This window comes from Thunnus maccoyii, chromosome 23, assembly GCF_910596095.1.
Source record: "Thunnus maccoyii chromosome 23, fThuMac1.1, whole genome shotgun sequence".
Lineage (NCBI taxonomy): Eukaryota > Metazoa > Chordata > Actinopteri > Scombriformes > Scombridae > Thunnus > Thunnus maccoyii.
The window spans coordinates 25750305-25802881 of NC_056555.1; the positions used below are offsets into that span (position 1 = coordinate 25750305).

A 52577-nucleotide genomic window follows, 5' to 3' on the forward strand; every position below is an offset into this window, starting at 1 on the left:
TTCATGTTGACAGACTGCAGGAGAGAGAAGTGAGATCCTCACACTGCTTCCTGTTTACAGCTTCAGCTGCATGTCGACTCTGTTTACTGTCTTTGTTCTTATTGGATGAACTGTGTGTGTGTGTGTATGTGTGTGTGTGTATGTGTGTGTGTGTTAGTATGTGTGTGTGTTGGTGTGTGTGTGTGTATTAGTGTGTGTTTCAGTGTGTGTGTGTGTGTGTTAGTGTGTGTGTGTTAGTGTGTTAGTGTTAGTGTGTGTGTGTGTGTGTTAGTGTTAGTGTGTGTGTGTGTGTGTGTTAGTGTGTGTGTTGGTGTGTGTGTGTATTAGTGTGTGTTTCAGTGTGTGTGTGTGTGTGTGTTAGTGTGTTAGTGTGTGTGTTGGTGTGTGTGTGTATTAGTGTGTGTTTCAGTGTGTGTGTGTGTATGTGTGTTGGTGTGTGTGTGTATTAGTGTGTGTTTCAGTGTGTGTGTGTGTGTGTGTGTGTGTGTGTTTCAGTGTGTGTGTGTGTTAGTGTGTGTTTGTGTTAGTGTGTGTGTGTTAGTGTGTGTGTTAGTGTGTGTGTGTTAGTGTGTGTGTTAGTGTGTGAATGTGTGTGTGTGTGTGTGTGTGTGTGTTAGTGTGTGAATGTGTGTGTGTGTGTTAGTGTGTGTGTTAGTGTGTGAATGTGTGTGTGTGTGTGTGTGTGTGTGTGTGTGTGTTAGTGTGTGTGTTAGTGTGTGAATGTGTGTGTGTGTGTGTGTGTGTGTGTGTTAGTGTGTGAATGTGTGTGTGTGTGTGTGTTAGTGTGTGTGTTAGTGTGTGTGTTAGTGTGTGTGTGTGTTAGTGTGTGTGTGTTAGTGTGTGAATGTGTGTTAGTGTGTGTGTGTTAGTGTGTGAATGTGTGTGTGTGTGTGTGTGTGTGTGTGTTAGTGTGTGTGTTAGTGTGTGTGTTAGTGTGTGTGTTAGTGTGTGTGTTATTGGTCGTCTCGCTGACAGAGACGTCCTCACATGGACAGTAACAGTCTGCTGATGATGATGGATACACGGAGCCTTCGTCTCCACGCAAAGCAGAAAAACCATTACTGCAGTCTGATGGAAACCCACAGAGGGTGACCAGCGTGTGTGTGTGTGTGTGTGTGTGTGTGAGTGTGTGTGTGTGTGTGTGTATGAGTGTGTGTGTGTGTGTGTATGAGTGTGTGTGTGTGTGTGTATGAGTGTGTGTGTCTGTGTGTGAATCTTTTTAGGAAAACAAACACTCTGAGGATGTAAAACTCTTTATTTCTTTAATTCTGAGGTCAGTGGTTTTCAACTGGAGGTCTGAGGACCACTGAGGGTCCTCGAGGCGGCTCAGCGGGTCGCTAATGAAATGAGGAATTGATTATAAATTCCAAAAAAAAAGATCACAGAGTCTCCAAAACCACGAGGATCCACCCAGAACGTCCACAGAGAGTTTAATGTTTGTTATCTCACTTCAACTGCTTTCAGTGCTTTAACTTCATACACAAACATCTCAAACTGTCACTTCAACTATAAATAATAAAGATGTTTTATCACCTCATGAATTTGTTGCTGTTTATGTAAAAGCAGGTTTTCTGGTGTTTTCCAGTCTGGTTCAGACTCGTCCGTCCGACTCGTCGATAAACATTCTCCTCAGAAGGACGGGAACAGCCTGTGAGGTCTGACTTCTCTGGTTTTTTTGTAATATTTCTATATTTTGGAGCGCCGCTGTTCCTCTCAGCGAGCTGTCGAGCAGCTGAACTCTATCGATCGGCCTCTCACTGTTTTTCACTGCTTCTAATGAAAGTCAGGAGCAGACTGGAATACTGATGCGGACACACTCACATATCAGAGTGTGTGTTTCCTTCCTGAGGTAAAATAATTATTGTGTTAGAGACTCTCTCCTCCTGCTTCAGGGTTTCTTTTTACTTCATCAGTTTCCTCTCACACTGAGCTGCTGATAACATCTGCCTCTGATTCATTATCTCAAGAGGAAATCAAGGCTGAAAACTCTTCTGTTCTCCTTTTATTCAATTACATTTTGGAGTTTTTATTCATCTCTCAGTCATTTCATTCTCCTGTTTTTTAATCCTCTGTTTGATGTTTCTCTTATTAAATCCTCTTTATGTTGCATTGTGTCTTATGTCAATGTGAATTGCCTTGTTGTTGAACGTCCGGATTGGCAGGTAGAGACGCATTAAACTGGTTCAGGTGTGTCATTGAATAAATACATATTTAATAAATAGTCTTTAGTGAAGACACTAAACTATATACACTATATTATTGATTCTATAATCATTTAGAGAAGTTTGTGTTTGAGCTGAACCGCTGAAAGACGCGTTGATGTCTGTAAATGAGATCAGACGGAGACGTTAGCAGGAAGCTGATGTGTGTTGTTGTTGTTCAGAGTCATGTGTTGAGGAGCAGGATGCGATCAGGCTCAGTGTGACTGTCTGCTGATGGCAACAACACGTCATCACTTTATTATTTATTTAATGTAAATAATATAAAACTAGGGGGCGCCATCATGAAACCAAAGAATGTAAAATGTAAATTTCTCCCTTCTGGTTTCAGCCAAATAATAACAAATATATTGAACAATTCTAAATTACAGTATCCATCTCCTTTGTGGTCGTCCACAGAATAAAATCCTTCTGTCCCCGTTGCTCTTCTCCCTCCTCATCAATGATTTCAGATCGACATCAAACTCCATCAGGAGTCTGAAACACGCAGACGACACCGCGATCGTAGGATTGATCTGTAAAGACAATGAGGCCTGCAGGCTGGAGGTGGAGACATCAGTCAACTGGTGGTCCTGAACAGAAAAAAGACTGAAACGATCATCGACTTCAGAACAAAACAATCAATGAAAACACCTTTTCTCATCGACAGCCAACCAATTACAGTAACTTCAAGTTCCTTGGCACACCCATCAGCTAGCACCTGAAATGGGACCTCAACGCCAACCATGAAGCCCAACAGAGACTCTACTTGTCAGGCGAGTTCTAATTTTACACAGTATAATCCAGAGCTTCCTGTCAATATCGATTACTGTCTGGTACAGAAACACATCTAAACACACAATAAAGAAAATAGACGGAATTATCACCAGAGCATCAAAGATCATAGACTGTAAACTCCCCACACTGGACTCCATGAACACACCACGACCCTCCTCCACCCAGCTCACCATCTGTAGTGACCAGAGCTTCTTCACCAAAGCCGTACAGTTTTATACAGTTATATACAGTTACATACAGTTATATACAGTTACATACGGTTATATACAGTCACATACAGTTATATACAGTTATATACAGTTATATACAGTTACATACAGTTATATACAGTTATATACAGTTATATACAGTTACATACAGTTACATACAGTTATATACAGTTACATACAGTTATATACAGTTATATACAGTCACATACAGTTATATACAGTTATATACAGTTATATACAGTTACATACAGTTACATACAGTTATATACAGTTACATACAGTTATATACAGTTACATACAGTTACATACAGTTATATACAGTTTTATACAGTTACATACAGTTATATACAGTTACATATAGTTATATACAGTTACATACGGTTACATACAGTTTTATACTGTTATATACAGTTACATACAGTTTTATACAGTTACATACAGTTATGTATTGTACGGTATGTGCAGCTGTGTATGTTTTATGTTTGCACTGCTGTATGTGATGTATTGTTACAGTCGTTCCATCTGTACTGACATTAATCCCGCCAGCTGAGCCGAGAGCTAATAAAAGAAACTTAATCTTTAAGTTGAAAATGAAAAAACTGCCTGATGCTCACATCTGTTAATCGGTGTGATTTCAGCCAGAAGTCATGTGACGTCGGTGTGGATGTGTGTGTTGGAGGTGATGATGAAATTCCAGGTAACCTCTCTCCTCTCACATTAATCCCGACTCATTTGTCAGCTGACAGCTCTTACCTGGGGATCAGGTGACTGATTCCTCTCAGCTCCGAGCGGTGTTTTCTAATTATCTCCTCTCTCCTCTCCTTCTTCTTCTTCTCCCCTCTGCCCTCCGTCTCTCTGGCCTCCTTTCCCTTCGGCTGGATGACAGAGGGGGGAGGGCAGAGGGAGGAGGAGGATTAATTAAAAATCTCTGCAGCTTCAGGACCCTCAGAGCGACGCTGATCGATGGCGCTCTGTTTTTGTTTATCTGAAGTGACGGCGGGACGAGTGAGACTGAACCTGAGCTGCTGATTCTGTTTAACACACATTTCCATCTCCACATCGAGCTTGCAGACAGCAGCTCACTTTCAGCTGCAGGAGAAAAACTGCATTGATCCAGTTCTGCTCCAGCTAACGTCTGATTGGACGCCTCGAGCTGCAGCAGCAGATTACTGTTCGACCATTCGGCTGGACTTCATTACCTGGAGGACTGTCATGGCTGATTAACCGTGTAAGGGATCAGTTTATAATCTGGTTTCCTGCACATTATGAGACTGTTCCACTGCAACTAAAGACGTTCATCACTGGACATCAAGTATTTGTTTTCTCTCATTAACACCAGTCTGGAGTTACTGGTTTACTCATTATGTGAATGAATTTTAATTGGTTTTGAAAAGACTTTTGGAAGTTTAAAAACAATTTGAATAATCAGATATTATGTGGTGTATGCAAGATATATAATATGATATCGTTTGCAAATATGATAACTTTGTTCTCAAACTGAGGCCTTTATGCACTCAACTGAAGGATTGCAGAGTTTACACGTTCAAAATGAGCATCTTGGACACTTAAATTACAGATTTTATATTGTAAATTTAAACAGATGTTGTTCATGTGACATTAACAGATATGCAGTTGTAGGTTGATGTAATGTTGTAATATTATGCATTTCTCCAGCATGTATCAATGAGGGAACCCTTTGTTAGCTACAGGGTGATAAATATCTCAAACATCCAGTCCAATAATGGATTTTTCAGCAAACTAATTGAATAAGTATTACTTCAGTAAATGTTCAAGCAATTTCCTAACTGTTAAGTTGAATGGTATCGGTATCGTCTAACAGTTTATTATCATGAATTATGAAGATATGTATTCAATCTGCTCATTTGAGAAAATGAACCCAACTTTAATTTATCTTAATTGCCTGAATAATCCCCAGGAACTGTCTGCCTGGTTGTCAATAGTGATTTGACAGATCGTTATTATTATCAGACTTAACTGGAATGTTTCAAAACCGTTGTCCCCGTCTCGTTATAGTGGGATATATTATCTTATTATACTTCGTTATTTTCTGTTGTTATTGTACAGATTGTTACAGATTGTGCGTGCTCAACTAAAGGATATTGAGGACTGACGTTAACGATCTTGCCTGCTCATATTAAGGGAATTTGCAGAGTGCAGCTCTTGTGAGTACGTTGGGGATCTTGCGTGCACATGTTCAGGATCTTGCACGTTCAAATTAAGAACCTTACGAACTCAAATCAAAGTATATGACGCTAATAATTTGAGGATCTTTAAATTAAGAATCTTTAGTGCTCAAATGAAGTGTAAGACGTGATGTTTTAGATCTTGAACACAAACTGAGGATCATTTTTCTCACATCTTGTGCGCACGTCGTAGATTTTATCCACACAAATGACATGTTGCTCACAATCATTGTTACTCTGTTCAGCACTCAGCTTTGTTTTATTGTCTGTGAATATATTGAGATTTCCCGTCTGACATCTTGTTACTCCTCATATTTATCTCGACAGTCCGGTTTGGGAACCGCAGCGTAGACGGAGGTAGAAGCAGAGTAAACACAGAGATGTTTACATCCACAAGAGCTCAAACACGCTCGAGTGCTTCTGCGGTCGTCCAACATAAACACACTCGGCCGTCCTCGTTACATGCAAACACAGATTATTGTCTGTATGTGAGCTGTGAAGTGTTGATTCAGTCGGCGTTTGACAGATCAGAGCGGGAGCATCTGTCAGACCTGCTGATCTCTTAAATTACAGCCACACTGAGACAAAAGACTCAACAACAACCAGAATGAAAATCGAGTAGTTTAAAGTTTCTCACATGAACCTCATGAAGTTTGTCTGCAGACATCAGATCCGTCTCGCTCTGCTCGTCTGTTGCATCGTTGACAGAAACACATTTCAATTAAGAAGCATTTGGTCCAATATGAGTGGAAACACTTTGGGACCAACAAACCAAGTTACATCATAAAAATATGAAGCCGATCACATGATGAAAGTTCTGAAGTAAACAAACAGTTTAACAGAAGACGTGAAGATTCTGTTTAAATGTTTTGGTTTCAAACGTTCCTGAAAGATGAAAGAAAAACAAAGACAATTTAAAAGAAGGAAGCTTAATACTGGTTATATGTGTGTGTGTGTGTGTGTGTGTGTGTGTGTTTGTTGTTTGCTTTGTTTGTTTGTTTGTTTGTGTCTGCTTCTCTCTCAGGTCTCTAATGTGTCTTCCTGTCAATCACTTCTCCTGCACTTTATATCACATTACACACATTATTGTGTGCAAACCATATTGTCAACAAATCATAATATTCTTGATTTAAATATTATTTATTATATTTATTTATTATATTATTTGTAACTTATGTGATCAGATTGATTTAATATCTTTTTGCAAACAAGACAATCACAAGATAAAAGCGAGATATCGTCCACAGATGATATTCTTTATATAATAATGTCTTTTGTTTTACTGCTTTAGTCGTTTGTTCTCAAGTTGTTTTTCCTGGAAGGAACCAAACCAGAGTTTGATTTACAATCTGATCAAACTGATCAATAATCGTTAATATTTCTAATGCTGCGAGGAATCATATAAGAAATACATCAAATCTCTTTAAAGTCTTTAAACGTCCTGTCGTCTGTCGTTTTAAATGAGTTGAAACATGATTGGTTGACGTGTTTTTGTGTGTAATTAGTTTTTGTTGATTTAGCGTTAGATCAACGTTTCTAAAGAACCTTTAGTGTTACTGCTCTTCATCATCACATCTCCTCTTCCTCTGAACAGATGCAGGAATGATAAATAACTCGTGCAGTAACATCACTGATGAGTTTCATTCTCTCCTCAAACACCTGACGACCTGTTTCCTTCAGGAAATCTTCTCTCGTGGTTGTAAATTCCCGCCGTGTGACCTGAAACATCCATCACACTCGTCTTCTGTTTGCAGTTTCTTTTTTTTTTGGATATTGATCTTCAGTAATCGCAGCAAACAGAAGCGTTCTTGTCAGTTTAAATATGTTTGACTAACGAGCTCATGAATAATGCAGCAGGACGACCCTGCAGCCCACTTCCTGTCCGCACCGCCGTCCGCCGTGGCCAATTAGAGAGCGGCTGTGGGGATGCAGGACAGTGGTGTATGAGTGTGTGTGTGTGTGTGTGTGTGTGTGTGTGTGTGTGTGTGTGTGTGTGTGTGTGTGTGTGCGGCAGTACAAACAGGTGTATCTGTATAAAAAGGTGTTTGAGTGTCTGAAGCAGAGATGAAGGTCAGGATCTCTTCGTCTGACCGACTGAGCCGCCGCCTGCGGCCAAAACAGCCTCATAATGACTGTCAGAGTGTGTGTGTGTGTGTGTGTGTGTGTGTGTGTGTGTGTGTGTGTCTTGACCTCCGTGTTGAGAGGAAGTGTTGATATTCTGTGAAAGACGCAGTGATGCAACAAACAGAGAAATTTCTTCTTTCTTTCTTTTTTCTTTTCCTCACGTCAGATTTTAAATAAACCGAACTAACGAGGGTAATTACTGAGGAGACGTGATGCTTTTTAGACACCAAAGAGCCAAATTGTGTTTCTACTTATTTACTTGAAAGAGCTCAGTGAAGTTTTCTGCCTGTAAAACAGAGAAAAAGAAGGAAAAAAATGAGTAAAAACCTCATGAAGCAGCAGCTCGTTCTCCTGAACGTGATCAATAAATCCATTAGTATATTGTGTGTGTGTGTGTGTGTGTGTGTGTGTGTGTGTGTGAGTGTGTGTGTGTGTGTGTGTGTGTTGAAGGTAACACATCATGTGCGCAGCAGCTCTGAGGGTAAATTTCATCCATAATTCATCCTGACGTCTGCAATTATGCCGTTGTGGTAATGTAATAAAAAATAAATTATGTATCCTGGTTCCAGTGGATTTTAATAATTCAGACAAACAAAAGCAGCAAGTCACTGGTGCATTGTGGGTAGCGAGGCTGAGACGGTTTGAAGTTGATTTTTATTCATACAAAAAACGTTTGATAACACCGCAGGAGATCAAATACCTGCTGTCTGATGGTCAGAGAGGATCAGAGACGAGATGAAACATCCTCCACTGGTTCCAGTGTTCAACTACTAAATGGAGTTTTTTTTGGGGGGGGGGGCTCTGGTCCGTGGAACAGCATCTCAGAGCATTTACTACGTGGTCACGAGGAAACTCATACAAACAGATTTGTTCTTAGAGGACCAGTTCCCAGTGTTCCCAGTGTTCCCAGTGTTTCCAGTGTGTTAAACCAGCAGTCAGGTGTCTGTAATCATTCCTCCTGTTCATACTGGATATTAAAAGATCCTTCAAATGTGCTTTCAATGTATTTCATGTGTGTGTGAAGCCATAAACCAGGCAATCCTCTAGCTGGAAATGCACACACATATTTATGTTTGTGAGGACTCCCATTGGTAAAATACATTTCCCACCCTCCAAACATGAACCTAATCTTAAACTTAAAGCTGCTATAATTAATGATTTTATAGTAATGATGGATCAAATGACGACACACCTCACCTCACTCTGCTATTTACTATTTACAGCGAGTTTCAGCTCATTGTTTAGCTGCAACTTTACTGTTTTGCAACTGCGAAAAAATGCATTTAAAAGTCTGTGTGAAGCTTCTATTCAGCTTCATCAGTCTGAGTTAGTCATATCAAGTGGATATCTGACACATTTACAGTCTTTTTAGCATCAAATTCCCTCTTTGTGTTTCCTCGGACAGTGTTTCCCTGTTGAGCTGCAGGTGGAAGTATAGTAACAAAAAGAGGAACTTTGGCACTAAAAAGACTGTAAAGTTGAAAGATATCTACTTGATTTGACTCATTTGGACGCTGAAGCTTCATATTAGCTTCACCATCACTTCCATTGTAAGGTCATTATGAAGGGATCTTCTAATGGTCAGTATGAACAGGAGGAATGATTACAGCAAGAAACACACTGACTGTTGGTTTAAGATGGACTTGATAAACTGTGAACTCGTCCTTTAAAGTCTCAGTAAACAGACGTGAAGCTGAAAAGAAAATGAAAATGTTCCTTCATGAAGAAACATGTGATTCAGCAAAAAAAAAACAAGCTGACCAATCTGAAGCTTTCAGGCTGTTTTAGTGATAATTATCTTGAAGGCCATCGTAACTTCCTGGATTCAAACTTTCAGCTCAGAGGAGCAGAGACAGGAAGCAGCAACATCTCCAGACCAGCCAGACAGTTTCAAACATAAATCATCTGTTTTCTGTCGACACGACGCTGCGCTGCATAAAACATCTCATCCTCCTCCCACAAAACATCCTGTTTACGCTCCAACTAATCATGTTTTATGGTGCATTTTGTCTTTAATGCAGATTTCACAGCTTTTATTTCAGCCTCCTGCTTCGTTTCCTTGTTGCCGCAGTCCGTCTCCTCCCAGTCCTGCTTTTCAAATCCTGCCGGCCTTCTTCTTCTTCTTCTTTTGCTCCTTTATGACCACATCTCAAAACAATCTTTTTCTATAGCGAGAGGGGAGGTGCAGCTCTATAAATAGAAAGGTGGAGAATGAAGCTGAAGTGAATATGTGGCTCCCGGGGGAGGAGGATGGGGGAGGAGGGGGGAGGAGAGAAGGGGGGAGGGCAGGGAGAAGAGGACGAGAGGGAGGTGGGGGGAAGGGGGATAGGGGAGGGCAGGGAGGAGGATGGGGGGGAGGGGAGAGAGGAGGGGGGGGGATGGGAGGAGGATGGGGAGGCGCAGGGAGGAGAGGATGAGAGGGAGGTGGGGGGAAGGAGGATGGGGGAGGAGAGGAAGGGGGAGGAGGGGGGAGGAGAGGATGGGGGGGGTGTAACCGTCGGGCCGCTGCAGTAATGAAACACATAAAGCAGATTTGAGGGTTCAGAGATGATTCAGATCAAACTGGACGAGTTTTATAATCTGTGACTCAGAAAGAGTCCAAATGTAAACAAACCAAAACTAAATACAAATAAAATGTTTACAGGAAGCAGCAGTGACAGTAGTACTCACATCCTCTAAATACTTTTATTACAAGTTAAAGTCCTGAGTTGTAAATGTTACTGAAGTATTAAAGAAACAGTGCTGGTTATGCAGAGTGTTTTATTATTATATTGTTTGTTTTTATAACTAACAAATACACAAACAAACATTTTAATGCTGTAGTTCATTAATGTGGAGCATTTTTAGCATTTATATATAAAACCTTTGACACAAAGAGAGAATACCACGTTTAAAAAAAGATTGATTTAAACAACAGTTAGAATATTAAACTAAATTATTTTATGTCAAATCTTCATCTGAAAAGTAACTAAAGCTGTCAAATAAATGGAGTAGAAGTATAAAGTAGCATCACATGGAGATACTCTAGTAAAGTATAAGTACCTCAAAACTACTTAAATACAGTATGTGAGTAAATTAGTTACTGTCCATATATATATATATATATATATATATATATATATATATATATATATTAGTGTGAGAACGTGTGTCCCGACTTTTAACTGTTTCTGCATATTTGGGATTTTAAAATGTAAAGTATTATTTGACAGTTGCGGCCGTGTGTGCAATATAGAAAAAGAAGAGTGTGATGAAGGTCAGTTGTGTCGGGATGATTGGAGGTAGAGGAGGGGGATGAAGAGGGTCGATCGCCGGGGGGGTGAACAGGTTGAACAGAAGGTCGGTCCAAGTCGTGTACGGTGGCGACGACGGGGGACGAGGGGAGTCGTGATGAGGCGGAGCATCGAGGAACCCGGGGTCATGTCTCGATGAACTTTCTGCTTCATCACTGGCGGCTCCTATAGAGGAAGAGGAGGAAGGAGAATCACTTAGATGGACGTATCGACCATAACACGCATGGAAACCAGACACATGAACACAAGAATACCACAGAAAGCACGAGAGAGACACCTGGATGTGTAGACGCAGGTGAACTTTAGTTATAATAACTTTATTTATCTTCATGTTAAACATGTTTGTTGTTGTAACAGATTAAAACCTGATGTTGTTGCTGCTGTATTGATCCAAACTATAATATAATATATAATAATATAATATAATCGTTATTTTAACCATCTTCACTTCATTTTTGTCTTGAAGGTGAACACATGACAGCAATTAAAGCTGCAAGCAGGCCGGGACCTTGCATTCATTTTGCTTTTTAAAAATGAGGGATATTTCTTACAAGTGTGGTGTGCTTTTATTTTGAAAGTGTGATTGACATGTGTACTGTCAGGTGTGTAGAGACAATAAGTAACTGCAGCTGGACACAGAAAAATACTCATATATTTGAATGGAGAGTGTGAGTGAACCCACACCTTTTTGAACATTTACTGCTTCCACATAGTTTTAGATACAAACTTCATTTGAACTTTAAATGAGTCACGAGACTTTGACCTACAAATCTTGAATTTACATGTTTTTTCTATCTTTTATTGTTTTTGAGATATTAGAGTGTGAGTTTTAAAGTCTTTTCTTGCTCCTCCTGTGATTTTATAATGAGTGTGTATTGCGGAATGTTTCACAGCACTGAGGGAGTGACATCACCAGGAGCAGTTGGAGAGGAGGATTTTAGAGTACGCTTCTTGTGAAATCTCCTCATAAATCCCATGACTTTGGCCAAATCTAACATTAAAAATCATATTTTAGTCAGAAATTTCATGGCGAATCCATTGATAAAGGTTTGAAAGTGGTCAGACTTATAGTTTAGACGTCAGAAGCCTCTGTTTGACACACAACTTTTTTCAGCACAGTGTCATAAGTCAACCATTAAAGTTTGAAGCCGATACCATTAACGCCGTGTCTGTTCCGGGGCCAAAATTGGGGCAAAGTCTTATTTTGAAAGGCTAATTGCGGACTTCCTGTTAGGGGTGTCAGTGTATGATTTGTAGGTCTTGATGAGACGAATAATTGAGTTTTGGTTCGATCTCTCTACGACATTCCTACGGGGCCGTAACGGCCATTTTAGTTACATAGGTGGCGCTAGAGAGCACATTTTGGCACTTTGGGAGTTAATTTTTACATGTTATCAAATTTTTCACCAGACCTGATGTGCGTGCCAAATTTAGTGAGTTTTTGAGCATGTTTAGGGGGTCAAATTTAGGGTTTAAATGGCGAAATAATAAAGAAATAAACAAACAAACAAACACATGAAAAACAATAGAGTCCTCGCCCTTAGACCTGTTGTTTTACAGTAGTCCTCTGCCTTTCTGTTGGACTCGGTCCCTAAAAAGAAATATAATCTAGAAGAGTAACACACAATAACAACAACAACACATCACAACAGGTTGGACCAGTAAACAACAACCAGTTAAAACAACAAGACAGTGAAACACGGATCATTATTTCCTGAAGCTCATAAGAACATTATATCATATTCAGCAAAGATCAGACTGTCGACAACAGTCGGCCAGAAACACCGCTGATAGTCACATGGTCAAACAGTAACTGGGTGTGTTGTTGTCTTGTTGCCACGGTTACATGTTTCTGCTGACCTCAGCTCCTCCTGCGGTCGTCCACCTGTCACTCCTACCTGCCAGCTCCACACCGCTTCCTGTGACTGATGCATGCTGGGAACGAAATGTCCGTCCAACACACACACACACACACACACACACTCAGAGCTCACCATCTGTTGATGGATGGTGCGTCAGAGACAAACTGTTATCAGAACATACGACACGTTGTGGGAGTTGAGTTGCAGGTTTTTTTTTTTGAACAAATGAATTCTTGTGGTTGAAGCAGACGGTTGATACTCAGATATCCGACTGTAATTAAACTCTGATTTATTGACATTTTCTTCCATCAGAGAATCAGATTTGTTAGTTGTTGTATTCTGATATATCTGATTCCTCCGTTGTTGTCCAGAAACTATTAAAAACACATCAGTGAGTCACAATGTTCCTTCATCATGAAGAGTTTGGTCACGTTAGTTTCTGGACAACAACGGAGGAATCAGATATATCAGCTTTGATACACACATTATACTCGTTAGTAGATCAGTTCATTGTTGGTTTGGATCCAAACATGAAGACAAATATAGAAAATCAGCAGAATGATCCTTTAACAACATTCATGTCTGATCAATTTAAAGTCTGATCTTCACTCCACCATTTTAACACGATAAATAAATAAATAAATGAATAAATAAAACTCAAATGAACTGATTTTAATATGTGTTTCATTATGATGATCAGCTGTTTCAAGTCTCAGCAGCTGATTTTCATAACAAACTGAAACCAAAGACTCGTTTAAAAATGACAGAAACACTCTGATGAGTTTGGAAATGTGTCTGTAGTGAAAGATTTTTATGACTGAGGTCTTTGTACTGAAACCGGAGTGTGAAACCTTCTCTGGAGGATGTTTTCATGTTCAAGGGTTCTGTTTGTGTCCTCGTGTTGAAAGAAAGAAAACCTTCAAATAAATCAGGAAGGAAACATTCGTGTGGTTTGTTTTATTAACTTCTGTCATTTGGTTTTATATCATTATTTTATAAAGCAGCAGATATAAAGAACATTTCATTAACACTGATGAGTCTTTTACCAGCCGGAAGCATCAACATGTTTAATTAAATGAATTAAATTTAAGCTGCAGACCATTTATACATCCTAAAAAAAGATGTTCAATATCCAGCTTTTATTTTCTAAATTAGAAGAAAACATGCCCAGAAAGATTAATAATAATAATAATTATTATTGTTTACACACAACATACTGTAAACAGGCTGGACTTTAATGAATTAAATGACTGATGTGAGGTTTTGAATGAAGTTTATTAATGTTTATGATTTCTTTACCTTTTATTCTTAAAATACAGATAAAAACAAATTAAAAAGATTTAAATAAAATGAAGTATGAATGTAAAATGATAAAAAATTAACATCCTACATTTGAACCTGCTGATGTGTGAAATTTGTCATTTCTAAAGAATATTTTTAAAAAATAATAAAAATGTTTTTAATCTGTGGTTATTAATATTTTTCTTTCATGAATCTAGAAACCAAAGTTTTACACATTTTATGAAATATTTACTAAACTTTTGAATCATCTCACTGAGTTTTTAAAAACATGTTTAAATAAAGAAATGTGTTTAAAAAGATGCAAATGTAACTTTGCAGAAGTTTCCTTCTTGTTTTATGAATCTGATGCAGCAGCTTCGTTCAGTCTAAGAGATTAAACTCAGATTAATGGAGGATTATTTAAAGTCAACTAACATCTGAATCTTTCCTGCGTTTTTTTTGAACGCCTCGGAGGAGAACTGAGGTCCCCGGTCTGACCAAACATCCGCAGACACAAACACACCGGAAACAACTCGACCCACCGACTATAATAGTCTACCACAGCAAGTAACTGGGTGTTTCCCAGGGAGCTACGAGGCAGAGGACCCATGAGGTCCAAACCTAGCATTTCCTTATGGCTCCGGTACCTGGGTCTGTTGGAGCAAGCCAGCCGGTTTCCTAGACTCAGGTTTGTAATTTTGACACACAGTACAGGATTTTACATATTCCGCAACATCTGTCCATATCTTCGGCCAGTATGCAACCTCACGGATCCTTTGCTGGGTCTTATAATGTCCAAAATGTCCACTCAAAGGATTATCGTGGTATGCCTGTAGGACAACTGAACGAAGTGACTGTGGTACATAAACCTGCTATATGTCACCCTGGTCAGGATGTTTGGTTTTCCTGTAAACTTTATCCTCCAAGATGATGAAACCAGAGTCTACTTCACCGGCAGGTTTGTCATCCTTGACCAGTGCCTGATAAACCGTCTGGATCACTCAACTGGGCTCTCCAGATATCCAGAGAAGCAGAACATCAACAACAACAACAATAGATACATGACTAGCAGCAACAAACAGCAACAGCTGGAGAAGGACAGAAGGACGCCAACATGTCAGCACGGTTTATGGGGTTTCCTACAGATGAGAAAGCACAAAGAACTCCGGGGAAAAAGTCAAGTTAGTGACAAGCATTAATGGTAAAAGAATGCATACAGATGGAGAGGAGGAGGAGGAGAGAGGAGCTCAGTGCATCATGGGAAGTCCCCCAGCAGTCTAGGCCTATAGCAGCATAACTAAGGGCTGATCCAAGGCGAGCCTGGTCGGCCCTAACTATAAGCTTTATCAAAAAGGAAAGTTTGAAGCCGACTCTTAAACATAGAGAGGGTGTCTGCACCCCGGACTGAATCTGGAAGATGGTTCCATAGAAGAGGAGCCTGATAGCTGAAGGCTCTGCCTCCCATTCTACTTTTAAAGACTGTAGGAACCACCAGTAAGCCTGGTCAGGATTTGCTCCTTAACAATCTTCCTCTTTTGAAGGGGCAATCGATAGGAGCGCTGAGTAACCACCACGTCATGTTTTAGTTTAATTTTATGTTTCAGCACCGAGGCGTGGCCTAAAGTGGTGGTGCAGACCCGTGGATGCATGATGTTTGATGATGTCACAGCGCTGTGGTTAACGTCTGGTAGGTTCAGGGAAACATCCTGGTTTGGGTTAAAACGATCACTTGATAAGTGGTTTATACTTCCTTGAAGTTAGGTAACCTTCGTCGTCATGGCAACAGTAAACACCACAACGTCACATTATCCATCCATCCCCGAACCCGCCTCCTAATGAGGTCCAATCATCTATCATGTCATCTTACACTGACGTCATCTTCGTCACTTCTCAGGTCGTCATGACTACGGTCGCCAGGTGGCGTAGCTGGGGGTCGTTTTTAGAGTTACACCGTTGAGTTTCCTGTGAGGACGGCTGGATTATTTTGTTGTAGATTTTCTTCCTCTGATCTGATTTGTTTTCTGACCTCAGAGTTTATTAAAGATCAGCTGCTGAACTCCACCTGCACACCTGTGTGTGTGTGTGTGTGTGTGTGTGTGTGTGTGTGTGTGTGTGTGTGTGTGTGTGTGTGTGTGTGTGTGTGTGTGTGTCTGTGTGTGTGTGTGTGTGTGTCTGTGTGTGTGTGTGATGAGTTATTGACTGTGTGCTGCGGCTGTAATGAAGCATCGCTCTGCAGGTTATTGAGCTGAACAGGTGAGTCACACATGAAGCTCCTCACTGATCTTCTTCATGTCTTCATTAATCCATCTTCAAAGTTCCTTTCAAGTTTTCAGCGAGTTTGTTTTGGATTCATTTCGACGTCTACTTCTAATGAAATCTTTGTTTTCTTTCTTGAGGTTTTCATCCAACATCAAACCAAACTTCTTCTTCTTCTTCTTCTTCTTCTCTCAGATACTTTAATCTAAACAGAAACGTAAACTTTCACCTGTGATGGTTTCTGATTTCCACGGTGTGATAAACAGACCCGAGGCTGCTGATTAATCTCCGTGACGACTTAGTTTGTTTTTTGTCTCTGAGTGATGAAGATGAGATGAATGAGGAGGGGGCTCAGTCAGCCAATCAGAGCCTGAGGAGCTCACCTGCAGCAGGAAGTCAGTTCAAGTTTAATTCAGGTTAATCTGTTTATATGAAGCTTTGATTCACTGTGACGAATGAACCAGTTAACAGGAAGTTTGTGTCCTGCTGTGAAACATGTTTATCTGCTAAAACTTTTATTAAAACCTTCATTTGAGGAAGTTAAACTTACGTTGTTATGATGTTATTTAAATGTAATTTTACGTTTTAAACAGAAACTATTGCATTAAATAATAAGATTATAAAACGTACTGAGGTTTGATATTCAGCTCTAGTTATACAAAGATCAGAGTTTGTGTCTCAAGTTTTGCTTCAAGTCATCATTTTTCGGCTTTTTCAGTATTAAAGTGAGACCTCCATCCTCTCTGAACCTGAACCAGAAAAACCTTTGTCAGGGTTTAGTTGTCAGGAGAAACTGCAGGACACATTTGATATAAACGTTCTCCTTTTTACGTTAAAGGGTCCATATTTACTTCCTGTCCTGATGTCGGATGTTAAACGTGGTCAAAGTTTCAAAACTTGAGGTTAATATTTGCCTGCAAGTCAAAAGTCAGGGCTTCAACCTGCTCTGAACGCTTTGTTTGAGATGTTTTTCAGGTTCTTGACGATGACGTCGGCTGGTCACATGTCCATAAATGTGAATCCAGGACCTTTGTTGCTAAGGTGGTTGCTAAGGTGGTTGCTAAGGTGTTTCCATGTGTTGTTCAGCTCCAACATGTACGGATGGATTTGAGAAGTTGACATTTGGAGTAAAGAAGGAGAAAAAGAAGTGAAATCCTGCTACTATAGTTTGTTTACGTAGCCTCCGGAGCCGGAGGAAGCTTCCTGAAGCTGACCAATCAGAACAGAGTGGGCTCATCAGGAGGCGGGTCTTAAAGAGACAGGAGCTAAAACGGCCTGTTTCAGACAGAGGCTGAACTGAGGGGCTGCATAAAGGACCAGTAGAAGATAAATAAGGAGTTTTTAACTGGAAATCATATAAAGATATTCCAGTAGAGCCCCAGAATATAAATATGTGTCATAAGTGGACACTGGCTTAAGATCATTTTGTTAAATTTCTGTTTACAAGGTAAAGAATGATCTTTAAATGCTTTAAACAGTTTAAAAAGAAGGAGAAATGACCTCAGACATGAGTGAGTTCATCTGTTGAATATAATCTCAGACGTGATCATAGTAAACCTTCATCTTTGGTGAACCTATCGTCAGAACCTAAGCTCGTAGCATGTTAGCTGTGTTGCTAACATCCAGTTTTACTGAAGCTCCTCTGATGGAGAGACATGATGCTAATAAAACTTTGTGTGCTTTATTTTACCTCTTCAATAAACTCTTACTCAACAAAATGATGTAAAATGGTGAAAAAATACTAAAAAGAGTAACTGTGACCAGCACTCGCCCAGCTAGCTAGCAGCTTAGCATGTTAGCTACAAATATTTCACCAGCTAGCCCTGTGAGTCATCACTACGTCACCAAGCTTATTAAACTTTACTAATTCAGTTTTATATTGAATTCTCAGCTTTGTTTAATGATGTCTGCAAGGATTTTATCAGTTGATGCATATTAGCGACACGTTAATGTAATTTTCAGACATTAACAGTCAGTCGGTCTGCTGGAAGAATACAAACAGTCTGAACAACAGGAAGCTTCCCGCTGTGATTCAACCTTCATCCTCAAACAATCATCCAGCATGAAAGTCAGAGCGAACGGGCCGCCGTCATCTGTCCTGAAGGCCACCAGTCAAATGTTTATCTGTCTCAACACTGATGCTCGCGGTTAAATCCTGCACATCTCAATATTGTGGTTTCTCCAGAACTTCTGAAATTAAATTTGGGGATTAAAGGAGGAAATAGGATTATGATGTTATTTCACAGAGAAATCCCCTGAACAGCGAGCTGCCCGACTGTCAATCAGAGCGGGAAGACTAAAGACAAAAAACACCAAGAAATAAACTGCAACTCAGAGCTGAGAGGAAGACGACAGGAGAGGAGGAAGAGGAGGAGGAGGAGGAGGAGGAAGACTACAGAGGAGTTTCATTAGTCTGAAGGTGAATCAGAACAAACAGGTGAAGTCTGTTTACTAACCAGGTGGAAATGATTCTGATTGGATGCAGCAGTGTTGCTCCTGTTGTTTGTTCCTGGATGAGAATAAAAATCGTTAAAGAAACAAAGTAAAAGAAAAGTTTGAAGAGCAGAAATCTAAAACTAATAGAAGATAAAAAGAGATGTTTCTTTTTCTTCGTGCACATCTTTCTCTCCTTCAGTTTATTCTATCCTGACTTTTTATTATTAATAATATTTAATATTGGAGATGTGAGATTTAACCCGACAACAAGAAGTGAAACTCCTCCTCTTCCTCCTCTTCCTCACTGAGTAGATGACTCCAGTGTGATCAGCTGACAGGACGACGATCATCTGATGCGACACCATAAACAATAAAACTTCATTTATTCGTTCTGTAAATAAATATAAGGAGAAGAGAACGTCTGTCGTCCATCACTGCGACCGTCGCTCCGTCTGCCACATCCTGAACCAGGACCGTAAACCTGATCCTGAACCAGGACCGTAAACCTGATCCTGAACCAGGACCGTAAATCTGATCCTGGTTCAGGACCACAAACCTGATCCTGAACCAGGACCGCAAACCTGATCCTGAACCAGGACCATAAACCTGATTCTGAACCAGGACCGCAAACCTGATCCTGAACCAGGACCGCAGACCTGATCTCTGAACCAGGACTGTAAACCTGATCCTGAATCAGGACCGTAAATCTGATCCTGAACCAGGACCGCAAACCTGATCCTGAACCAGGACCGTAAACCTGATCCTGAACCAGGACCGTAAACCTGATCCTGAACCAGGACCATAAACCTAAAGAAGACAGCAGTGTTGTAATTTTATATCTTCAGTGACAGAACGGAGGCAAGATCAGAGGGACCAATCAGAGTGAACGATCAGATGGACCAATCAGAGTGAACGATCTGAGGGACCAATCAGAGTGAACGATCAGAGGGACCAATCAGAGTGAACGATCAGAGGGACCAATCAGAGTGAACGATCAGATGGACCAATCAGAGTGAACGATCTGAGGGATCAATCAGAATGAACGATCAGAGGGACCAATCAGAGTGAACGATCAGATGGACCAATCAGAGGGTTTACAGGAAAATAGGTGGAAACGCTCGCGTCTTATTGGCTGACAGGTCTCTCGGTTCTTCAGTGACGATGATCAGTCTCCTGATTTGTGCAACATGAAGAATAAAATAAAAACAGAAGGTGAAGAACTCTTTATTTTATATAATTATATTATTCACCTTGAAACTTTAGATTCTTGTTATTTCAGCAGATATAAAAGGACTGAAGTGCGGATGTTTGAGGGTCATGTGACCTCACAGTGATGGATTTTTAAACGTGTGTAAAGAGGCCACTTCACCACAAACAGCCTCTGTGGACTCGGATTGATCCCGGAGAGGTCAAAGGTCAAAGTTTAAGAGTCAATAAGTAGCTGTGAACAGACTCCACACAGTAAATCAGCCACACGCAGATCAATAAATCAAACTTACCCAGGAAACAATAAAAATCCTTCACATTAAAAGCCTCAGAGCGTCACTGTAAACAAACTGCAGAGTTCATGTTTTATTAATCTGGAAGCTTTTTATTCAGGACTTATATTTATTATATATATATATTTATATTATATTTATTTCATATTCAATCAACCAAACTTTATTAGCAGCTTTCATTCAGCGTCTGAACAATATTAAACGATTTGACTCATAAAATAGGTTTTTAAATTTTTAAAAAATGATTTAAAGTGATATAAAAACATTAAATATAAAGAAAACATTGCAGAAGCTTAAAAAAGGAAATTAATTTGATTTAATTTAGTGATTATAGATCATCATGTTATTCATGTCTTTCAAAAGATTATTTCACATTTAAGTTTTATGTGTTTACTATTTTATTCTTCTTGTTCTTTTTTAATGATTGATGATGCAAACAGCAAAGATCCTTCAACAAACCAGCTGGAAACACACTGCAGTCCGTCTACATACTGTAGATCACTTTCAGTCATTGATCTCTTCGCTCAGACTTCCTCCTAAATCACTAAACAAGGATTTAATGCAGCTAATTGGACTGAAGACATGACGTGATGTAACGTTTGTCCTGATGGAAACTAACTAACAGAAACATCATATGTCCATCATGTTTTCCATCGTTTGACCTTTGACCTTTGCTGCGTTCAGCGGGCGGCGTGATGTTTGAGGTGAGATGATGAAATATGATCCAGGAAGTGGAGGTGGAGTCACAGACTGATGTGTTTAAGGTTTGTTAAACTCACAGAAGGGATTTTACAACTCAAATGTTTTATCTGTCGTCGTGACGATCACGAGGTCAACGGTCGAATCCGACTCACCTGGTGTTAACGTGCGTCCTGAGTGACCACATGTGATCGGATCTCACTCCCCCGCTCTACATGCAAATAAACACCGACGACGTTTCGTTCGTTATTCGTCCAAAGCTGTTCAGAGAGAGAGAGAGCAAGAGAGAGAGAGAGCGAGCAAGAGAGAGAGAGCGAGAGAGAGAGCGAGAGAGAGAGAGAGAGCGAGAGAGAGAGAGAGCAAGAGAGAGAGAGAGAGAGCAAGAGAGAGAGAGAGCGAGAGAGAGAGATGCAGCGATCTCGCAGCTGCGTCTCTCCGTTCAGAGACACTGTGCTTATTTGAGTGTGAGATACAGCAGCATAACTTCATTGATTATTTAAATCTCCGACACGCCGTCAGGATCTAATGTTAGTTAATGTTCTTCTTCACATCCAACAGATCAGCTGTTAAACACACACAGAGTCCAGGTTCATAATGTTTGGAGTGAAGCAGCGTCCTGATGAATCCTGAGCCCATCATGTCGAGCAGCAAAACTAAAAACTGTCGTCATCAACTTGACAGGAAATTATCCATCTACGCTCAGCTTCTGAAATAAAAGTTAACGGTTTCATTTCTATTCTAACTGTCGATTTGAAGAAGGAAACTGGTTAGAGGAACGTGTGTCCAGTCTGCTGGAACATAGAGGACATCAGGCGTCCTTCCATGTGTCCCAGGATGCATTGCGTTTACACTACTAAAGAACGTGGCCACACGCGGCCCAGACCACCTCCAAACGTGGTCTGAGTGATCGGATCTCAACTGCTCGGGTGCGTTTACACCTGTATTTACAGCTGCTGTGCACTAGTGATCGGATCACCTGAGACGGATGTTGTTGCCAGGAGTAACCAGTGAGTCTCCTCCCTCAGCGTAAACACACATTTAATCTGAACGAGGCTTTAATGACGTCGTCTCCTTGTTTCTTCTTCTGCAGCGGTTTAATGGCACCAAACAGAAACAAACATTCATTATAAACTTGAGTTACATTTGAATGTTTTTCCTTCACTTTTACACTTTGAGGTTTAATGTTCGTCTGTGTTTAGAGCAGAAACACAAAAATGTAATTTTTTTAGCTTTTATATCATAAAAAATGGACAGAATGAGCCTTTTAAATAATAAAACCCGTCTTTGACATGAACATCTTCTCTGATTCTTTCATCGTCGTCTCTGTGGAACATCGTGAAGGAGCAGAAACGTGTTTCTGAACAAACAGCAGCAGAGACGATAATGAGTCATGAAGTCTGAGAAAAGAAACAAAAGAAACACAGTGAAGCTGCTCGTCCCACAAGCTTCTCCTCACACAAAGGCTGCCGTCAGAGGTGTGAAGGCGACTCCGGGATCTTAATTAACGTTGAGCGGCAGCAGATTCAGCCGACACCTTCTCATTCCTACGCTAAATATAGAGGAGAAGAAGAAGAAGAAGCGGGAGGAAGAGGAGGAAGAGGAGGAGGAGGAGGGGAGGCTCTGAAAAGCACTAAAAGCTGCTCTGTGTGTCGTCAATAAACCTATTTATGTTCTGTTCATCAACACACACACACACACTGCTGTTTGTGTGTGTGTGTGTGTGTGTGTGTGTGTTTCCACGTCCCACGTCTCCTCCTGCGTTCCCACAATCCTTTGTTGCGGCTGACAGATGGTGATAATCAGTATTGTCCCCTGGAGACGAGAAGACGACACACATCAACCATCAACACACACACACACACACACACACACACACACACACACACGCACACACCAACCATCAACACACACACAAGCTAACAAACTAACACACAAACACACATCAGCCACACACACACACAATAACACAACACATCATTACACAAACACACAAACACTAAAAAACACTAAAAAGCACTAAAAACACATAAACTATATGACCATCAACCATCAACACACAAAACAAACACATAAACACAACAAAACGCACAAACACACATCAACCAACAACACAACAATCAATGCACAAAAACACACAAACATCAACACACAACAAACAAACATAAAAACACGCTAAATGCTAAATGCTAACATCAGCATGCTAACCTGTTTACCTTCAGTCAGCTGATGTCATGTAAACAACCTGGTCTCTAATCAGCGGGTACAGGTGTGTTTACAGGAAGCAGGTTAACGTGCTCTCTGATTGGCTGGCCACTGACAGACTGTTACATCGTCCTCCGTCTGACCTCCGTCTGACTTCACATCCATCATCTGCAGACAGAACAATCCGACTCTCATCACAGTTTCCTGTTTCATCATCACTTCCTGTCACGGAGTCGCTCGCCGTGTCTTCACACCGTACTGAACAACGACTCAGAAGAGTTTTTCTCTGTGTGCAAACGTTTTTTAACCTCCTCACTGAGACACACAGTCGTCCTCCAGCCTCCTGCAGCATCTGTAATATATATAATATATATAATATATATAATTTATATCTATAATACTGCTCACATCACTCAACGTCAGGTCAACGACACACGAAATACATTTCTACATCTGACCGTTTAAAATAGAGAACAGATAAATGTAAAGAGTGAAGATGTTTGTTGTTTCTTTAATATTTAGAAACATCCTGAAGATTTTCATCATATTTAATAAACATTAAAAGTGTCTGATGATGATGATGATGATTCTGCAGGTTTTACTTCCTGTTCTGCTGTAAAAGATTTCCAGCCGCCGTGAGAGATATTAATGATCTCTGATTAATTATGACTTTACTCACACAGAGAGGAAGATGAAGAGGAGGAGGAGGAAGATGAAGAGGAGAAGGAAAAGGAGGAGGAAGATGAAGAGGAGGAGGAGGAAAAGGGAGTCACGGCGCACAGTCGTGTTTGATTAAAAGATTCGTGTGAACAGGTCTGGATTCAGTCGTCAAGTTTCACCAAACGGATTCATGTTTCTCATCATCGTCCAATTGAAACAACTGTGTGTGTGTGTGTGTGTGTGTGAGTGTGTGTGTGTGTGTGTGAGTGTTTGTGTGTGTGTGTGTGAGTGTGTGTGTGTGTGTGAGTGTGTGAGTGTGTGTGAGTGTGTGTGTGTGTGTGTGTGTGTGTGTGTGTGTGTGAGTGTGTGTGTGTGTGAGTGTGTGAGTGTGAGTGTGTGTGTGTGTGTGTGTGTGTGTGCGTGAGTGTGTGTGTGTGTGAGTGTGTGTGAGTGTGTGTGTGTGTGTGTGTGTGTGTGTGTGTGTGTGTGTGTGTGTGTTAGCTAAATGTTTGTGTGTTTTGCAGATCAATCGGCTCCTCGTTATAATTCATGTTGAACATGTTCTCCGTTTTAATGCTGCTGAGTTCTTTCACACAAACATCAGTTTTAGAAGCCAAAAGATAAAATATTAGACAATAATCTGTAAAATCAACAGAGTTTAAACTGCATTTACTCAACTACTGTATTTAAGTACAGTTTAGAGGTATTTGTACTCTACTTGAGTATTTCCATGTGATGCTACTTTCTACATGTCAGAGGGAAATATTGTACTTTCTACTCCACTACATTTATTTGACAGCTTTAGTTACTTTTCAGATGAAGATTTGACACAATGGATAATATAACAAGCTTTTAAAATACAACACATTGTTAAAGATGAAACCAGTGGTTTCCAACCTTTTTGTCTTTTGACGTCTTACAAAAAGCAGTGTGTAGTCGGGGTCACATTTCACATGTCTATGAGTTGTTAACAGCTCCACCAAATAGTGATTTTTCCCTCTAAACTTCTCACATGCTTTCATTTCAATAAATGTTCAAATGATCCAATATTTCAGCAAAAATCAAAGATTAGAGAAAAAGTCCAAAAACTGAAAACAGATTTGTGTATCAGAACTTTGTTTTTTCTTCTTTCCTCTCCCATTAATCATCTCACCACCCCTCAGATTTATCTGCTGACCCTTTGGAGGGGCCCGACCCCTAGGTTGGGAACCACTGGACTAAACTAGCTAACTGTATATAAAGTAGTGTAAACTAGCTCCACCTCCAGCAGCTACAACAGTAACATGCTGCTCTAACACTGATGCTTCACTATTAATAATCTAATGATGTCATATATAATAATATATCAGTCAGAGGGACCAAACCACTACTTTTACTGCAATACTTTAACTACATCAAGCTCATAATACTTATGTACTTTTACTGCAATACTTTAACTACATCAAGCTCATAATACTTATGTACTTTTACTGCAATACTTTAACTACATCAAGCTCATAATACTTATGTACTTTTACTGCAATACTTTAACTACATCAAGCTCATAATACTTATGTACTTTTACTGCAATACTTTAACTACATCAAGCTCATAATACTTATGTACTTTTACTGCAATACTTTAACTACATCAAGCTCATAATACTTATGTACTTTTACTGCAATACTTTAACTACATCAAGCTCATAATACTTATGTACTTTTACTGCAATACTTTAACTACATCAAGCTCATAATACTTATGTACTTTTACTGCAATACTTTAACTACATCAAGCTCATAATACTTATGTACTTTTACTGCAATACTTTAACTACATCAAGCTCATAATACTTATGTACTTTTACTGCAATACTTTAACTACATCAAGCTCATAATACTTATGTACTTTTACTGCAATACTTTAATTACATCAAGCTCATAATACTTATGTACTTTTACTGCAATACTTTAACTACATCAAGCTCATAATACTTATGTACTTTTACTGCAATACTTTAATTACATCAAGCTCATAATACTTATGTACTTTTACTGCTGGTCAGATGAATGAGCAGCAGAAACAGAGTGATTGAGGAGGTCGTCTGCTGTGATTGTTTCCTGTGTCCCACTCGTTCCTCTCGGTCTTATCTCTCTGAACGCACACAATATTCTCCAACAACACTTCCCTGCGGCCGAACAGCTGAAAACAGACTGTCAGAGAGAAGAAGAGGAGACGGATGCAGGAGACGGAGGGAGAGAGAGAAAACAACCTGACTTCATAGAAACAGTTTACAGTCACACAGACACTGAAATGTAGTGGAGTGGAAGTATAAAGTAGCATCACATGGAAATACTCAAGTACAGTAGTACAGTTACTCTCCATCACTGTCTGTGGTAAAGATGCTGTGAAATCTTCCATCGTGTACATTTTGTCGTGTACTCGTGTTCACACGTGTCGGCGTTGTTGCCGCCGGCGTCCATCTTCCGTACCTGAGCGTCTCTGCCGCCTCGGGTTCGCCATCATGCTCTCTTTACGATCCTCTGTGAGCAGATGTCTTCCATTAAAAAGCTGTACGACTGCACACACACACACACACACACACACACACACACACAAACATCACAGAAGCTGTTGGAGGGTTAATGGAGTGTTAATAAAACCAGCCTCCGTCCTCACAAATAACCAGGGGAACTCTGGGTAAATGCGGCCGATTAGAGCTGCAACAATCAGAGAGGTGAAGTCTTACAGCAGGTAATTTACCTCCGCAGGAATTTATTTCTCTCTGAAAGCAATAAGCCTGATGGCCGAGGAGGATCATATTAGAGTCAGAGGGAGAGAGAGAGACGACGTTTACAAGTCAGACACCACTGACTTCCACACACGTTTGTTGTGTTTTCTGATGTTTTTTTGATGTGATTTGCGTCTCAGGGCCTCCGTATTTCTGGATTCTCCGGCTCTGCGTACCTTCAGAGGTCAGCTCAGAACAATTTGATGGTCAACAACGCAAATTTATGTGATCTGACTGGACTCTGAGTCTGGAAAAAGACTGGACGCTTCACGTTTCTGAACATATTAAAGCTGTCGGAGACGTGAACCGTCCAGTCTAGACTGAGCACGGAGCAAAACCATGAATGAAAGCATGAATGTGAGGGCAGACGAGCAGCGACACACCAGCAGAGACACGAACCGTCCTGAATATCCTGAAGAGACTCCAGATCTGTGGAGCCTCTTCTGGTCTAAAGTCTGAGCAGAAGCAGGAGAGTGAGATTAAAATCCATTTGTATGGAGTATTCATGAATTCAGCCGCAGAAATGACACGCGGCCTCGTGTGTTTCTATAACACATATTGGTTTCAGCCCGTCGGACCCTGTGGGAGCGCGGCGCCGCTCACCGTGACAAATAAACACATTCTCATCTTATTAACAGGTTTTTATTTTTTCCTCTGTAATCTGCTCGGCTCTGCTGCTGCACAGCTTTCTGTGAGGCTGCTGTTTTCTTTTTTTACTTCAGGGCTGCTTCCAACTGCACACCGGGTTGTTTTTCAGATAAAAAAAAAAACTTCTCCCCAGAGTCAAACGTGGTCAGAAGCTTCATAATTTATCTGCAGTGTCCAGCATTTGGCCTCTCTAAAGAAAAAAAACACTGTAAACAGCTTCAAATGCCATAAAATAGCTGTTTTCCACTGCAGGAATGAAACAACATGTTGATGATATAACAAAATGTAATATAATGAAACTTAACAATAATAATAATAATAATGTAATTCACCATAACAAAACAAATGTCAGGAAATATACCAACATGTCATTTAATGTACTGAACCAAAAGGAAACGGTACCATAATGGAACAAAATACAAATAATCACAAATATGACAAATGTATCTATGCATATTTAAGTGTGAGGACATTTATGGGAAATTTGTGGACATTATATTTATTGTTTATATTGCAAATGTTGTAAATTTACACATTTACATTCTGCAGATTATTTCTGGCTCCTCTGATTCCTCTATTTGACAGCTCACATAATCCTGAAGGATGTTTGTTTCACGCATCACATTACCAGCCTCCTCAACTCTTGATTGGCCAACGGCGTGGGCCAATACCCTCCAATGTGTGCAAGGATTGCACACTGATTGGGTGAGTTGCTAGATTTACCAGTCCGACATGGCGTTACTGATACTGGTCCCGGGCAATCAGGCCAGCCTTACTGTTGATGTTTGTCATTGAATGTCTTGCGCTCCAGAGGATGAAGTCTTTACATTTTTAGCTCCTCTACTGGTGAAACAGCAACATACGTGACTGCGCCTCCCAGCTGAGCACCTCTCCTGTTATCGTCTTCTTTAACGCAGCCCAAAGGGAATACACACACACAGCCGCTTAGATTCACCATACGCCAGGGTCAAGTCGTTGTTTGTTTTTTCGCTTCATTAGTTTGTGTTGCTGTGGCCATGTGATTTATTGGTTTCCCACATTTGGAGTGTTTGTTTGTTTGATTTTAAATTATAAATGACTCGCTGCATATTGAGGGAAATACGCCGGCTGTGTCCTCAGACGGTTTATTCACTGCACATATGAGAGGCGTTAGGAGCCACCTTTTAAAGACTGCGACTATTCTGACCTTAACTTAACCTCACTATCCCTACTCCTGGACCAGACCTGACCCTCTTTCTCTTGGACTCTGGATTCTTAGCACCTTGATGTGCTGCTGGACGGTGGTTTTAAAGAGACTCTAGTGCTCCCCAGTAAAACAGGAAAAAGAAACAAACTAGGGGTTTCACTCTATTGTAATATTGCAGATTTGCATACATATGTTACCACAACATAAAGAGAACAATTAGATTCTTATTGGGTTTTTTTACCAGGATAATATCACAGTATCAACACTGCTTCTCAGGGAGTTCTACATACACCGAAACAACAACAACAGCATCAAAATCAACAATAAAACCATCAAAAACTCCATAAATCACAAATATATCGCAAGAAAGCGTTTACTGTACTTTACATGTTGTTTGTTCTGTGCAGCAACAATAACTTCTTCATCATCTTTATGTATTCACATAGAGAAACAGGAAGCAGATTCATATTTGACTTGCTTTTTGTGGATTTTTTTTTTTTTTTACGTGATGATGGGTTTGATCTCGGCTCGCTGTGATTGGTCAGCTCTCAGCCTCGGGGCGTCACGTCCCATCAGCCACTTCATCATCTTCCTCACCGAGGGCGAATAAAAGCTGGCTCTGTGATAAAAATTTAAACACATGCAGTTGAGACGCACTCCGTCACACTCGGCGCCCCCCTGAGGAAATCAAACTGGGATCATTTGTCAGCGCGGCTGCAGCTTATAGATTTCTGCTTATAACCGACTGTAATTCACTTTCTGCTGGTGCTGCCTGCAGATCTGTGGGGGAGCAGAAGAAGAAGAAGAAGAAGAATGAGTGAAATACAATGACTCTGCCTCAGCACGTCTGTCAGCTGATGAAGTCATCGTCCTGTTTATTGTCAGCTTTTGTTCTTTTAAGAAAAACAAACACACAAAGAAGAAAATCAATACAGCAGCCGATCACAGCTTCACTGATGACAAACTAATATCTTCTTATTACTGAAATAATCTGGTTTAAAAACACTTAATGAAGAGGTTTTATTGTGATAACTGAATGTCAGATATGGTCAAAAGTATGTGGGCAGCAGAACATTCCCTCATTAACCTCCAGTCTTCTGGTATCAGGCTGTGGAAGATTTCAGCATTTTGGGTTTCTGTCTTGTGTTCTTGAGGTGTTTTGACTCAGAATCATTTTTAGTGATGTTGATTTCAGCCCTGACTATGTGGAAACACTGCATTGTATAGCCCACTATCACAAATCACAAAGTAGCCTCAATCTGTCCTTAGACCTGCAATTCAAATAAGGAAAAACTCCCTAAAAACCTTTAACAGAGAAAAAAATGTGAGAAAGCTCAGGAAGAGCAACAGAGGAGGACTGACTGTGACAACAGGACAGACCACACAGCTGGCAGCTTAGTCTTCGAGCTTTCCCAAACCGCCGAGCAGGGACAAACTCCGCCCACATCTGCTGACGAGGCTACGCTAGCGCTAACATTAGTCAGCCTGCTATCAGGCCTGAGGCTATCTGGAGCCACGTCTAAAGTAACGTTAGTAGAGAAATCTGCTCTAACTCACAAACACAGTCACATCCCGGTCCCCTCCCGGTCCCCTCCTGGTCGCCTCCCGGTCCCCTCCTGGTCGCCTCCTGGTCGTCTCCTGGTCGTCTCCTGGTCGTCTCCTGGTTCTGTCCTGGTCGCCTCCTGGTCCCCTCCTGGGTCGCTTCCTGATCTCCTGGTCGCCTCCTGATCCCCTTCTGATCCCTCCTGGTCGCCTCCTGGTCCCCTTCTGATCCCTCCTGGTCGCCTCCTGATCCCTTCCTGGTCCCCTCCTGGTCGCCTCCTGGTCCCCTGCTGATCCCCTCCTGGTCGCTTCCTGGTCCCTTTCTGATCCCTCCTGGTCGCCTCCTGGTCCCCTACTGGTTGCCTCCTGGTTGCCTCCTGGTCACTTCCTGGGTCGCCTCCTGATCCCCTGGTCGCCTCCTGGTCCCCTTCTGATCCCTCCTGGTCGCCTCCTGATCCCTTCCTGGTCACCTCCTGGTCGCCTCCTGGTCGCTTCCTGGTCGCTTCCTGGTCACCTCCTGGTCGCCTCCTGGTTGCCTCCTGGTTGCTTCCTGGTCACCTCCTGGTCGCCTCCTGGTCGCCTCCTGGTCGCCTCCTGGTCCCCTCCTGGTCACCTCCTGGTCGCCTTCTGGTCGCCTCCTGGTCGCCTCCTGGTCGCCTTGTGGTCGCCTCCTGGTCGCCTTCTGGTCGTCTCCTGGTCGCCTCCTGGTCCCCTCCTGGTCACCTCCTGGTCGCCTTCTGGTCACCTCCTGGTCGCCTCCTGGTCCCCTCCTGGTCGCCTCCTGGTCGCCTCGTGGTCGCCTTCTGGTCGCCTCCTGGTCGCCTTCTGGTCACCTCCTGGTCGCCTCCTGGTCCCCTCCTGGTCGCTTCCTGGTCCCCTCCTGGTCGCCTCCTGGTCGCCTCGTGGTCGCCTTCTGGTCGCCTCCTGGTCGCCTTCTGGTCGCCTTCTGGTCGCCTCCTGGTCCCCTCCTGGTCACCTCCTGGTCCCCTCCTGGTCCCCTCCTGGTCACCTCCTGGTCGCCTTGTGGTTGGTTGTTTGTCGGCAAGCTGCTCAGAATGGAACATGAGGATTTAATGCAGATCTGTGAGAGTCAGACAGGTTTGATGGAGCAGAGGTTTGTGGTGTCAGTTTGTTGTTGGAGCAGCTGATAAAAAGCTCAAAGTGGAACATTTAGTTTGTAGAGTATAAATTTGTTTTATATGTTCTACATAGAACTGCAGCTACAGACGTCACAGAGTCAGACGCTGGTTTAAAGATGGAAGCTGTGGAGCAGAGACGCTGCGAGACTTCAACATGAAGAAAGAGAGACATTAACGTGTATTGTTAAAATCTAATTAAAATTCATATCAATACACTGTATGATTTATAAATAAGCAACGTTTCAGTATTGATTGATTATCTTCAGGCTGCAGCTTCTCACACTGAATCATTTATATTTCCACAGATGCAGAGACGACGTGAGAGTGAAATCATCAGACTTAGTGAAGCCAGGAGCTTTTCTGACTTCAGGTCATGTGACCAAATAAGGAAGCTGAACATCAAGAGTTAACTGTTATAAGATGAATCATATTAAATAAACAGTATTCAGCTGCACTACTGGTTTAAATCCACATGTCTTATGTTGCAGTTTGATTTTGATACTTTTATCATTATTTTTTATGAATGATATGTTTTTAAAATAATTACACTAAACATATATGTATATATACTAATAAAAACAAATACATAACTAAAAATAAATGATAAATAAACATGAAGAAAATTATTATTAGTCACTTCAACATTTATGACTCCCAGTAATTAAATATTTAAATATTATCAGTTAGCACACTACTAGACCATCAGTCTAACACTGAATATTTATGACTTTTTACGATATGCGTTACAACAGCGAAAGGCATTTACGCAGTCGTCTAGGCTAAAAACAAAGGCTAACTTGGTGTGTTCCAGGCCACATTTTGTCCTTTTTCGTGGCTCAAAAGCTCACATCCATAGAAAAGTTTGGTCTCATCTGCAGATTAATTCCATACGTTATGATCCGCTTAAGTTAGTCACCATATGACGTGAATAAATCCCTGTTTCCGTTAGCTACGCTGCCATCTTGACTGTACACACCTCTACTGATCTCACTCTTCTAGTTAATAGTCGTATTTTATTCAAAAGGAAGGATTTTGTTTTTGTTTCTTGGTGTCATTCAGACCAAAGTTTGTCATCATCACTGTTTGACTTATTTATTGTTTTTGTCATAGTTTTTGTTGTCAAAATGAAAACACACATCAGTATTTAATGTTTTCAAAGAAGTAAATTAGCAGGATGAAATATTCTTCTCACTTTATTATTTTTACATGTTGTTCCACTAAAACAAAACTAAAAGCTCCAAAATGTGACATTCGGATCATTCTGATAACTGTCAGTTTGTTTTGCCGTCACTCATCATAACCGGTTTATTATCTTGTTGTGTTTTTATTTTCCCTCCGTCTCTTATTTATCTCTTTGCTGACTGACTTTCTGTCACTAAGAGATTTATTCTCCACATTTATCTCCATCCGTCACGTCTGTCAGCTCCTGTAGGACACCTGAGAACGTCCACAGTTATTTTTAAAATCTCTGCATCGACCGCTTCATATTTCAGTCTGAGTTTGTGTTTCGAGACGGAAAGAAAGAAAACGAAGCATCCGGTCAGCTGACAGAAACTCTTCTTTATTATTAAAGTGTAACTTCTCTCCTTGTTGTTCCTGTGACTCTGCTCCTCTGACCAGCTGGAGGGTTATGATGAACACTCCTCTACCACTGCAGCTTCTCTCTCTGCTCTTATCTACTGCAGATAATTAATATTTCTGTTCTGTCCAGTTCGATCAGCACACAGCTGGAAACATCAGTTCATCCTTCCACTGAGGGTTTTTACTTTCATCAGATCAAGTACACAAACAAGTTAAAAGGAAAATCAGTCAGAAGTCAGATTTCAAAGCAGGTTGATAGAAAAAGTTATTTTTAACAAAGTTTTACTACAGAGAACAGATCAGTTGGAGGTTTAGAGGACTTGATGCTGTGAAGAAACATGTCATACTTTGTTACTTTACAGTATGTTGCTTCACTTTATGTTACTATGGGAAGCCCTCTGAGCATTTAGTAGATATCCTTGATATCAAACGTAAGTTTCCTCTACTAGTTCAGTCTTTGGCAGCACTAGTTGGACATTTCATTGAAGTAGTTGAACTAGCTCTTACTAGTAGTACCAGTAAACTAGTCAAAAACAGCCCACTAGTGTAACCAGTAGGCATTTTGGCTCTAGTACTAGTACTACTAGAAGTACCAGTAGTATTAGAGGACTGCATGCAAATGAAGCAGGCGGGACAAGGATTTTGATTGGTCAGTGCTGGTACTATGTGCTGGACCATCTTAATGTGATGAGCTAAACTATTTAGCAGCATTCTTTGATGGCACAAGAGAGTTATTTTAGTAGCTTGTTGTGACTAAAACGTTATGTTTGATTAAATGTGTGTAGAAGTGTGTGATTATACTGCACAGATGTTATATTTATTTAATTTGTCTGCTTTACCGCTTTTACTAGCAGTGAAAGGGGGAGATGCACTAGATAACTGTAGATGCAAGGTGGCAGCAGAGCGCTTGATTCCTGCTGACAGGGTTTTAGGATAATACCTCCTCCGACCACGACGTAAATGCAATGGCAGAGTGGTGCTATCTGTATTTCCACTCGATAACTCCACCGGAAGTGAAGCAGAAGAAACTGACTGACTGCAGAGAGCTAGCGTTCTTGTAGCTCAGCACCACACATACCGGATTAGTATGTGGCACTTTATGTTGTTCATGTCTTATTCAAGGCTCCCCAAAAAAAATAGCAAACTATCTTTATGTGCCTTGGACATATGCCAGCCAGCTAATGCTAGCTAGCTAGCCAACTGCCTAACTATAGAGATATGTGTTAGCTATCAACATTGAGTTGTGAAGTATTTGCCTTATACAGTAATACAGTCCATACAAAGGACAGTCGTGAACATGAACGTTGACTGATGCAAACGTAAATACAACTGTCAAACAAGAAGCTTATGGTGATACTTTACCTTGACAGTATCCTACATGGCTACTACTGTTACTGCAGTATTCTTGTCTCTGCAGGGCTACTACTACAATAGCTGTGGTCCAGATTGACACTTGCATTAGATTTTGGAGTCCATCAGAACCAGCTAACACTAGTATCATAATGAGTGCAGCTTTTCTTCATTAATCTATTATACTAGTGTAGGGAGAGGGCAAAGGTCAAGAGTGCATTCTTCGCAGCCAACACCAAGTGTGAGAAGATCTGAACGGATGTTTCCTTTACTTCACAGACTGAAAAACCACTTGAGATCTGAAACTTGTGGTTCATCAATGACACATGTTCATGTGTCATTGATGAACCAAATGTTCATGTGGTTCATGATGGAAACTGCTGCTTGGGTGTTGCTTGGTGCATTGTGGAACTTTTAGCTTTGTCAGTCAGAGGTGTTGCGTAGGCAGGTTGCCTTTATATAGATATTTAACCTTTAAGTGGTGTTTGGGTCAAACTGACTCATTTCTAATTTTTAACAAAAGAAAATTATACAAGGGTATCATTTTTCAACCTGAAACTTCATGGACTTGGGCTACTACTACTGTTACTGCAGTATTCTCGTCCCTGCAGGGCTACTACTTCTACAGCTGCAGCCCAAATTAACACTTGCAATAGATTTTAGAGTTCATCAGAACCAGCTAACACTAGTATCATAATGAGTACAGCTTTTCTTCATTAACTTATTATACTATGAAGAATACAATAATAAAGAAAGAAATTTAGAAATAATTTGGTTAATCTATATAAGATTTCCCAGATCGATTGTACTTGTCTCGCTCCCGAACACAGCCTTCCGGAAACCAATACGCTGGTTGCCAACTGCTGTTATAAACCAAAAAGAAGAAGAAGAAAAAGTTTTTTCCAAACAGAGTGCTACATCCTGTCAGCCGAGGGGTTTCCTATCTGTGCAGCCAAACACCGCAGCACCTCCACGGACTGTTTCACCCTGATGGTCCCGGTGTTCCCTCCGCAGGCTCCACTTCACTCCACATCACCGCTGCTTCTTCCCACTTTAACCTGAATAACAATCCGGGGCTCGGGGCTCCGGTTGGATCCAAACAGAGAGCTGAGGTTAGCTGGGAGGCTAGCAGAGGCTAACTGGCTGTGCTTCCTTCCGGTCATGCTGCAGCTAACGCTTCGCTAGTCTCACGAACGCAAGTCTGTCCCGACCATGGTCCCTGCTGACCGTCCCTGACTGACCCAGTTACTATGGTTACTGCCTTGTCGGCCGAGTGTTGCCACTCTCTGTATCCATCGTTTCAACTTTAAAGCCCTCTAGCGTTTCATATAGTCTCATGGTTGTAATTTGTTATTTTTCCAGTTCGCACATGTCTATTTTTAGGGGCAAATGCGAGTGAAATACTCGCACTGTAGAGCCCTGCCTCTACTGGTCATGTCCACTCCGTCAGCCTTTGAAAGAAATGTAGAGATGGACAAAAGTTTGAACATTCTTCATTAATGTACCTGTTACCTGACCAGATCTTGCTCTGATTCCTCTCTTCTTTTTCTCACTATCGGTGAAAAGTTAAGCCCATTTTACACATCTAATTGTTTGAATGTAATGTACAGTAACAACATTAAAGCAAATGTAATACGAGGCCAGTAGACTTGTCATCATGGATTATTATTACATTTTTGGCTGATATGGACTCTTAGTAACACAAACAGCATTGGATAATTTTCAGTAAACTTTTCTATATAATTTATAATCAGGTTCTCTGCAACCATGTTTACACAAAACTGTACTCATAAGTTCTATATGTCACATTCAACACAAGTACATATAATGTATAATATGAAGGAAAAAACACCATATCAGAATTGTTTAGAATAAAACTTTATTTTATAAAAGGAACATGTGAAGGAGGCTTCTTTCTTAAACTATCAAACAAGCTGATGTTCCCATCAACACACCAATACAGGCACCATCACCCTGTTTCTGCCAGCTGTGCAGACTGTCAGGATGATATTCATCTAAGGAACGGTTGTCCTGCAGCTTCTGCTTCAGTCCTACATCAAGCCTCAACCAGTCATCCCATGTTGCTGCAGTGTTCTTCATCACTCGCTGTGATGATGCTCTGCCCCTCTGCCGCTGCCGACTGTGGGCCTGTTGACGGACAGAAGTAAAACACGAGATGTTCCAAAGTTTAGATATGACATATTTCATGTAGAATGTAGTAGCTGTTCAGGAGTAAATATATTCTAAAATGGAGTGGGTCTTCAGTGTTGTTCAGTTATATCACTGGTTATCAATAGCATGTGTCAAATAGCAGTCAGACATTTAAGAACTCCATATATTTTAGAAAGCTATAGTAATCTGGTGAATTGAATTGAACATTGATGGATATGAACTGAGAGTAAACTGTTGGGCATAAAAACGGTTTAACGTTACTGTGAGACAAAAAGGCGGATGTGTATGAGTTACTAACAAGCAGCTACCAACAGCAAACTGATAGCTGTTTGCTAAATAAAGCAACAGCAACTGGGATAAGCTAACGCTAAATCATAGCCAGTTAGCTTGAGTGTGTTACAGGTTCAATTGACTGTGCAAACTTAACTTACTCACTTAATTTAAACATTGCGTACGCAATGCAAGTATCTACATGTGTAAACCGAAAACACACTTTCATTGATGTAAGAATGTTGTCAAAAGTAACCAACTCATAGCTCCAACTCATCAACAGACAGACAGCGGGATCCTTTAAACATGGCTCGTACCCAAATTTCAACATGTTCTTGATGTCAACTTCACGTTCTCTATATTTGACACTGAACATAAAACTTCCATGCAGTGGTCGAAACAAGCAGAGATACTGAAATATTAATTAGACATTACATTTTACAGTTCCAACTGTACACCTCCAGTCTTTGTGAAAAGGGCCTGACCTGAAACTTTTGAAGTCTCGTCACAGGACTGTGTCGTGTGCTGGTTTGATTGCTAATGCCTGAATAGTCAAGACACACAATAAATACAGAAATAAATAAATAGGAAATAAATAAATAAGGAAATAAATGAAAACAGAAATAAATGTAAAAAGAAATGAATGTAAACATAAAAAAATAAATGAGAACATAAATAAATACAGGAAATAAAGAATTTCTCAAATAAATAATATTTATTGATTTTATATTTCTGTGCATATCCATTTATTTTCAAATTAACCTGCACATTTTTTTGATAATTCCGCATTTTATTTCTACATTTCTTTTTTTATTATTTCATTTATTTATTTATTTATTTATTTTTGATTTTGGCAGTTTCAGTCCTTCATATTATACTATTGCAGGGAGAGGTCAAAGGTCCAGAGTGCATTCTCCACAGCCAAGACCAAGTGTGAAGAGATCTGAACAGATATTTGCTTTACTTCACAGAATGAAAAACCACTTGAGATCTGAAACTTACCCACATAAACCCCATGAACCACATGAAGACGTGAACATGTGGTTCATGATGGAAACTGCTGCTTGAGTGTTGCTTGGTGCATTGTAGAACTTTTAGCTTTGTCAGAGGTGTTGCGTAGGCAGGTTGTCCTTATATAGATACTAAACCTTTAAGTGGTGTTTGGGTCAAACTGACTCATTTCCAATTTTTAACAAAAGAAAATTATACAAGGGTATCATTTTTCAACCTGAAACTTCATGGACTTGGGCTACTACTACAGTTACTGCAGTATTCTCATCCCTGCAGGGCTACTACTACTGTTACTGCAGTATTCTCATCCCTGCAGGGCTACTACTACTGTTACTGCAGTATTCTCGTCACAGAATAACAATAACAATAACAGCAGCAGTAACAATAGCCGGGGAAGGACACCAACAGGACTGCGAAGGACCACAAAGGCTCGGTCTGCAACCCAGGGTTTCCTGCAAGATGAGAAAGCACAAAAAACTCTGAGGAAGAAGCCAAGTTAGTAACATGCATTAATGGTACATGAATGCATACAGATGGAGAGGAGGAGGAGGAGAGAGGAGCTCAATGCATCATGGGAAGTCCCCCAGCAGTCTAGGCCTATAGCAGCATAACTAAGGGCTGATCCAAGGCGAGCCTGGTCGGCCCTTACTATAAGCTTTATCAAAAAGGAAAGTTTGAAGCCTACTCTTAAACATAGAGAGGGTGTCTGCACCCCGGACTGAATCCAGTAGATGGTTCCATAGAAGAGGAGCCTGATAGCTGAAGGCTCTGCCTCCCATTCTACTTTTAAAGACTGTAGGAACCACCAGTAAGCTGCATACTGGGAGCGCAGTGTTCTAGTGGGATAATACGGTACTATGAGCTCTTCAAGATATGATGGTGCCTGACCATTAAGGGCTTTGTAAGTTAGGAGAAGGATTTTAAATTCTATTCTAGATTTTACAGGAAGCCAATGTAGCGAAGCTAAAATGGGAGAAATGTGGTCTCTTTTTCTAGTTTTAGTCAGAACACGTGCAGCTGCATTCTGGACCAGCTGGAGAGTCTTTAGAGACTTGTTAGGGCAGCCTGATAATAAGGAATTGCAATAATCCAGCCTAGAAGTAACAAATGCGTTTTTCTGCATCTTTTAGGGACAGGATGTGCCTGATTTTTGTGATTTTTTGTGATTGCGTAAGTGAAAAAAGGCAGTCCTTGAAATTTGATTTATGTGGGAGTTAAAGGACATATCCTGATCAAAGATAACTCCCAGATTCCTTATGGTGGTGCTGGAGGCCAGGGTAATGCCATCCAGAGCAGCTATATCATTAGATAATGTGTTTCTAAGGTGTTTAGGGCCAAACACAATAACTTCAGTTTTATCTGAGTTTAGTAGCAGAAAATTGCAGGTCATCCAGGTCTTTATGTCGTTAAGGCATGTTTGGAGTTTGTTTAACTGATTGGTTTCATCAGGCTTCATTGATAAATATAATTGGGTGTCATCTGCGTAACAATGAACATTTATGGAGTGTTTCCTAATAATATTACCTAAAGGAAGCATATATAAGGTGAATAGAATTGGTCCAAGTACAGAACCTTGTGGAACTCCGTGTCTAACTTTTGCCTTCATGGAGGATTCATCATTAACATGTACAAACTGAAATCAGTCTGATAAATAGGACTTAAACCAACTTAATGCAGTTCCTTTAATGCCAATTAAATGTTCCAGTCTCTGCAAAACGATTTGATGGTCAATTGTGTCGAATGCAGCACTAAGATCTAACAGGACAAGTATAGAGACAAATCCTTTGTCTGATGCAGTTAGGAGGTCGTTTGTGACTTTCACCAGTGCTGTCTCTGTGCTATGATGCTAGATGGTGTCTGTCAGTCAAAAGTAACTATAGGTCACTTTTGGCGACTGAATTTAAGACCTGTACTGTTGTTTTTCTTGGGAGGACAACTGCATTCTACATAAGTTGTAGCAAATCTGTAGAGTTGTCAACCATTTCAACTCTACATTCATTTTATTTACGCCTTCATTTGCAGCTTTTTACAAAAGCGGAACAGAGAAGATGAGCTATAGTGAGAGAAGGGGGGGGAGGTTCCTCATGGAGAGTTCCTGTGAAATGGTGACCACAGAAAGTTTTCCCCTTCTCTGACAGACTATAAAACCTCTGCAGTCTGACTCCTCTCTGCTCTTCCTGCCTCCTCAGCATCTCAGAGCAAGTGTTCAACACAGGTAAAAACTCTTTGACACACTAACGATGAAATACTTTCAAATATGAAGATCAGGATTTTACACCAGATTCACTTAATAATAACTGAACCTAATAGATGTCTTCATTTATCAGTGTATTAAGTTCATTATTATGCAATAACATTATGTTTTAACGTTTTTACAAACTTTATGTATTTGTATGTCACTATGGTGACAAGCTGTGGCTTTGTGGTGAGCTGTGTGTCTATGGTATTTATAAAAAGAGACGACCATGAGTCCTGTAGAAATATTAAGGACCTGCTGTCTAACCAAACCTTTTGACCAGCAGTCAGCATGTCACACTTCTTTATTTGTGTATGTTCACGTTGTACAGCTGTTTTCCTGACTGCAGAGATGGCAGTGCCCTGCACAATCATCATGGCTGCTACAGTACTTACAGCCCTTATGCCACCCATCTATTGTTTGGTGAGTAACACATTCTGCTAACAGTGAGGGACATTTTTACATTTACTTTCCACTCCAACATCATGTGTGACAGATCTGTAGACACATCAGAAAAAGTCCTGACAATAACGAGACATGTGCTGTGTGTTTTCTGATTGATGAAACAACATCTGAAGTGTAACTTCATGTTGTGGTAAAAAAACCACAAGAAGCTTTTTTCAAAGTCAGAGCTCCAGCGTTGAAGAGCGTCTAGAGATGAAGCGTTCCCACCTGATCATTGGAGGAGTTCTAGTCCTACTTGCTGCTTTAAGACTTTCAGTCCTTGTCTGGTGGTTTAAGATTAATATTAACATTTATTTATTGTAATTTCTCATCACTCACATTCATTGAAACTAAATGTATCCTCTGCATTTAACCCAACCTACACTCACACACTAGGAGCAGCTACAGTGCAGCGCCCGGGGATCAACTCCAGGTCTTTTTGCCGGTTTCTTGGTCAGGAGCTCTGACAGGAGTATTAACCCTAACATACATGTCTTTGATGGTAGGAGGAAACCAGAGAACCCAGCAGAGACCCACGTAGACACGGGGAGAACATGGAAACTCCACGCAGGGACCTGCCCATTGTGGTGAGTAACACATTCTTCCAACAGTCTTAAGCTTCAGTTTTATTGTCTTTATACAACAGAGGATTGATCAGTCAAACCTGTTGAGTGTATTGAACGTTAAGGTTTGTATGTAACCAACTTGTGAGTGGACGGTATCATCTTGTTTTATTCCATGAAGTCAAATTGGTTGTCAGCTCAGTTCCAGCCCTGTCTCCTACTAAATGTCTTTATATACTAGGAAATAGTTTTCCCATTGTGGTAACAAACGTAATGGCTGCTTGAATGATGTTTGTCAACGTTTTATTGACACGTTCAGTATCAACATTTTCTCATCATGTTGACAGAAAACATCATTCAGACTGCATTACGTTTCCTTCAACCTGTATTTACTGCTGCACTTTATATAAGTTGGTTTGAATAAACCATAAAACCTTTGTTGTGTAACATCACCTGTTCCTTCCTTCTTCTGCCCTCCAGAACTCCAGCTCATTTCCACTGGACATGGTTCATAATGCTGTTGATGACAAGTACAAAGGCTGCACCGAGAGAATGGAGAAGAAGGTTGAGGAAGAATATTTCAACAAAGAGAATAAGGGGAAATTTCAAAAAGCCTGGAAAAATGCAGGAAAGTGTTCAGACAAACAGAAAGACCCAGAGGATAAGGCTCTCACCAAAAACCACATGAAGGCAATCTGTGCTTATACATCTGACGAAATTTATAATGAATTCAATCAAGCAGTCCGGACCGGTAGGGACATCTATGGCAGCTCCTTCAAATTCCACTATTTACATTACTGGCTGACTAGTGCCATACAAACCCTGAAAAAAAGCCAAAACTGTCAGACTACTTATCGAAGAACCTGGCATGAATTCACTGGCAAGGTTAAACAAAAAATTCGGTTTGGTGCGTTTGCCTCCAGCTCTAAAAGAACAAACCTTAAACATTTTGGTAACAAGACCTGCTTTAAAATTAAGACCTGCTCAGGAGCTTATCTGAAGCATTATTCAACCTTTGAAACACATGAGGAAGAGGTGCTTATCCCCCCCTATGAAAGATTCAAGATAACCAACATTATTGAAGGTCGGGGTAAATTTCCAGATCTGGAGGATTGTGAGAAGGTCTTTATATTGGAGAGTGCAGGAGAACAGAGTAACCTAAACTGCAAACTTGCACCCAAATGAGAGAGCAGAGTTTTCCTCTACTGATGGAGAAAATGCAATAAAATGAGTTTTGTTCTGTAAACGTCATAAATCAATCAATAAATCTATAAATTGATACAACGGCTGTACTGAAGTCAATCATTTTGCATCACAACATCATCTATTACTGTGTACAGTATCAGATGTAGGAGCATCTGTGCTGTTTTGATTCTACTCAATATTCTCATAACTGACCAAATAAAGAATGTTAACACGTGTGCAGCGTCAACAACAAATAAACAAACACAAACAGTCAGAAACTCATTCAGTCATGTTGATGTTGATGGAAAGTTTCCAGCAGCTGTTTGACGTCCTGCAGACTGACTGCAGCAGCTCAGACGCATCAGATGGAAATAAAAGGCTTCATGATGTAAACTGTGAGATTATTTTTCTGTTCTGTATGTTTTCATCATCTCCTCCCAACAAACAGGAGGATTTAAAAATAAAATATATATATTTAGACTGTTTTTCTCCAATCGACCTTCCTGAACTAACTAACTAAATCTTTCTCTCTCAACCCAACCGATTGGTTGATGGTTTCAGCTTCTGTGGAATAAAAGATGCAAGGATCCACTTCAAATTTAAATCTTTTGTGAAGAAAATCATTAACAGGATATATTGCTGATATTATTTAAAAATGTGTTTCTTTGACTTTAGGAGCAACAGGACATGATAAATGAAAATAAATAGACTGTTTCCTTAATGGGTCGTCTATCTTATCTCATATAGAGCATGAGTTCAAATCTCTGAAATGTTTTTGTTTAAATATCAAACTAATTTTTCTGTTATCACATCTTTTATCCAACAAATTGACATCATCAGCTTTTAAAGAAGGCAAAGACGGTGTAATGGAAGAGAAACAAACTGCTTTGTATCATTCAGAGTAAAGGAACAGGAACTGCTTTACAGATTCTGTCATTTCCTTCTCTTGAAATAGTAATTTTGTTCTTACTGGTAAACTCATCAAAGGATAATAAGAGTCCATCTGAATCCAGTAAATCATGTTGAATGTTAAACCTTTGTTAACTATTCAGCTATCAATTTCTATTTATGACAATAAGTCTGTTGTTCCACAATAAGGAATTATGTGGTGAAAAGTTGCTGGTAAACATCATTTTTCCATAATGTAGTGCCTGTTTGTGGAAGTTTTACAGGAATTTCAGACACTTCAAATCAATCCCTCCAACCTTATTAAATATTTATTAGGGATATGGTACCATACAGGCTAATTGTGTTCTGCATAAATAATGAGTTTTGTTTCTTCATATAAACTAAAAATTATGGAGTTAGATGACTTTATCACTTTTGGTGAGTCCATCAGAACCAGCTAACACTAGTATCATAATGAGTACAGCTTTTCTTCATTAACCTATTATACTAGTGTGGGGAGAGGGCAAAGGTCAAGACTGCATTCTCCGCAGTCAACACCAAAGGTGAAAAGATCTGAACGGATGTTTGCTTTACTTCACAGACTGAAAAACCACTTGAGATCTGAAACTTGTGGTTCATCAATGACACATGTTCATGTGGTTCATGTTGATGGAAACAGAAAGACAGCGGGATCCTTTAAACATGGCTCGTACCCAAATTTCAACATGGTCTTGACGTCAACTTCACGTTCTCTATATTTGACACTGAACATAAAACTTCCATGCAGTGGTCGAAACAAGCAGAGTTACCGAAATATTAATTAGACATTACATTTTACAGTTCCAACTGTACACCTCCAGTCTTTGTGAAAAGGACCTGACCTGAAACTGTTGAAGTCTCGTCACAGGACTGTGTCGTGTGCTGGTTTGATTGCTAATGCCTGAATAGTCAAGACACACAATAAATACAGAAATAAATAAATAGGAAATAAATAAATAAGGAAATAAATGAAAACAGAAACAAATGTAAAAAGAAATGAATGTAAACATAAAAAAAATAAATGAGAAAATAAATAAATACAGAAAATAAAGAATTTGTCAAATAAATAATATTTATTGATTTTATATTTCTGTGCATATTTATTTATTTTCAAATTAACCTGCACATTTTTTTGATAATTCCGCATTTTATTTCTACATTTCTTTTTTTATTATTTCATTTATTTATTTATTTTTGATTTTGGCAGTTTCAGTCCTTCATATTATACTATTGCAGGGAGAGGTCAAAGGTTAAGAGTGCATTCTCCACAGCCAAGACCAAGTGTGAAGAGATCTGAACGGATATTTGCTTTACTTCACAGGATGAAAAACCACTTGAGATCTGAAACTTACCCACATAAACCCCATGAACCACATGAAGACGTGAACATGTGGTTCATGATGGAAACTGCTGCTTGAGTGTTGCTCGGTGCATCCGCCTGTGAACTCCCCCAATAATCCAGAAACGTAAAATCCATTCCCACATCTTTAATGAACATTCAGCTGCCCTGTTTTCAAGCTGCCTCTCTAATTTAGTCAATTGCCCTCCTCACTTTACTAATATTAATGATTTGGTTAATTGTTTTAATGATTTATGTACATCAGCTCCCTGGATCAATGAAAGTATCAGACAGCAAAGAGGGGAATATAGGAAAGCAGAACGTAGATGGAAAAAAAACAATCTTGAAACCCATCATCTCCATATGAAGGATTTACTGCTTAAACTGAATCAAACTATTAAAGATGCACGAATGGCTTACTTTTCTGAATTAATTAACAGTGATAGAAATAATCCGAGGTTTCTCTTTAACACTACCAATCATCTTGCAAATCCCTCTTCTCCTGCCATTCCTGCCTCACCTTCTACTGATTGTGAAAACTTCTTATCTTTCTTTGTTGGCAAGATTGATGGTCTCAGATCACATTCTACCTCCACTGTGATACCCCCCCGCTCCATCCAGTTGTCCTGTTCTATTGACTGAATTTGCTCTGATTACCCTCCAGTGCTTTCTTAACACTGTAGCCCAAATGCGTCCCTCCTCCAGCTCATGTGACTTGATCCCAACCAAATTTCTCAAATCCGTCCTACCTGTATTAAGTCCCTCCCTACTCTCTATTATTAATTATTCTCTCTCTTCTGGCACTGTACCTGATTATTTTAAAACCACCAGTGTCCAGCCTCTCCTTAAAAAACCCTCTCTCAACCCAGCCCAGTTAGAGAGTTATAGACCGATCTCCAGACTTCCTTTTCTATCCAAAATCCTGGAAAAAATTGTCACTGACCAACTCCTGAACCTGGTTGAAGATCACAGTATCTTTGATAAATTTCTGGCTTTCGTCACAAACACAGTACTGAGACAGCATTATTAAGAGTAACATATGACATCCTCATGCACGCTGACAAAGGTGAATACTCCATTCTCATTCTACTTGACTTAACTGCTGCATTTGATACTGTCGACCATACTTTCCTACTTGATCAACTGCATAACTGGGTGGGCATTTCTGGTACAGCTTTAAACTGGTTTCATTCTTACTTAACAAATAGATTTTTTAATGTCTGTGTAAATAATCATGTATCCTCCTTAGCTCCCCTCCAGTGTGGCGTTCCTCAGGGTTCTGTCCTTGGGCCAATCCTGTTTTCATTGTACATGCTCCCTCTGGGTCAGTTGTTCAGCTTTCATGAATTGTCATATCACTGTTATGCCGATGATACTCGGATCTATTTCTCTGCCAAACCCAATAACTTGAACCAGCTGTTCTCCCTCCATGATTGTTTAGCTGCTACCAAAGAGTGGATGACCCGAAATGTTCTCCGTCTAGACTCTGACAAAACCGAAGTTCTTTTAATTGGTCCTGAAATCTTTGTCACTGCTGCTACTCATTTTATCGGCCCACTTTTCCTGAACATTAAATCCACTGCTAAGGATCTCGGTATCATCTTCGACCAGTACATGACATTTGACCATCATGTTAATAAGCTTGTCCAGTCCTGTTTTCTTCAGTTAGAAATATTGCTAAAATAAGACCTATATTGCCCCCTACTGTTCTTGAACAATTAATCCACACATTCATTTTCTCCTGGTTAGACTATTGTAACTCCCTCTACACCTGCCTCAGTCAGTCTAAAACGCTTACAATTAATCCAAAATACAGCAGCTAGACTTCTTCTTAGACTTATTAATCTGTCTCTTTCAACTTTGCATGTGTATGTGTCTGTGAAGCGCTTTATAACTGCGTGTTTTAAAAAGTGCTATATAAATAAAAGCTTACTTACTTACTTACTAAATCTCAAGTCCGAGTCATCAAGGTTGAGTCGAGTTCTAAGATGGGCTCTAGTGCTCCACTCCACTAAACAAAAATGACACAGCTGTGATTTAATATTAATATTAATGATGCACTGATTACAATCTTCTTGGCTGATTCTGATTTCCAATTTTTTTAAAAGTCTGATCTACCGATGCCAGTGATTCTGATTTTCATTATAAGAATTAAATAAGATTTTTGTTTTTTCTTTTGGACTTAAAGGTATTATATTTTAAATTGCAAGCTTTGTGTCTTTTTCACTCACGCTAAACAAGTTCCATACGGACAACGTAAGCGCTTTTTAAAATTTATATAGTACTTTTGAAAACACAGTTACAGAGCGCTTCACAGACACATACACATGCAAAATTGAGAAGGGAGGTATATAGAAAGGCTTGCCGATATAAATGAGTTTTGAGGCATTGTTTAAAACAGTCCAAGGATTCAGCTGATCTAACAGAATGTGGAAGATGATTCCACAGAGTTGGGGCTATGAATGCAAACGTGTGGTCACCTTTTGATTTGTGGTTTGTGCGGGGGATAGATAGAGTGCTTTATATGTAATCAACAGGATCTTGTAGTTTATTCTGAATTTTACCAGAAGCCAATGGAGGGATGCAAGAACAGGGGTACTGTGGGACCTACGGCTAGTTCAATCTATCAATCAATCAATTTTTATTTATATTGCGCCAAATCACAACAAAAGTCATCTCAGGGCACTTTTCACACTGAGCAGGTCAAGACCGTACTCTTTAATATACAGAGACCCAAAAATCCCCCATGAGCAGCACTTGACGACAGCGGTAAGGAAAAACTCCCCTTTAACAGGTAGAAACCTCAAGCAGAACACGGCTCTTGGTGGGCACCATCTGCTTTGACCGGTTGGGTTGAGAGAGAGAAAGAAAGAGGGAAAGGGGGAGGGGGGACAGAATATTAACAATCATAACAACAACAATAACAGCAACAACAGCAGTAGCAACAGCCAGCGAAGGATGCCATCAGGACTGCAAAGGACTGCGAAGGCTCGTCCTGCAATCTAGGGTTTCCTGCAAGATAAGAAAGCACAAAGAACTCCGGAGAAGAAGCAAAGTTAGTGACATGCATTAATGGTACATGAATGAATACAGATGGAGAGGAGGAGGAGGAGGAGAGAGGAGCTCAATGCATCATGGGAAGTCCCCCAGCAGTCTAGGCCTATAGCAGCATAACTAAGGGCTGATCCAAGGCGAGCCTGGTCGGCCCTAACTATAAGCTTTATCAAAAAGGAAAGTTGTAAGCCTACTCTTAAACATAGAGAGGGTGTCTGCACCCCGGACCGGATCTGGAAGATGGTTCCACAAGAGAACCAGAACTAGTTCTGGTTAGAAGTGTAGCTGCTGTATTTTGGATTTACACACACGTGTGTGTGTGTGGCTGCAGTGTCATTGTGCTGTGTGTGTGTGTGACATGCATGTTGTGTGTGTCATTATATTGTCGGTGTTGCAGCTGGTGCTACGTGCATGACGTGAATCATAGTGTGGCTTCGTGCAGAAAATTTGACCTGCAAAAAATCAAATATATATTACTTCTTTATCAATTAACAAGTTCAAGTCCTTGTCTTCAACTTCCAAGTCTGAATGCAGTCAATGCTCAAGTCCAAGTTAAGTCGCAAGTCCTGAAAATCAGGACTCGAGTCCAAGTCCAGTAGTAGTTGTCCAGTACTACAACACTGGCTACTACAGTTACTGCAGTATTCTCATCCCTGAAGGGCTACTACTACAGCTGTGGCCCAGATTGACACTTGCATTAGATTTTGGAGTTAATCAGAACCAGCTAACACTAGTATCATAATGAGTACAGCTTTTCCTCATTAACCTATTATACTAGTGTAGGGAGAGGGCAAAGGTAAAACATCTGAACAAATGTTTGTTTTACTTCACAGACTGAAAAACCACTTGAGATCTGAAACTTATATATAACACGTGAGCATGTGGTTCATGTGGTTCATGTTGATGGAAACTGCTGCTTGGGTGTTGCTTGGTGCATTGTAGAACTTTAAGCTGTGTCAGTTAGAGGTGTTGCTTAGGCAGGTTGCTCTTATATAAACATTTTAGTGGTGGTTGGATCAAAATGACAAGGATATAATCTTTCAACCTGAAACTTCATGACCTTGGTTTATTTTCTATGAAGAAGGTTTAAAAGAAAAAATAATTGAGTAGACATGCTACAGTCCACCACACATTTATGTCCTTCATACGTCCTCTATCAGCAGGAATCATGAAAAATAATGTTTTATGGTGTGACGACACTGTGGTGAAGGTCTGGTCAGGGTTAGGGAAAGATCCTGGTTTGGGTTCAAATGATCCCTTGAAACATGGTTTGGGTTAAAGTTTCTACTTCCTTAAAGTTGGACAACCTTCATCGTCATGGCAACAGTAAACAACATGACAATCATAGTTGTGGTTTTTAAAAAACTGTCCCGACTCTCAGTTGGAAACGTGAATCAAACAGCGGTCTCCTGCAGCTGAGTCCACTTTTTGCCATCTATCTATCTGTCTAACCAGCCATCCAACCCACCTCCTCCTAATAAGGAAATTTATCACCTTATGTAGACGTCACTTCTCCGGGTCATAATTACTACGGCCACTAGATGGCGTCTGTCAGTCAAACGTAACTATAGGTCATTTTTAACGACTGAATTTAAGACCGGTACTGTTGTTTTTCTTGGGAGGACGGCTGCATTCTACATAAGTTGTAGCAAATCTGTAGAGTTGTGAACAATTTCAACTCTACATTCATTTTATTTACACCTTCATTTGCAGTTTTTTACAAAAGCTGAACACAAAAGATGAGATATAGTGAGAGAAGGGAGGGGAGGTGAAATCATGTGACCACAGAAAGTTTGCCCCTTCTCTGACAGACTATAAAACCTCTGCAGTCTGACTCCTCTCTGCTCTTCCTGCCTCCTCAGCATCTCAGAGCAAGTGTTCAACACAGGTAAAAACTCTTTGACACACTAACGATGAAATACTTTCAAATATGAAGATCAGGATTTTACACCAGATTCACTTAATAATAACTGAACCTAATAGATGTCCTCATTTATCAATGTATTGAGTTCATTATTATGCAATAACATTATGTTTTAACGTTTTTACAAACTTTATGTATTTGTGTGTCACTATGGTGACAAGCTGTGGCTTTGTGGTGAGCTGTGTGTCTATGGTATTTATAAAAAGAGACGACCATGAGTCCTGTAGAAATATTAAGGACCTGCTGTCTAACCAAACCTTTTGACCAGCAGTCAGCATGTCACACTTCTTTATTTGTGTATGTTCACGTTGTACAGCTGTTTTCCTGACTGCAGAGATGGCAGTGCCCTGCACAATCATCATGGCTGCTACAGTACTTACAGCCCTTATGCCACCCATCTATTGTTTGGTGAGTAACACATTCTGCTAACAGTGAGGGACATTTTTACATTTACTTTCCACTCCAACATCATGTGTGACAGATTTGTAGAAAAAGTCCTGACAATAACGAGACATGTGTGAAGTGTTCCCATCTAGCCTAAAAATTTCTCATCACTCACATACATTGAAACTAAATGTATCCTCTGCATTTAACCCAACCTACACTCACACACTAGGAGCAGCTACAGTGCAGCGCCCGGGGATCAACTCCAGGTCTTTTTGCCAGTTTCTTGCTCAGGAGCTCTGACAGGAGTATTAACCCTAACATACTATGGCAAGCCGTTTTAACATTTAATAACTAGACTGAATATTTATTGCAGATATATATAATTTGATTCTTCATAGTCAAAATGAACATTTCAGATATCCACAATTCATTCTTCCTAGGACAAATGACGTCACTTTTGCCATTCGTGTGTATTGGGCTTTCAATTTCAGAAATCAACAATTACATTCTGGATATCTAGAATAAACATTCTGGATATCTAGAATAAACATTCTGGATATCTGCAATACAATTCTTACCAGTCATAACTGAAGTCGGCATTTGCTTTCAGTGAAAAAAGAAAAATCCCGCCAAAAGTGGTCACTAGATGTCGCACTACGCATGTCCTGAACTCAGAGGTGATTGTTACTGAGTGATGATCAGATCAAACTATCAAACTTTTTACTAGTCCAAATGTATTTATATATTTTTTCATTTTGGATATCTGAAATTAGAATTATGACCAGTAAGAACTGTATTGCAGATATCCAAAACGTTTATTCTGGATATCAGAAATGTTCATTTTGACTAGGAAGAATTGAATTACAGATATCTGCAATAAATATCCAGCTATTAAATGTTAAAATGGCCACTTATACTTTTTAAAGATTTTAAGATATCTTAATGTATTTTTGACTAGTTCAATCAGTTGTAGATATCTTGAAAGACAATTTGTACCAGTAAGAATGTTATTCTGTATATCTTTAATTACCATTCTGACTAGTGAGAATACTATTTTGACTAGCAGAAATGCTATTCTGGATATCTAAAATGTAATTACAGATAGGAGTGTGGTTTGATTAAATGTTAAAACAGTTTGCCATAAACATACATGTCTTTGATGGTAGGAGGAAACCAGAGAACCCAGCAGAGACCCACATAGACACGGAGAGAACATGGAAACTCCACGCAGGGACCTGCCCATTGTGGTGAGTAACACATTCTGCTAACAGTCTTAAGCTTCAGTTTTATTGTCTTTATACAACAGAGGATTGATCAGTCAAACCTGTTGAGTGTATTGAACGTTAAGGTTTGTATGTAACCAACTTGTGAGTGGACGGTATCATCTTGTTTTATTCCATGAAGTCAAGTTGGTTGTCAGCTCAGTTCCAGCCCTGTCTCCTACTAAATGTCTTTATATACTAGGAAATAGTTTTCCCATTGTGGTAACAAACGTAATGGCTGCTTGAATGATGTTTGAGAGCAGAGCTGTAGAGGAGGATAAACACACAGAAACACTGTTAAACCAGCACTCAAAGTGCAGAGTTCACATCCTCAGTCCTGTGTGTTCAGTGTTTGGTTACAGTTAGTGAAAGATGCTGCTTTCACTTCAATGTTCATAAACTTTCTCTCTGTATTAAACAGAGACCAGGATCTTTCTCTGACCTGAACCAGGTGCCATAAACCACAGTCATAAAAACCTAAATATTGCTGTGTCACTACCAGCTGATATTAGTCTGCAAAACAATAAAACATGTTATCAGTCAACGTTTTATTGACACGTTCAGTATCAACATTTTCTCATCATGTTGACAGAAAACATCATTCAGACTGCATTACGTTTCCTTCAACCTGTATTTACTGCTGCACTTTATATAAGTTGGTTTGAATAAACCATAAAACCTTTGTTGTGTAACATCACCTGTTCCTTCCTTCTTCTGCCCTCCAGAACTCCAGCTCATTTCCACTGAACATGGCTCCTGATGCTGTTGATGACATGTACTATGGCTGCACCGAGGAAATGAAGAAGAAGGTCAAGACAAAGTATTTCAAAAAAGAGAATAAGGGAATATTTCAAAAAGCCTGGAAAGCAGCAAAAAAATGTTCAACCAAAAAGAAAGACCCAGAGGATAAGGCTCTCACCAAAGACCACATGCTGGCAATCTGTGCTTATACAGCTGAGTTCAACTCTGGCTATAAAAATAATGAAAATGATAAAAAACTTTATGATGAATTTAACAAAGCAGTCCGGACCGGTAGGAGCAACTATAGCAGCACCTTCCCATACCATTCTTTACATTTCTGGCTGACTACTGCCATACAAACCCTGAATAGCAATTATCACTGTCACACTACTTATCGAAGAACCAATGTTACATTCACTGGCAATGTTAACGACATCATTCGGTTTGGTGCGTTTGCCTCCAGCTCTAAAAGAACAAACCTTACTCAATTTGGTAACAAGACCTGCTTTGAAATTGAGACCTGTTCAGGAGCTTACCTGAAGAATTATTCGAAGCATCCACGTGAGGAAGAGGTGCTTATCCCCCCCTATGAAACATTCAAGATAACCAACATTACTGAAGGTCAGGGTGATCCACAAGGTCTAAATGATTGTGAGAAGGTCTTTATATTGGAGAGTGCAGGAGGTAAGAGTAACCTAAACTGCAAACTTGCACACAAATGAGAGAGCAGAGTTTTCCTCTACTGATGGAGAAAATGCAATAAAATGAGTTTTGTTCTGTAAACATCATAAATCAATCAATAAATCCATAAATCTCTACAACAGCTGTACTGAAGTCAATCATCGTGCATCACAACATCATCTATTACTGTGTACAGTATCAGATGTAGGAGCATCTGTGCTGTTTTGATTCTACTCAATATTCTCATAACTGACCAAATAAAGAATGTTAACACGTGTGCAGCGTCAACAACAAATAAACAAACACAAACAGTCAGAAACTCATTCAGTCATGTTGATGTTGATGGAAAGTTTCCAGCAGCTGTTTGACGTCCTGCAGACTGACTGCAGCAGCTCAGACGCATCAGATGGAAATAAAAGGCTTCATGATGTAAACTGTGAGATT

At 40.1% G+C, this 52577-nt stretch overlaps 1 protein-coding gene and 4 long non-coding RNA genes across 10 annotated transcripts; 2 read left to right on the top strand and 3 right to left on the bottom strand.

Annotated features, from left to right (window-relative positions):
• Positions 1 to 3591: 3591 nt before the first annotated feature.
• Positions 3592 to 5925, top strand: LOC121891069. The gene is made up of 2 exons (XR_006094030.1): positions 3592 to 3902; positions 4092 to 5925. It is a non-coding gene; the product is annotated as an uncharacterized LOC121891069 (long non-coding RNA).
• Positions 5926 to 21949: 16024 nt separating this feature from the next.
• Positions 21950 to 27418, bottom strand: LOC121890418. Of its 3 annotated transcripts, XR_006093778.1 has the most exons (4): positions 26193 to 27418; positions 25750 to 25913; positions 23073 to 23413; positions 21950 to 22671 (listed from the first exon to the last, which is right to left on the bottom strand). It is a non-coding gene; the product is annotated as an uncharacterized LOC121890418 (long non-coding RNA). The 3 variants fall into 3 exon arrangements; XR_006093779.1 differs by having other exon boundaries at positions 23073 to 23229; positions 25750 to 27418; XR_006093777.1 differs by having other exon boundaries at positions 25750 to 27418.
• Positions 27419 to 28680: 1262 nt separating this feature from the next.
• On the bottom strand, positions 28681 to 29942 carry LOC121890419. The gene is made up of 2 exons (XR_006093780.1): positions 29883 to 29942; positions 28681 to 29105 (listed from the first exon to the last, which is right to left on the bottom strand). It is a non-coding gene; the product is annotated as an uncharacterized LOC121890419 (long non-coding RNA).
• A 5900-nt stretch (positions 29943 to 35842) lies between these two features.
• Positions 35843 to 37644, bottom strand: LOC121890917. The gene is made up of 3 exons (XR_006093971.1): positions 37608 to 37644; positions 36865 to 36923; positions 35843 to 36085 (listed from the first exon to the last, which is right to left on the bottom strand). It is a non-coding gene; the product is annotated as an uncharacterized LOC121890917 (long non-coding RNA).
• A 1705-nt stretch (positions 37645 to 39349) lies between these two features.
• Positions 39350 to 52174, top strand: LOC121891174 (erythroblast NAD(P)(+)--arginine ADP-ribosyltransferase-like). 4 transcript variants are annotated; one of them, XM_042403960.1, is made up of 5 exons: positions 39350 to 39605; positions 39958 to 40049; positions 40577 to 40657; positions 50616 to 50696; positions 51437 to 52174. In XM_042403960.1, the coding sequence occupies exons 2-5, from the start codon at positions 39978 to 39980 to the stop codon at positions 52172 to 52174; spliced, it is 972 nt and encodes a 323-aa protein (XP_042259894.1). In that variant the 5' UTR covers positions 39350 to 39605; positions 39958 to 39977. The 4 variants fall into 4 exon arrangements, with proteins under 4 accessions (XP_042259894.1, XP_042259896.1, XP_042259895.1 ...); XM_042403962.1 differs by lacking the exons at positions 50616 to 50696; positions 51437 to 52174 and adding an exon at positions 41114 to 41855; XM_042403961.1 differs by lacking the exons at positions 39350 to 39605; positions 39958 to 40049; positions 40577 to 40657 and adding exons at positions 48941 to 49026; positions 49379 to 49470.
• The last annotated feature ends 403 nt before the right edge of the window (positions 52175 to 52577 follow it).

Excerpts from the sequence above, each read along its gene's own strand:
- LOC121891174 (XM_042403960.1), top strand. The coding sequence starts at position 39,978 with ATGGCAGTGCCCTGCACAATCATCATGGCTGCTACAGTACTTACAGCC. Across the intron at positions 40,050-40,576 it reads TGCCACCCATCTATTGTTTG|GAGGAAACCAGAGAACCCAG; the intron begins GTGAGTAACACA and ends CTTTGATGGTAG. Across the intron at positions 40,658-50,615 it reads GCAGGGACCTGCCCATTGTG|GAGGAAACCAGAGAACCCAG; the intron begins GTGAGTAACACA and ends CTTTGATGGTAG.